The sequence below is a fragment of the Octopus bimaculoides genome, chromosome 2 (genome assembly GCF_046866305.1).
Source record: "Octopus bimaculoides isolate indiv1 chromosome 2, ASM4686630v1, whole genome shotgun sequence".
Lineage (NCBI taxonomy): Eukaryota > Metazoa > Mollusca > Cephalopoda > Octopoda > Octopodidae > Octopus > Octopus bimaculoides.
Genome location: NC_142929.1, coordinates 188,328,600 through 188,400,688, shown reverse-complemented (window position 1 = coordinate 188,400,688; position 72,089 = coordinate 188,328,600). Strand labels below are relative to the sequence as shown.

Below are 72,089 nucleotides of genomic sequence, written 5' to 3'. Positions count from 1 at the left end.
ACAAAAAATACCTTAGGAATGAGAACCCAGGTTTGAAATTTCCCCAAGACACCTGATGAAGGCTGGAGGGTATATCAGCCGAAACGTGTTAACAACAAACAAGATGAGGACAAATATCCGTCAAATGTAAATAATGTAAATAATGTACTTATTTAAATGTTGGAAATTACAGACACTGCATATTTTCCACGTCATCTACATGGCCTACACACACAACATATGCCATGGATAACTGCCAAAAGATATTCTGTGTAGCAAGCTAGTGTTTCTTACTATAAAAATTTGAGCACACAGATCTTTACTGGATGTGACAACTGCTGCTGAATGGAATCAACATTCAGTACATCACCAACATGATAGGTGATTGTCTGAAAACGTCATCATGATATTACCTACCCTTAAGGTATGATGCCATGCCAAGAACATTCTATAATGGAATCTGGAGAAATATAAGAAGCCACATAACTACAGGTACAATGAGCAGTGGTGGACTGGCCAGCTTGTCCTGCGCCATTAGAATCCATATTTGGGGTCCCATTTTAGTATCTAAGGGGCCCATCCCCTCAAGTTTGAGAATTTTTTATTCACTCCTGGAAGAATGCATTAATTATTTCAGCCTGGCTGTGTTTGTAGACAGTTGAAAAGAATACTTTTAACAAACCAGAAAAGTACTCGGAGAGCGCAGACCTCCGCCAAGCAGCTCATTTCTACCCATATACATGCATGCTGATAATTGCCCAATTTCCGAAACCAACGCCGGCAAAAACATGACCTCCTTGGCAGGGGTAAAAAAAAATAACACAGCCATATGGTTTTTTTTTTAAAAACCCTTTAAAAACAGCCATTGCACAGGGATGCTGTCAGTAAGGTGAGGATTGGCAATGAGTACAGTGAAGAATTCCATGTAGGGATAGCAGTCCACCAAGGATCAGTCCTCAGCCCCCTCTTATTCATCATAGTCCTCCAGGCAATAACAGAGAAATTCAAGACAGGATGCCCCTGGGAGCTCCTCTATGCTGATGACCTTGCTCTAATAACTGAATCACTATCAGAACTTCAGGTGTGGAAGCAAGGTCTAGAATCGAAGGGCCTTAGAGTCAATCTAGCAAAAACCAAAGTCTTAATAAGTAGGAAGGCAGACAAATCTCAAATACCATCAGGTAGATGGCCCTGCTCAATCTGTAGAAACTCCTATAAGATGTACCTATGGACACATAAGAGGTGCAACAATGTCAAAGGAAGGCTAACTGAGAAGATAGCTTTTGTGTGTGGCAAATGCTCAGGAGTAATATCACTGAAAATGTGCAGAGAACAACTTCCATAACATGCCAGGGGGAAAAAACTAGAATTAGTTGATAGCTTCTGTTACCGAGGTGACCAAGTCAGTAGGGGGGGGATGCTCTGAGAGTGTAGCTGCTAGAATAAGAATAGCCTGGGCAAAGTTCAGATGGCTGCTACCATTGCTGGTAGTAAAAGGTAGACTGTATGACGCATGTATGCAAAAAGCCATGCTATATGGCAGTGAAACATGGGCCGTGACTGCTATGAACATGTGTAAGCTTGCAAGGAATGAAGCCAGTATGCTCCGCTGGATGTGTAATGTCAGTGTGCATACACAACAGAGTGTAAGTGCCCTGAGAGAAAAGTTGGACATAAGAAGCATCAGATGTGGGTGCAAGAGAGAGGAATATGCTGGTATGGTCATGTGTTGCATATGGATGCGGACAGCTGTGTGAAAAAGTGTCACACCCTAGCAGTAGAGGGAACTTGTGGAAGAGGTAGATCCAGGAAGACCTGGAATGAGGTGGTGAAGCACGAACCTTGAACGTTGGGCCTCACTGAGGTGATGACGAGTGACCAAGACATTTGGAGATATGTTGTGCTTGAGATGACCCGGCAAGCCAAGTGAGACCATAACCGTGGCCTATGCCAGTGCAGCATAACTGACCTATTTAAGAGTACCCTTCAATCATCGGGCAATAAACTGCGCTTACAAAGACCTGTTGAGTCAAGTGAAGTCATTGTTGTGGCCGATGACAGTACCACCTGATTGGCACCAGTGCCGGTGGCATGTAAAAAGCACGCACCATTCGAGTGTGGTTGATGCCAGTGCCACCTGACTGGTCCTCATGCCCGTGGCACGGAAAGAGCATGCACTACACTCTTGGAGTGGTTGGCGTTAGGAAGAGCATCCAGCTGTAGAAACTTTGCTAGATCAGATTGGAGCCTGGTGCAGCCTTCTGGCTTGCCAGCCCTCTATCAAACTGTCCAACCCATGCCAGCATGGAAAGCGGACGTTAAACGACAACGACAATGACAATTGAAAAGTATCTAAGGATACTCTGTCTAAAGTTCAGAATCTTATTATAGGAGAGATAAGGATGCACATTGCACAAAAGCATCTACACCTATGATACCTATAATCTGAAAGTTGTCCCTGTTTGAGCCTTAGAAATTAAGTGAAGCCTAACAAAGACAGGTGTTTGGCTTAGTGTATATGTAGTTATATCTTTATGAACCAGTCAGCCATACATCTTGTCCCCAACAACTCCACAACTCTTCCAGAAATCAATTATGTAAACCAATGGCCACACAATAGCGCCTCACGTTGGTTAGTGAGCAAAACTAAACAGAAACTATCAACAATCTTGGAAAGGTTGCTATACAGGAGATGTCACTCCTTAAGTATATGAAGACTGAAATGGCAGATGAGGTAGATTAAAACTTAATATGGTCAATGGCTCAGAAGACATGACAGCCAGATGTGTGGCACATGTAAGGCACTCTCTTGATGGAATACAGAATTGTGACCAGCTTCTGTGGAAGGGACAGAGACTCTACTATGTTCATAACTGGGCCTGTTGTAAATCATGGCTCTAAGATGGAAATCTTTGATATTCAATTTGCTGAGAGCAGATGATATCTAAGAAAGAAGTTGGGTCCATGAGCTAAGTTTTCAGAATGTTTAAAAGCCTAATGTCCATTGGAAAATTCATTTAGATAGAAGAGGTCCTTGGTAGTGAGAAGGTTGGTACCAGATGAGTATAGTGGGAAATATGAAATGTGATGCTGTATGGTAGTGAACCATGGATTATACGAGAGTGAGTCAAAACGTAATGTCATTTTGTTTAGGACAGGTATAATTACCAACACAGGAACATGTATCATACATTAAAATGAAGCTGGTCCTCTGTGGATCACATCCCTACTTCTCAACATAGTCACCGTTTCTCTCAATAGCAATGTTCCACCTTCGAATGAGAGTATGTATCCCTGCCCCGTAAAATTCTGTTGAATGTCCTTTACTCCCGCCACACTCACCAAATTTAGCGCCTTCAGACTATCATCTCTACGGCACCACAAAAGAGAGTTTGAGAGGCAAACATTATTCCAGTGATGAGGAAGTGAAGACTGTAGTGAAGAAGTGGCTCAAAGAACAGTCAACAGAATTTTACAGGGCAGGGATACATGCTCTCATTTGAAGGTGGAACATTGCTATTGAGAGAAACGGTGACTATGTTGAGAAGTAGGGATGTGATCCACAGAGGACCACCTTCATTTTGATGGATGATACATGTTCCTGTGTTGGTAATTATACCTGTCCTAAACAAAATGGCATTACTTTTTGACTCACCCTCATAAATCTAACACATGGAGGAGAACTAATTGAATGCTTCTCCTACAAAACTGGCTGGTCTTGTATCTCCACCTCACAGGCACATCCAACCCACTCATCTCTCTCTCTACTTCTCATTGTCCTTGCATCCAACCTCGCCACCCTTGCACTAAACACTGCACTCTGATCTTTCTCTCTAGAACATTGGTAATCTGGAATCTCCTCATGTCTTTCCTGTAGATCCTGACCTGCCACAGTTTAAACAGAACACTCATGACATCAATCTTACAGGTCATGGAGAGTCTGCAAAGGTTATGGGAATCTGTCCCTTCCTCCAGACTTAGCAAGTAAAAAGGAAAATGCAACCCATTAGATACGCCTAATGTCTGAACTCAAGGGGTTAATTAACGCATGAAATACATTAATTAATGAATGCAGATAATTGGGTTGTTAGGGACAAAAAAGAAAATGTATTGGCTTGGTTATGTGATTGATAAGCTTGCTTCTTAAGCCATGTGGTCACAAGTTCAATCTCACTGTGTGGCCCCTTGGGTAAGTGTCTTCTATAGCTCTGGACTGACCAAAACCTTCTGAGTAGATTTTGTAGATGGAAACTGGAAGAAGACTGTCATATATGACATTTGTCATGATAGATCGCTAGCCACTAAACCTTTTTCTATTTTCTCTCCCTGTTTATTTCTGTGTTCCTTTTTGTCGAAGAGTGTAGGCTGGAAATGCAAAAGAGTTTCTCACTTCCTGGGCATTAAACTAATACATCTGTTTTTTGTTTACACACCCGTCTTCATCTTTTGTTTTTTTGTAAATTCTCACTATATATATATATATATGCAATGGACTGCGTGATGCGAGATAACGAGAGTTAATGTTGGACAACACACAGTCCTTACAATATGTGTAGGATTAACTGCAACATGTGTGCAGGGAGAAAAGAGAGAGAGACACAACAGCGTAGAATGCTTATGAAAAGATTTATTGATATATTTCCATACATCTGCGTGGGTTGTATGTTTGTTGTTAACCATGGTGAATTAGTTCATGATCAACGCTATGTTAGAACCTGTGCAGTGTTGCTGGTGCTGTGTAAGTAGAGGTTATTGACGACATGATGGTGGCAATGAAGATGGAGGTCACTGTAATGCTGTTGGACGGGTGTTGTCTGGCGTTGTCGCTGGAACTGGCTGTGTCATGTGGTCAGTGGCTAGACCTTAGAAGGTCTGGAACCAATGACCTTGAGATGAGGAGTAGCTGGGTTTTTATAGGTAACTGTAGGCTCAAATTGGATTGTGAACAAGCTGTCTCACATGATCTTATTTAGAGACTCTGATTGGTTAGGTTGCATATTGGCATGTCAGAGTAATAGATTGTGCCAAAACCAACCAATCAGAGTGGTGAACACAACAGGGTCCAAATAGTGGCCAAAGGTTAGCTGTTATCTGCTACGTTCGGATGTATGTATCTATATATATAAAAATGAGAATGTCTGTCTGTCTGTCTGTCTGTGTGAATCCCTAAAACTCGAGAACTACGCAACCAATTTCATTCAAATTTTACACATGCCTTACTTAGGGTTCCAGTTGTGTTTTAGTCAAAAAAAAATTATTAACTTCTTGCAGAGTTCGAGCACACGGCAACATAATATCTCCTCCACTATTTAAGTATTACGTGTCAAAAGTGAAACAAAAACACTCATGTCAAATACTTTCACTTTAAAAATGAAACTATTCCACTAACTGAAACAATCACATTTCGATACTGTAGTGACAGATACTTTCACAGAGAGAGACAGAAAGAGAGAGAGAGAGAGAGATGTATATGTATATGTACACCATTTCGATACTGTAATGACAGATACTTTCAGAGAGAGAGAGAGATGTATATGTATACATATAGATGTACACGTATATGTATATATATATAGATCTATACATACATGTATATGTATACATATGTGTAGATGTATGTATATATATATATATAGATGTACGTGTAATATGTACACATATATACATATATACATGCATACAGATATCTATACATATATACACCCATCACACACACATACACATGCACACAAACACACACATTAGTCATTTGTTTTCTTATCCAAAACTACGTCAAAAGTACTGAATGGATCTTTATGAAATTTGGAAATTATATTCTTTGCATAACGGCCATAACTCCCATGAAAATTCATATTTTTGATGTTGATGAAATTTTAACCCGAACATAACAGATGAGCATTATTTAGAAAATGATGTCACACGTTATCGAGGCTACCATTCTTTCTGGATGTGCAAAAGGGGATGACGTCTTTATTCCAAGAATTCCTCTTACTCCATCAGGAGCAGACATTCCTTTTACATTCAGAAGACTACAATTCCCCCTTCGTGTAACTTTTGCCATGTCCATAAACAAATATCAGGGTCAAACACTGTCTGTAGCTGGTCTTCTCTTGGAAGAGCCCTGCTTCTCACATGGACAACTGTATGTTGGCTGCTCAAGAGTGGGCAGCAACAAAAAACCTATTTGTATATGCTCTACAAGGGAAAACAAGGAACATAGTTTACAATGAGGTGTTATAATCACAACAGCAAGACAGTATGTACATGATCACCTTCTTTTACGAAACTTCATTGACTTTCATATATTTATATTGATATACATATATATACGTGTGTTTGGGTGCGTGTGTGTATATACATCTCTATATATAAAGATGATGCGTAGTCTAGACGGCGTTTTTAGATTTCATTATTCTCTTTAACCCGGGCAACGCCGGGTATTTCTGCTAGTATATAATAAAAGGAGAGGAATTTCACTAGAGTGTATGCTACATTTATGTGTGTGTGTGTGTGTACAATTCAAAGTATACAGTATTGTAGATCCATTACTGTTAATCTTATCAAACTGATTTCACACTAGGTACACTTCAAGAAGAGCATGTGGTATTACTTAACTGTGCAAGTAAGATCGGCTGAAACGGATATATAACACTGTATACTTCGATTAATAGACTCACTCGATTGACAAACATACAAATACATCGTTTTTCTGATTTATCGATTCTTAAACGACCATGTATGTGCGTGTGTGTGCTTGTCGTGATCGAATATCACTTTCATCTGAGCATTAATATTCGTTTTCAGTCTTCTATGAAAAACATGTTTGACCACTGGGAAATATTACTTTGGCTGGAAACAGTCGAGGGTTGGCGACAGGAAGAGCATATGGCTATAAAAAAATCTGCCTTAACAAATTCCGCCTGACCCACGCAAGCATGGAAAAGTAGACGTTAAATGATGATGAATAATACCTACATGCTCGGTGAAAAAGTACAATGTGCGAATGCATGTAAATAAACGCAGAGAATGCTATGCTTCACTGATGAAATCCCTAGTCTCAGAGGATTGATATCCATGTGTTGCGCTATGACTATTTTACCGCTTATACAAACATAAAAAGGTAATTTAAGGTATTAACACTATCGTCGAAGCTCTATGTTTATTCAAGTGATTGTTACAATATTTGAGCGGTAAGGTCTCAACAGACCCAATATAATTTGAATGCCGTGGCAGAGTTCTAGCAGGAACTTCTCATATTGTTGATGTCTTGAAAAAGTTCGAACTTAACTTGACATACACACCCGACTTTTTTTTATACTTTTAAATAAAAAAAAAAGCATCTTCCTTTATTTATAAAACAGCTAACGATACACACATTAATAATTACTTGTTCATAGATATAACTTGCGTTAATATAGTCTTCAATTTTGTTATTTTCAAATGAAATGGAAAAAAAATCGCTAATTACAAATTCTCTATTTTTTCCTTTATTTTCAGTAAAATTTTACATTAGAGGTTATCAAATATGATCTTGCCAACAATACTTTCATAAAAGAAACAATTAAAAAATGTTTAATTTTTTGTAACTTTTAATGTTTAACGAAAATAATTAAAGAAAAAGAGGATTTTTTTGTGGAAGAAAAACAAGTAGCGCCATCTGCCAAGTTCGATTAACGCGTCATGACTAACACACATTCATAGAGGCACATACACACACGCACTCATGCGTATAGTTACACTTTATGTACATACACACGCATGTTTATGCATATATATATATATCTACGTGCGCACACACACATACGATATGGAAACCTAAACACATACGCACGGACTTATGCACATGCGCATACACATAAACGCAAACCCAAACACACAGACAGCTGAACTCCACACACATACAGACACAGCTACGCACACAGACCCAGCCAGCTACGTACACACACACATTTTGGCCTCAGTTTCATCGCCATCTTGAAGTCGAGGTTTTGCGACGATTTCGAGGTTTGTGACTCGTTTTCGCTTTAAAGCTTGGTTTTTATTTGTTAGATTCAGGTTGTGAGTTCGAATCACTGTTGCTCCTTGTGGGACGAAGTCTTAAATTACGGGACTCATCTGTGATCATTACTGAGGATATTATAATTGCCATATATCTCAATATGCCATTCACTGTTTCACTACCGTTATACCGCATAACTCATCGTCTTTACCATAATTCCTGCTGCTCTCTCACTTTCTCTTGTTCCCAGACACCAGACTCTGCAAAGCCAAAATATTTGGTCCCCTCATGCTTTTCTGTTTTAAATATTTTTGAATTCTTCAGACCTAACAGAACCTCTCCATGTAACCCCCCCACCTCAACTAACACCTATGTATATACGGACATGTTCACAATTAATAATTCCTTGATGCTTTCGATATTCATTCTTTAATTTACCATTTTTACCTCATCGATGAAACCCCGACTTAACCAGGGAACCGATCTCTCTCTCTCTCTCTCTCGTCTCTCGTACCTGCGACTAGAAATAACAACTAAATCCTCCACCGATATTACAACCAAAACATCTTTACACTAAAAATGGAAGGATACATAACGCATCTGGCACCACTACATTACCACACACGTCTGAAATTAAGACTGGTTGGTCATGGCTGGAGTGCTTTTGATCCTAGTCCAGGCTCTTAAACATAGACACAACAGATATTATTATACACTAATTTGCGATTCATTATATATAAATATAATGAATATATAAATGAAATTCCGTCTGTGTTACTTTGATATCTCAGTTCCTTGCTATAAATACCAGACCATTCTATATTCTATAAATTCTTCATCAATGTAATTCCACCGTAATGCAGTATTTTCTCTAGACACTATACTTCTGACTTGTGTTAACATTTACTTCCATTTTCAGTCTGGTTTTGTATTAATTTTCATTATTAAAATAGGTATCAGGTACCCAGCAGTTCGATTCTTACTAGGAACGGTGTCGCTCAATGCCCTTCATATAAGCTCATATATAAACTTTGAGGTGTATTCATGTAAAATACAGCAAATAATATTTTTAAAGAGACGAAACTACTGAGAAAGCCTCTACTTAGCCGCACTAATTGGTAGAAATAGCAGCCTAATCGCTCGCAAATCACATTATTGTTTCATAAGAAGACAGGACTTTGAATAATATATTTACACACACACGTACACTGTTTTTGAATATAAGACGGGATTGTCACGGCTAGAACACTTAATCCTAGGGCCAACTTAGTGTTAATACTGGTGCAGTCAAATCTGTATACATAATCAGTCGTTAGACCTATTAGAAATAGCAACCAAGTGCCCCTCAAATCACATCTTAACGTATTAAAAAAAGTAAAACAACATCGGATTAATGTAGTCCTCGATACATTGTGCCTGTAAAACAAAACCAGCAAAAGCAATGACGAAATGATTAGAATACATTTGACCGTCGTTCTGCTCAATTAAGGCTCACCTAGGGTTCCCCTTCATTTGTTTTTATACTAAAATTGAGCCCCTTCCCCTCCCCGTTTTCACTACGTAATTATAAACGATTGTTGTATTGGGTTGTCTTCTGAAATACTCCTCATGTTCTTTCAATATCATCAATAATTCCAGTTATTGATTTCAGCATAAAGGATTTATATATATACATATATATGCATATAATGTGCGGGGATGGGTGTGGCGAGGTTGTCCCCAATACAGGTGTTATTGACCGGCAGACTGAATGTATGACTCAATGCTTTTTTTTCTGTCAGTAAATAATACGTATGGGTGTTTGTGTAGTCACATACTTCGCGTGTGTCTCTGTGTGTGTGCATGCATGTATATATATATATATATATATATATATATATATATATATATATATATATATATATATATATATATATATATATATATACTCATTCTGTAGATATATAACCATTGGTAATATATACATACATATACCTGTAGATATAATGACATATACATACTCATACACCTACTAGGTATATATATTAAGTTACTGGTGTAATAGTACTATATATATTATATATATATATGCATGTATGTATATATATATATACACACACATATCAAGACTTTAGACTTTTCTCCAGTTTAAACTGTGACATTTTTGTTATGGACATTCCAGCAATGGAGCTTTGTATTTTTGTTAGAGAACAGCTCCTTTCTCAGAAGAATTTAATTAGTTAAAAACAGAAAATATATACATATTTAGGTGCAGGAGTAGTTGTGTGGTAAGTAGCTAGTTTACCAACCACATGGTTCTGGGTTCAGTCCCACTGCATGACACCTTGGGCAGTGTCTTCTACTATAGCCTCAGGCTGACCAAAGCCTTGTGAGTGGATTTGGTAGATGGAAATTGAAAGAAGCCTGTCATATATATATGTATATGTTTGTGTGTCTGCATTTGTCCCCCCCCCCAACATCGCTTGACAACCGATGCTGGTGTGTTTACGTCCCCTATAACTTGGTGGTTCGGCAAAAGAGATCGATAGAATAAGTACTAGGCCTACAAAGAATAAGTCGTGGGGTCGATTTGCTTGATTAAAGGCAGTGCTTTAGCATGGCCACAGTCAAATGACCGAAACAAATAAAAGAATAAATAAGCATTAGAGTTGAGAGAGTAATCTGATGGTATCTCATGAAGAAGAGGACAAAGGACCATAACAATTGATAAGACATAAAGCTGGTGAGGGGCCATCTACAAAAATGGCAAAACCCCCTTTTAATACCAACCAGCCCTGATTCTATGATACAAACTTCCTGTTTTAAAGTGGGCTATGTGGTAAGTAGCTTGCTTATGAACCACGTGGTTCCGGGTTCAGTCCCACTGCATGGCACCTTGGGCAAGTGTCTTCTACTATAGCCTCGGGCCGACCAAAACCTTGTGAGTGGATTTGGTAGACGGAAACTGAAAGAAGCCTGTCATATATATGTGTGTTTGTGTGTCTGTGTTTGTCCCCCCACCATCGCTTGACAACCGATGCTGGTGTGCTTACGTCCCCGTAACTTAGCGGTTCGGCAAAAGAGACCGATAGAATAAGTCCTGGGGTCGATTTGCTTGACTAAAGGCGGTGCTCCAGCATGGCCGCAGTCAGATGACTGAAACAAGTAAAAGAGGTAAGAGTATTTATGTTCCAAACAGCAACATAAAATGACTAGGTTTTTCACTAAATTTTTTGTTATTTTAAAAATTAATTGAAATTCAACAATAGAGCTTTGTATCTTTGTTAGAAACTAGTTCTTTCCTCAAAGGAAGAAATTAAGTAATTAAAAACAGAAGTGAAATCATCATCATCGTCATTTAATGTTTGTTTTCCATTCTAGCATGGGTTGGGCAGTTTGACTAGAGCTGCCACAGGCTCCATTTCTCTGTTTTGGCATGGTTTCTATGGCTGGATGCCCTTCCTAATGCCAACCACTTTACAGAGTGTGGACTGGGTGCCATTTACTGTGACATCGACATAAGCGCTTTTATGTAACATTAGTATGAGCACTTTTATGGGGAACCAACATGGATGTTTTTATGTGGCACCAGCACGTGTGAGCTTGTGAGACTAGGATCACTTGTGTGAGAGAGGGATGTAGAGAACATACCTGTATGCACAAGAAGTGTTAAAGTGACTTAAATTAACACTTTCAAAATTTTATATCTTCATTGTTTAACGTCTGCTTTCCATGCTGGCATGGGTTGGGCAGTTTGACTGAGGACTGGTAAGCTGGGAGGCTGCACCAGGCTCCAATCTGATCTGGCAAGGTTTCTACAGCTGGATGCCCTTCCTAATGCCAACCACTGTATACTAAACACTCCCTACCACCAGCCATCACTCTCACCCCACCCTCCGGATGCCTGAATATCAAGGGATTATATTTGCCTCCTCGAATGCAAGCCATCACTTCTTCCCCAGGTCACTCGTTATTCACATCCATCATGCTCTCACCTTTTACCAGTTCTACAACTTACAATCTCTTTTTCATGAGCAAATTTGTTGTTGCTATTAGTGTCTACTTTCTGCTATTATTCTTTTCTATTCTAGGCACAAAGCCCAAAATTTTGTGGGGAGGGGTCCAGTTGATTGGATCAACAGTATGCAACTGGTACTTAATTTATCGACCCCCAAAAGGATGAAAGACAAAGTTGATGTCGGCAGAATTTGAACTCAGAACGTAAAGATAGACGAAATACTGCTAAGCATTTCGACCGGCGTGCTAACGTTTCTTATTTCTTTACTGCCCACAAAGGGGCTACACACAGAGGGGACAAACAAGGACAGACAAAGGGATGAAGTCGGTTACATCGACCCCCAGTGTGTAACTGGTACTTAATTTATTGACCTCGGCGGAATTTGAACTCAAAATGTAATGGCAGATGAAATACCGCTAAGCATCTCGCCTGGCGTGCTCACGTTTCTGCCAGCTCACCAACCTTTCTGTTATTATTGTCTTTCGCACTACACCCTGGCATTACTGTGTCTTTTCTATTACAGCTAGAGTTGAGCCTTTGAATTACAGGCTCAAAGGGTCAGCCTTGTCACACTGTGTCACGCTGAATATCCCCGAGAACTACGTTAAGGGTACACGTGTCTGTGGAGTGCTCAGCCACTTGCACGTTAATTTCACGAGCAGGCTGTTCCGTTGATCGGATCAACTGGAACCCTCGACGTCGCAACTGATGGAGTGCCAACACATATAGAGTTGAGCATAAGAAAACCCACCCAGTTAGGTAAAAATTAAGACCATACAGGTGTGTCCTTTATGTCCATGCCTCCTCCTCCTCCTGCACACAATCTGTCCCCTAACCCTAACCCCATCCACAACCCATCTCCCCTCCCCCATGCTCACCAGCTGCTGCATTTCCCCTACCACATATCCTCCTAATACCATCTCCACCCACCACATCCCTTTTACAGTCTCATGAATTCTCCCACTCAGCCTTTCCAGTCCCCAGCCCACACACTGCTACCACCATCTTCTCTTTCTCACTCTCCCCTCTCTCTTCACTCTCTCCTCAGCTGAGGCAGCCACATTTCCCCTCTAATGCAAGACTCCTTTTTTTTTTTCTGTCCCTCAGTTGAAGAGATCTTGTCTTGCAAGTCACTTGGTGGCCTCATTGCTGCTGGAGTCACATAAAAAAAGCAACCCAGCACACTCTGTAAAGTGGTTGGCATTAGGAAGGGCATCCAGCTGTAGAAACATTGCCAAAACAGATAGCAGGGATTGGTACAGCCTCCTGACCTTCCAGTTCCTGTGGAGGCAGCCAATCCATACCTCTATGGAAAATGGATGTTAAATGATGATGATGCAAACTGTATCATTTCTTCCTATTCTAATTCACTATCTCTCTATTCAGCCGGTTTCTCCCATCATATGCTTGCTTCTGTCCTAGGTTGATAATATCCAATGTTTGAAGTTATCTTCTTGTTTATTTTCTTTTACAGGTGACTAATCATGTCAGATGGGGTGCAGATCTTGTCATCTGTTCCTGAGTCTCTCTTGACAACAGCCACTGTTCAAGACATTAGCCAAGGAGGAGAACTGATCACTTCTGGTACTCCCATAGAAATAATCCACACTTCACCCGAGACAATAGCGGCACTCTTACCAAAGAATGGACAAGCTGTCTGCCAAGATGCAGAAACAACAATTGCTCACAGTGGAGGTAAAGGGTTATTTTTCATACTCATTCAGATTTCATTTTATCCAACACCTTACTATGATTCTACATTCCAATAGTTACCACCACCTTCTAATGGGACTGACTTCCATGTATTTGTTTTAATTTAATTTAATTAGCACCATTTGAGTGCGATCGTTTCCAGCTTTGCCTTACTGGCACTTGTGCCGATGGCATGTGAACAAAACAGTGGCCTGACTCCTGTACAGGTGGCATGTAAAATACACCATTTGAGCATGGCTGTTGCCAGTACCGCTGGACTGGCACGTAAAAAACACCCACTACACTCTCGGAGTGGTTGGCATTAGGAAGGGCATCCAGCTGTAGAAACACTGCCAAATCAGACTGGAGTCTGGTGTAGCCACCTGTTTCACCAGTCCTCAGTTAAATCGTCCAACCCATGCTAGCATGGAAAGCGGACGTTAAATGATGATGATGATGTAACTAATTATTGTGAAGGCTTAGTGGTTAGGGTGCTGGACTCAAGATTGTAAAATTGTGGTTTCAATTCCTGGACTGGGAATTTTATGTTGTTCCAGTCCACTCAGCTGGTGTTGTTGTTTGTTCCTTCTTGAGCCATGCCTGGCTCATAAGGGCTGGTTTCCTGGTTTCATTGGCGTATAAGTTCCTCACCTGGACGGGACGCCGGTCCGTCGCAGGTGAGCTGCTAGATGCAGGAGGAAAGAGTGAGAGAAAGTTGTGGCAGAAGAGTCAGCAGAGGTTCACCATTACCTAAACTCCTAGGCGTTTTGCTCATAAACATACACATTGCCTGGTCTGAGATTTAAACCTGTAATCCCTCGACCATGAGTCCGCTGCTTTAACCACTAGGCCATCTGCCTCCACCTACTCAGCTGATAAAAATTAATAACCCTACGAAGGACTGGTGCTTCATTCAGGGAAGAATATATATGCTAGAAGGACCAGGAAACCAGCCCTATGATTCTTATGGAGTGATGTGGACTAACCATGTATAACAATTATGAAATTATACATTTGGTAGTGTTTATCTTAATGAAACGGATGTTGAATACAGAGTATGAACTATGTAAAATTTACACTTTTCCACTTTTAAACAGTGTTTTTGACTTAAGTCTGATATTATGCAGTTTTATATTCTGTTTGGCGTATTTACGAGGCTGTGAAAATAAAACCTATCATGTTCTTATATATGTTAAATATTTCTTTACAGGTAATCAAAATGGTGCACCAACTTTACAGAGTTTACTTGCTACTCCTGTGACAAATGGTCAGCTACAAATCATTACAGTTACCTCCCCTGCTCAGGAACTCCTAAACTCGACCCAATCTGATGGTGGTGAGAAGGTCTGGCAGGTTGTGCCCAGCTCAGTGAACCCTGAAATTGCTACAATTATTGCTGTAAATACCAATAACTTTGAAGTAAAAGCAGAACTTCCAGGTATGTCTATTTGCTGAGTGATTTCTTTCTGATATAATCAATATATAATAGATTGGAAAGAAATATTAATCATTTGTAGGTATGTGACATTCTGTTTTGCAAACACAATATGAGAGTATTGAAGTTTGCTTGAAGCATTGTGTATTATTTGTAAAATATAATGTATCTTAAATGGCACAACAATGCAGAGTGGACTATAATAACTGTTATAATTTAATTATTCATAATCTGATATAATAATATTTCGGAATATAAAAATTCCTTCTTCAGGTATCGTTAGGAATTGATTGAGTCATCAACATCATCATCATCATCATCAAACATCTGTTTTCCATGCTGGCATGGGTTGGATGGTTTGGCTGGGGTCTGGCAAACCAGGAGACTCCAGTCTGAATCTGGCAATGTTTCTACAGCTGGATGCCCTTCCAAACGCCAACCACTCCGGGAGTGTGGTGGGTGCTTTTTTACGTGCTACCGGCACAGGAGCCACACAGAGTGAGGGTGGCTGGCATCGACCACATTCGGATTGTGCTTTTAATGTGCCACTGGCACAGGAGCAAGTCACTGCTATAATATGATATCAGACTATGGATAATTAAATTATAACAGTTATTATAGTCCCCTCTGCATTGTTGTGTCATTCAAGACACATTAGATTTTGCTATGAAGTATATTAAATGTTTTCATAAGTCAGCACCCTGTTCTACTGTGTTAGCAGTGCCATTTACATTATTTTGTTAATATTATTTCTATAGATATTCTATAGAAATTATATCCAGCTCAGATTTTTGCTAAGTTTCATATCGAGATGTAAAATGAGATCGAAGACAAAATCCCCTGAAATATGGCATATACACTCATTACCCATTTTTGTCTTAGATCTCATTCTTTGTTTACATCTGATGTCTTGATGCGAAACGTAGCAAAAATCAGAGCTGGCTGTAATTTCTATAGAATAATTGTAAAAATCAATTGCTGCATAAGCCATTTAAGAAACACACAAAAACTGTTAGATTCATCTGAGATGCAGCACAAAATTTTGTCAGTGAACAGGTTGCGGTCTCACAGCGACGAAAATATTTTGGCAAATTAAATTTAAATATTGAAGTGAATCTAACGGTTTTTGTGTGTTTCTTAAATGGCTTATAAACACCTTCCATGCTGCAATTGTTTTCGTTCCAGCACACGATCTGAGATTGGGTCACTTGCTATGCAAGTACATCTCTGTAATTGTAGAAATAATCTTAACAAAATATTGGAAAGAAAGTCCTGTTGCATTTTTTGATATGGTTGCCTTCAGGGTATTTTTCCAAATCTTACATTGAAAAAAAAAAATGCATTTTTAAATTCTAATCTTTCTGTTTTTCTTTAACGATGTATCAATCTTACCTTTTTAAATTTAGATTACTTTCTTGCAAGAAGTTTGTAACATAGAACCCACGGTAGCCTCAGGTTAAAAAAAGGGTTCAAATGCTTTGAAGAAACACTAATTGCATAATGTCATCATCATTTAACAATCTGTCTTTTATACTGGCAAGGATGGAATGGTTCAGCAGAATCCAATGAGCTGGAGGACTGCATCAAACTCCTTTGTTTTGATATGGTTTCCATCATTGAATGCTTTTCTTTTTTCTTGACCTCAAAACTTGTGAAATTGCAAAGAAACAAACCCCTTGACCCAGTGACCCAGCAGGGTCATGGTAGAGTGAGGGGTTGCGTTATGTTAAGTTTTGAGAGGCTAAAATATGACGGAAGGACAGCCTTGTTGTAGTGGAGATATATGACCTACCCTGCATTATATGAGGGTAGGTGGGTGTAACTGGAAAGGAGACAGTGATGATGGAATGATGAGATGTGAGATCAACTTAAAAATATTGATAATTCTAACTCTAATGTTTTTTTAATTATGGTGACCCTGTCAGTGCTGGTGCCATGTAAAAGGCACTGGTGATGGTGCCACATGAAACACTGGCACTGATGCCACATAAAAAGCACTGGTACTGGTACCATGTAAAAAGAACTGGTACTGGTACCATGTAAAAAGCACCCAGTATATTCCATAAAGTGGTTGGTGTCCAGCTGTAGAAAGCATGTCAGAACAGACAATTGAGCCTGCTGCTGCTGCTGCTCTTGGCCTTGCAAGCTCCTGTCAAACCGTCCAACCCATGCCAGCAGGGAAAACAGACGTTAGATGATGATGATGACCTCCAATTGTTTTTAATTATTTACAGATGTCGATCAACTTGAAAATATTGAGAATTCCGATTCCAATGAAGTTTCAGCAACAATCAGTGAAACCGATTCTGGGATGATGTTAGTTTCCCCTCTTCCGCAACCATCACCTCAGTCCATTCATTCTCTGCCGCTCAATTGTCCCTCATGGGCAGCACGACTTCATAATTGCCAGGTAACAGCAAATTGGATTCTACATTACTATCTTTTGTCTTTTACTTGTTTCAGTCATTGGAATGTGGCCATGCTGGGGCACTGCCTTGAAGAATTTTTTTTTTTTTAAGCCTGATACTTATTCTATTGGTCTCTTTTGTTGAACCGCTAAGTTACAAGGACTTAAATATGCCAACACCAGTTGTCAAGTAGTGGTGAGGGACAAATAGGGGTACAAAGACATTTACAGGTACAGACACACACACACACATACATACATACACAATGGGGTTCTTACAGTTTCTGTCTATGTTGTATAGTGAAACTGTACACCCCTCCCGGCAAAAAGTGGTAGTAGCCAGCCATTATAAATAGACCAGTAGCCGGTCAACAGGGGAAGGTCAAGAGAACATGTCGACTGTGTTGATAATCGTGTCTGTGCTGATACAGAAATTATATTGTGATACTGAGTGGACGTTATAACGAACCAATTTTTTTGAGGATGATAACACTGTACAACTGGGGGTCGTACAGTGCCAGATAGAACCATTCTATCGACAACTTTGGAATATAACAATATCTGTCAGAGCGACAACCGTCATCAAAAGACAGATACACAAAGTGGCAAAAGACCCCTTTACAACAGTCTACCAAATCCACTCACAAAGCTTTGGTTACCCCGAGGCAATAGTAGAAGACACTTGCCCAAGGTGCCATGCAGTGGAACTGAACCTGGAACCATGTGGCTGGGGAGCAAGCTTCTTACCACACAGCCACACCTATACCTATCTTTTATTTTTTTCCATTTTTCATTCATTGCCCTACAGCCATGCTGGAGCACTGCCTGTAAGGGTTTAGTGAAACAGATTAACTCCTGCATTTAGTTATTGTTTTTTTTTTAAAGCCTGGTGCTTATTCTATTGGTCTCTTTTGCTGAACTGCTAAGTTTCAGGAAAGTAAATAAACCGAAACTAGGGAAGGGATCAACACAAAGACTCGTATACACACACATGTACATATGATGGGCTTCTTCATAGTTTCCATCTACAAGATTCATTCACCTAGCATTGGTTTGCCTGGGACTATAGTTGAAGACCTTGACCAAGGCACTGCAAACTGGGACTGAACCCAAAACCACATGGTTGTAATGCAAGCTTAACCACATCCCATGTAGAGATAATTGTTTCAAATTCTAGTTTGCCAATTAACCACATAAAAAGCACTAAGTCTGTCCTGCTGAGTGGTTGGCGTTAGGAAGGGCATCCGACTGTAAAAATGATGCCAAAACTGTCACAGAAGTCTGGTACAGGCTTCTGCCTGGCCGGCTCTTGTGAAACCATCCAACCCATGCCAGCATGGAAGGCGGATGTTAAACGATGACGACAATGATGATGATATATTAGTTTCTTCCCAACTCCCATGTTTTAGTTGATTATGACAGCCTGCTAAAGGTGATGACAGCATAAATCCAAGATATCTGTCATCCTTCACCTCCGCTTCCATGAGAAACAATCTCATGGAAGCGGATGTGACTGACAAGACCAATGCAAGATAGCCAGATCCTGAACAACTGCTGTAGGGGGTTGATGAGGACGTCTCCTCCCTTCTCCATTTATTCCCCTCATTAAGTTTCTAAGCACTCTACTCCAACATCACACATCGGCCCCCATGCCTTCCAAATAACAGCCAGGGTCTCCAACCAATTGGGAAAGACACTACATAAAATGAGAGACAGCTTTGATCATGATCGTCTCAAGTGGTCTTTCATTTTATGCCCGCTCCCATGTTTATACCGAATAATAAACACAATACTAAACTCGGCTTGTGAAGACCTGTTGGGGCAAGTGAATTCGAAATCGTGTTGGCACCTGTACCAGTGGAGCACTAAGAGCACCGTCCGAGTGTGATCATTGCCAGAGCAGCTGTCTGGCTTCCGTGCCAGTAGCACGTAAATAGCACCATTTGAGCGTGATCGTTACCAACATCTTACTGGCACATGAAGAAAACATTCAAGCGAGATCGTTGCCAGTGCCGCTGGACTGGCTCCTGTGCAGGTGGCATGTAAAATACACCATTTTGAGCGTGGCCATTGCCAGTACCACCTGACTGGCCTTCATGCCGGTGGCACGTAAAGGCACCCACTACACTCTCGGAGTGGTTGGCATTAGGAAGGGCATCCAGCTGTAGAAACTCTGCCAAATCAGATTGGAGCCTGGTGCAGCCATCTGGTTCGCCAGTCCTCAGTCAAATCGTCTAACCCATGCTAGCATGGAAGGCGGACGTTAAACGATGATGATGATGATGATTTTGATAAATAAAATATCTCCAGTTCATTATTGTTATCATCATGCTCACTTTCCATGAGTTGGACAGGTTATTACAGACCCAGTTACCTCCCATTAAGAGCAACTGCACCCAAATACTTTAGAACCTCCTCATGTCACCTGGCACGGTTTCTACAATTGGATGCTCTTCCTTGCAGAATATACTTTACAGAGTAAACTGGGTGCTTTTTATGTGGCACCAACACTAGAGCGGTTGAATAATTCTTGGTGTGACAGAACTAAAGCTAATTCAACCCTCCACTTTCTCTACTTGTAACGGACTACTTTACAGTGTTTGAAGTAAATATAAATTTAGAAAGAGAACAATGGGGGCAAAAAGGCCTGAAATGGTTATTGGAGACTCCAGAGTCAACAGAATTTTAAGGAGCAGGGATACATGCTCTCACTCGAAGGTGGAACATTGCTATTGAGAGAGACGGTGACTATGTTGAGAAGTAGGGATGTGATCCACAGAGGACCAGCTTCATTTTGATGTATGATACATGTTCCTATGTTGGTAATTATACCTGTCCTACGTTTTGACTCACCCTTCTACTTTTAATTGCTCTCAAAATAAAATTGTTAGTCATTTGTCATCATAATCACTGTTTCATGTCCCTTGAAATTTCTAAAACTGATAGAGAATTCTAAATTCTTATGGCTTAAATAATAATCCTAATTATTTTTATTAACAGATGATTGGCAACTCATTTCGAGGTTATGTTGAGAGTGAGATAGAAGTCGACCTGTTGCTAACTTACCACAAACAACAAACTCACAGTTACTGGGGGACTCGACAGTCTCCAAGTCCTGCAAAACCTTCAACTCGCCTTATGTGGAAGTCTCAATATGTCCCATTTGATGGGATCCCTTTTGTGAATTCAGGTAAGAAAAAGAAGAAAAAAATCTTTCATATTGAAAATAAAAAGTGTCTTATAACTTTTATATGCATAAATGTAATTCATTTAATTTCCGAAAAAAAGAATGCTAAAGGTTTAAAGTAATGGAAACGGTATGAGTAAAAGGTGATGTAGATAAATGAAATTTTACCATTTTTGCTGCCAGGAAGCCGGGCAATTGTTATGGAATGTCAGTTTGGTCCTCGGAGAAAAGGAAACTTGAAGAAGAAACAAGCTGAACAGAATAATAAAAAACCTGAATACACACAAACCTGTCCTGCTCGGTAATGTTTATCCATTTATTCTGCTTCTTTCTTTTAATTTGTAAATGGCATTTATTATAAATGGTATTTAATGTAAATGGTATTTATTGTTTTAGCACCTCATCCTGCTCACTCACCCAGCTCAAGCCTTTATATCACTTCACTTATTCTTACTACCCCTAATGTCCCTTAAGGGCATGTCCCATCACATCTACCCCATAATTTCTCTCACTATCACTCTCTTTACATTACTCTCCAACTCACTTTTTTCTCTACTTTACAGCAAGACCTCTGTAACTGTCCCCTTGATACCTTAAATCTCTCAACTGGCACAAAGCCACATCCACCTCAATACTATTGCCTGCTCCTTCCCAGTTGAGGGGTTTTTCTCTTGCAAGGTACTTAATGACCCTGTCAGTGCTGGTGCCATGTAAAATGCACCCAGTACACTCTATGACGTGGTTGGCATTAGGAAGGGCTTCCAGCCATAGAAACCATGCCAAAGCAGACAATTGGAACCTGGTGGAAGGTCTCTGGCTTGCCAGCTCGAGTTAAACCATCCAACCCATGTCAGCATGGAAAACGGATGTTAAATGATGAGGATGATGAAGTAAGGATGGTGCATTGCCAGAATCATTAGAACATTGGACAAAATGCTTTTTGGTATTTCTTTCTGCTCTTTATGTTCATCATCATCATCATCATTTAATAACCATTTTTCACGCTGGTATCGGTTGGATGGTCTGACAGGATGCAATGGGTCTGAGGACTGTGCTGTGTTCCAATGCCTACTTTACCATGGTTTCTATGAGCTAGAAACCCTTCCCGATGCCAGTTTATGGCACCAATACAAATGCAAGACAAAGATCTCCTTCAACTAAGTGGGGCTATAGTGGAGGGAGATGATTTTATACTAAGGGATGTCAAGTGAGAGTATGAGAGAAGGGGCCAGAACAGAACAGCTTTCTTGCTGTTGGGGGCTCCATGGCTATTCACATTGAAGAAGAGAAGGTGTGAGTGACTGGGGTGGTACTAGAAAGAGAGATTAGTTGGGAAGAGACAGAGTGTCACTGTGGACCCTCATGAAAGCACAATATGTTTAGGCATCAAGAAGCCTGGATATGCTTTTATGGTGAACTGCAATAAAAGGAGACTGTATAAACAGTGAAGCCTTTGTTTCTTATCAGCAAACACATGAGAAGACAAGAAGAAATTTTAAGACTCACATAGCATTAATCTGATCTAAATTAAAACTGGTGTCAAAATTTCATGTTTACTTTTGTTTGAAATGCCAGAATAATAATGATAAAATTAGTTTTCTAAATTCTTCATTATTTTCAAAATTAATTGAAAGGACAGCAGTGAATTTTGAGAGAAATAGGGTAACCAAAGGGTTAAAGTGATCTAAATTAAAACTTTCCATAAGAAAATGTTAGTTTTATGTTAATAACAACTAAAATATTTCACGAAATTTTCCATTATTTTCAAAATTAATCAAAATAAAACCAGTATATTTCAACAGAAATATGGTAACATAAGGGTTGAATATGGCTGTTTGTTTGCCTCTTTTCCAGTTCTTGCAGGACCTCAAGCCAGGGAACTTGGATGTATTTATGAGAAAACATGACATTAAAGTTCCTTTTTCTTTATATTTTACAGGATTTACATCAAAAAAGTTAAAAAATTCCCTGAATTTACAGTTGATTTAATGCAAGATAAAAGATCGTTAAAAATTTCAATGGACAAACGATTTCAAGAATTAAAATCTTCTTGCCTTGACAACATTGGTCAAGAAAGGTGCGTCCCATCCTGATTTTGTAATTTTTTATTTTTTGTCTTAAGTTGCTGTTTTTCTTATTTCTTTATTGCCCACAGGGTGCTAAACACAGAGGGGACAAACAAGGACAGACAAAGGGATTAAGTCGGTTACATCGACCCCAGTGCGTAACTTGTACTTAATTTATCAACCCCGAAAGGATGAAAGGCAGAGTCGACCTCGGCGGAATTTGAACAGATCCTCCTCCATGTTTAACAGTTGGAAGAATGCAGTCTGGGTCAAATGCTTCTTTTGGCTGCCTTTTTCTGCCAGCTCGCCGCCTCTGTCCAACCCCTGTTTTTCTGGTGTGTCTTTTCTTTAAAAAGAAAAACAAACAAAATATTGCATTTATTTAGTCTTTTTTTCTCTCATTCTATTCAGGTATTATGTACAACTGCCCACTGAAAATGCGCACGAGTTTCACGCAGAGAATGTGGAACCAGCATCACCCAAATACGATACAGCTGTTGAACTAGATGTTGAAGCCAAAAACAATGTATTGTCCTCCCGGTTACATCCAAGAGTTCAGGATAAAATTCGAGAAATGGTGGCTGCTGGAGAATCTCGTATTTATGTCATTCGCAAACAGTTACGGTGAGTCTAAAATAACAGTTTTGCAAATCTAACACTCGCACATTCAGCCATCCTCATGACCATTGCTTAATATCCATTCTCCATGCTGGCATGGGTTGGATGGTTTGATAGGTGCTGGTTAGGCAGGAACTGCCCCAGGCTCCATTGTCTATTTTGGCCTGGTCTCTATGACTGGATGCCATTTCTAATACCAACTACTTTACAGTGTTTACTGGGTGCTTTTTACATGGCACCAACACCAGTGCTTTTTATGTGACATCGGTGCTTTGGAGCTGTACTTTTGTGATCCTTTCTAAGTATTTGCGTAAGAGTCCGATGTTCCATATCTGAAAGTTCTGGTTTTCTTCCGGAGTTTTGTTTTGATGAGGAGGTTTTCTCTTTCTCAAAGGCTATCATTACTTTCGAGACAGTACTTCTTGATACACCAAACATTTCGGCTGTTTTCATTACTCTTGCACCTGCCATACAAGCACCAACAAAGTGCTTTTTATAACCAGAGGTAGGGAAACGTTCTAGTGCAGTTGGCAAAAATTTCCAAAGAAAAGGGTCTGCGGGTGGATCACAAGTTCTAACTCTTATATCTGTGTAAATCTTGTATATATTTATGTAGAATTTGAGACACATTAATAAAGATAAGTTTAAGACATTAAATTAGCGCATCACATTTTCAGTAACACCACCACTGAATTTAGGACGTTTATATATCTTATGAGGTTTCTGTATTTTGCAGCTAGAGTGTAGTTGGGTCTCAAGGGGGTGGTACAAACATAGCAGTATGTGTTTTATAGTGAAAATAAAATTTCCATTCAAATGGCAATTACCGGACAATTTCTGTTTGAGTCTTAACCGTTTTAAGTTGTAGTGGAAATGCAACCCAACATCGTTTCACAACCTATGCTGGTATGTTTACGTCCCCATAACCTAGCGGTTTGGCAAAAGAGACCGATGGAATAAGTACCAGGATTACAAAGAATAAGTCCTGGGGTCGATTTGCTTGATTAAAGGGCAGTGCTCCAGCATGGCCGCACCCAAATGACTAAAACAAGTAAAAGAGTAATTTCAGTTAGAGATACTTGGGAATCAATCTGGAAAGTGTAATGACAGTTGCTTCTGACAGGAACTTATGGAAGAAATGCTATAGGACTCTACCTCAGCACTCTCCCTGAAATAGTGATGGATGGATGGTTTTATTATTTAGAAACCTGTAACCAAATTCGCTATTGTTCACAAATTACAATATCATCATCATCGTTGTCGTTTAATGTTTGCTTTACATACTGGCATGGGTTGGACGGCTTGACTGCACCAGGCTCCAATCTGATCTGGCAGAATTTCTACTGCTGGATGCCCTTCCTAATGCCAACCGCTCCTTGAGTGTAGTGGGTGCTTTTTATGTGCCACTGGCACAGGTGCCAGTTAGGTGGCACTGGCATCAGTCAAAAAAAATAAGCACATATATCTATCACTTTTTAAAGTTATCTCTACAGATTGTCTGTAGAAACTAGAGTCAGAACTGAAAGCTATGACATTTCGTATACGAATACGTCTATGTAAACAATGTGATCAAAAATAGAAAAATGGGTAATTGGTGTACATGGATATTTCAGGAGTTCTTGCTCCTTCTTCAGTATCACATCCAACCCATTAACCACCGACAAACGTGTTGCTTAAATAATCACTAATATTTAGCTGTGTAACACATTTGGATTTATTGATTTTACATATTAAACCCATTCCTGGCAACCGGTATGTACTTATTAATTGTGGGTGGATTGGGGCACCGTATTTTGTTATGCAACCGTAATATTCTACCAAGTATATTAAAGACTTACAAGTCAATAATGTGTCCTATCTGTGTTAGCAGTGCAATTCAGTCACTTTTTGAAGCATATCTTTACAGGTTTTCTGTAGCAGCGAGAGCCAGCACTGATGTATATATATTTATATATATATGACTGTCTGAGAAAATATGATGAGTTTTACTTTATTGTAATCTGAAACTTTCAGGAATTTTGTAACCAAAGAATTGTACCCAGGGAATCCTGATAATAGTCCCGAACGCCATGATCTCACACTCTTTCCTACTGTTAACGATCTGAAGAATCACATTCATCAAGCTCTCAAAGACATCGGAACTGGGAAACTTCCTTATACTTCTCCTGCTGTAAGCTTTTTTCTTTGTCTTTTTTTGCCTTGTCATTCATCATCATCATCATCATCAATATTTCAATATCCATTCTTCCATGTTTCATCGAGAAAAATTTTCTATGGTTGGATGACCTTCTCCTGTTTCCAAACAAGGTAATAATGCCTTGGTCTGTCGAACAGCAGACGACCCCCAGACATAGTTCTGAGTCTCTTTTTGTTTGCAGTCTTCTACTATAGCCTTGGGCTGATCAAAGCCTTGTAAGTGGATTTGGTAGATGAAAACTGAAAGAAACCCATCATCATCATCATCATCATCGTTTAACGTCTGTTTTCCATGCTGGCATGGGTTGGACGGTTTGACTGAGGTCTGGAAAGCCAGAGGCTGCACCAGGCTCCAATCTGATCTGGCAATGCTTCTACAGCTGGATGCCCTTCCTAACGCCAACCACTCTCAAAGTGTAGTGGGTACTTTTACGTGCCACCGGCACAAGGGCCAGTCAGGTGGCCCTGGTAGTGATCACATTTGGATAGTGCTTTTTATGTACCACCAGCATGGTAGCCAGTCAGGGGGCACTGATATTGGCCACGTTCAGATGGTGCTTTTTACATCTTATATATAAATATGTGTGTGTGTGTGTGTGTTAAGTACCGGGGCTGATTCGTTTGACTAAAAATTCTTCAAGGTAGTGCTGCAGTGTAATGACTGAAGCAAAATAACTCTATTTACTTTAATGCTAGGTAATTAAAATGTTAATTGGGCTAATTTTGTGTTTGTCTTTCTTTACTTTCAGCAACATCTTAACTTGGAGATAATTACTAGTAATGATATGCAAACTTCTCAGGATGGTGACAAAAGCTGTGATATGACCCAGCTGGGCACAACAAGTGTCTGGAACACGGGTTCTAATGGCACCAACAACAGTGATAACCCTAATGCTGTCCCAGAAACTGTGACAGTCACGTTTACACAGAACCCAGGAGAAGGTAATTTTCTGTCTTCTATTTGTTTCAGTCTTTGGACTGTGACCATGCTGGGGCACCAACTTGAAGAGTTTAGTCAAACAAGTTGGTCCCTGTGTATGTGTGTGTGTGTTTTGTTATTAAAATTTTGTTACTTATTCTATTTGTCTTTTTTGCTGAACTACAAATTACAGGGGCATAGAAACCCCAACACCAATTGTCAAGTGGTTGGATCACACACACACATACACACACAATATATATATCACTGATGATGACTTCACACTATATTTATACAGGTTGTTCGAAAAGTCTCTCTTCATTCTGACTCTCCAAGAGTCAGACTTTCCAAAATATATTTCAAAACATGTGTGGAAGAATCAACTTATGTATTGAAAATGAAGGACGACACTTTCAACACCTCTTATAATGTTTTTTAAAGTCTTGTAAAGTCTAATATATTCTTTTGTAGTCTTATACCATCTCGTAAATTTTTGCAATAAAATACTTACTGCGGAGAGACTTTTTGAACACTCTATATTTAATTATTAATCTTTTGATTATCTCCCTTTATTTTTGTTGACTTCTGTTAATCCTTATGCTATTCAAGTTTTCTCGTTAGTCAAGGTGTAATTAGAATTAATTAATATTTCTTGATTAATTGCATTAAATATGTTAAATGACTCGGACTGTATAATTCTAACTTTTACTTTCAGATGGTCAACACGTAATCTCTCGAATCGAGACCCATTTAAGTGATGGCACAACACAAGTCTCTACCAGTTTAACACCTGAAACTGCTCAACTACTTTCGAAAATACATCCAAGTCTTATTTCTGCTGGAAGTTTTATCCAGGTAAATAAATGTAATGAAAGCATCGATTTGGCAGTCATTAGAGGCTTAGGGCTGGCAGAAACGTTAACATGCCAGGCGGAATGCTTAGTGGTATTTCATCTGTCTTTATGTTCTGAGTTCAAATTCCGCCGAGGTTGACTTTGCCTTTCATCCTTTCGGAGTCGATAAATTAAGTACCAGTTGCGTACTGGGGTCAATTTAATCAACTGGCCACCTCCCCCAAAATTTCGGGCCTTCTTATTTAAATCCATTGTTGTTTTTACAGTGGCCAGAGGATCACATATTTCTCATACGTTTCATTTTTGTCTTGGTTTCTACAACTGGATGTCTTTTCTATCAGATTAAACTAATACTTAACCGACATTTTTTTTGTCGACCCTGGAGGAAGAAATCAACTTTAACAATAATAATTATTTCTTTATTGCCCACAAGGGGCTATACATAGAGGGGACAAACAAGGACAGACAAAGGGACAACCCCAGTGTGTAACTTGTACTTAATTTATTGACCCCGAAAGGATGAAAGGCAAAGTCGACCTCGGTGGAATTTGAACTCAGAACATAACGGCAGACGAAATACCGCTAAGCATTTTGCCTGGCGTGCTAATGTTTCTGACAGCTTGCTGCCCTATCTTTAACAATAATAATAAAAATAATATTGTTTCAAATTTTGGCAGAAGACCATCAGTTTTAAAGGGAAAGATGTTGGTCAATTATATTAATTCCAGTGCTTGACTGATACTTCATTTTTGACCGGCTCTTCTGCTGGTGGCATGTAAAAAGCACCGTCCAAATGTATTTGATGTCAGTGCCCCCTAACTGGCTCCCGTGCTGGTGGTACATAAAAAGCACCATCCAGACGTAGCTGATACCAGTTGCCCCTGATTGGCTTCCATGCCAGTGGTACATAAAAAGCACCATCCAAATGTGGCTGATACCTGTGCCCTCTGACTGGCTCCCGTGCTGGTGGCATGTAAAAAGCACCATCCAAACCATCGTAGATGCCAGTGCTCCCTGATTGACTCCCATGCTGGTGGCACCTAAAAAGCACCCACTGCACTCTTGGAGTGGTTGGGGTTAGGATGGGCATCCAGTTGTAGAAACCTTGCCAGATCAGATTGGAGCCTGGTGCAGCCCGCTAGCTTGCCAGTCCTCAGTCAAACCGTCCAACCCATGCCAACATGGAAAAGCGGATGATGATGGTGATGATGACTATGATAAGATAAAACACAAAGTTGACCTCAGTAAGATTTGATCTCAGATTGTAAAGAGCATGAAGAAATGCAGCTAAGTATTTTGTCCAATGTGTTAATGATTCTGCCAGTTTGTTGATTGTTTTTGAAAAGAAATATCAACGGTAACGAGCAATTATGAAAATTCCTTCATTTTTTATTTTTGGTAATTCTATCAAATTTCTATTTTGCTGCTATTTTTCATCTTCCAGTTACCATCAATTCCATCTGATGTGATGAATAATGAAGCATTAACTGTCACTTCTGCCATTGACGATGAGACGAACATTTCCCATGATCAGCAATGTGAAGAACTTCATTCAGAGATTCCTGCTACAGCTCTGTCGTCAGAATCTGTAACAACTTTACAAGTTGTGCCAGCAGACAGCTCCCAATATATACAAACTGCTGATGGCACGCACCAAATTATTGAGGCAACACATTTAGTTGATGGTACTCAGTTGGTTGAAACTGGATCGTCACCAATGACGATTCATGAAGCTCATATAATCCAAGCAGATGGCACGGCCATTGTACAAACGGACAATGTACAGCTGCTGCCACCTGGATTAACAGCTCAAATAGTTAATCCTGATGGTACGGAACCAAACTCAAGGCAGTTAATTACAGTTGCGGTTAATCGACGTAAGTACATTTTGTCTGTTTTATTATTATTATTATCCATGAAAAATTTGCAATTTGTGAAGAAGGAAAATAATTATTATAAATATGTTAGACACAAGCATAACTATGTGGTCAAGAAGTTTATTTCACAACCACGTGGTTCCAGTTGATTCAATCAACAGCACAGCCTGCTTGCCAGATTGGCTTGCAAGTGGCTGAGCACTCCACAGACATGTGTACCCTTACATCCTTGTGTGTGCATGTGTGAAAGAAGTCCTTAGTGTCCAAGTCTTTCAGTTGGTCACCCTCAGTGTCAGCATATCAGCTGGCAGGAGGGAACAGAAAGTGACTTTCAAATACTGTACATTCAATGTAGGATATATGAATAGATATATACATACATACATTTATGTATCAATCTGTATACACACACATACATATAGGAGCATTGTAGAGTTGTTGCTGCTGCTAGCCCAAATTCCAAGCACAGTTTAAAATAAGATAGCAAAATCGATGTAACTACACGTTTCTCGGACAGCTTCTTTCTAAAGATTGGCCTTTGTGCCCAAAATATAAAGGTTTCTGTAAAAATTTCTGCATTGTTAGAAGCTTTCCTTATGTCCGTTTTCTTTCAAAGCATCATCCGATTGTGGTTGATGCCAGCCTCCCTCTGACCCCTGTGTTGTTGGCATGTAAACAAAACACCTACTAGACTATCGGAGTGGTTGGCATTAGGAAGGGCATCCAGCTGTAGAAACATTGCCAGATCAGAGCTTGGTGCAGCCTCCTGGCTTCCCAGATCCCAGTAAACTGTCCAACCCATGCCAGCATGGAAAACGGACGTTAAATGATATATATATATATATATATATCATTTAACCACTAAGTTACGGGGACGTAAACACACCAACATCAGTTGTCAAGCAATGGTGGGTAGACAAATGCAAACACACCCACACAAATACATAAATATATATATATATATATATATATATATATATATACAAACATATATATACGATGGGCTTCTTTCAGTTTCCATCTGCCATATCCAGTGAGAAGGCTTTGTTCAGCCCGAGGCTATAGTAGAAGACATTTGCCCAAGGTGCCATGCAGTGGGACTGAACCCGGAACAATGTGGTTGGGAAGCAAGCTTCTCACCTCACAGCTACTCCTATATATATGTGTGTGTGTGTGTGTGTGTGTGTGTGTGAACTGTAGGTTAGTTAAGATATGTTTGACATATTTTAACTTCTTAAGGCAAATTCAGTGCAGTCACTGGAGAAAAGATACTTTCTTCTGGTAAAAGATGTAAAAACACCGTAGAATTCTTTCAGCATGGTGACTGCAGAAAATTTGCTTTTAGGAGTTGAAATATGTCACAAGTTCATTTATTCCTAATCACTGCTTGGTATTGTTGCTATACATACATATGTATGTGTATACACATGCTCACAAACAAACAAACAAAAAGAATGCAGCTCTGATAATGGACAGAGTCAACGACTATTGAAAAGGTTGCAAGATGCAGCGAAAATTCTAGAAAAAATAAATAAGTCAATGAGTGGAAATCGAACTGGTGTGTTAAGTAATAAGGCACTAAAAGAGAATGACTTCCCAGACACAATAAAATATGCTTCAATACACGAATTCACATAAAGAATCTTGCAAACCAAATACAAAAACAAAATATATATATTTTGCCTGTCTCTTCTCAAAGCTCGTTTCTCCAGCGTCCACCACTTCACCTCGTTATGGCTTAACAGCCCTCACCGTTTGTTTTTACTATTTTGTTCTTACTGTCCTGTTTTTGTCACCACTTTAACCCTCCACAAATTCTAAGTTTTTTTTTAATTTGCTTCCCGGGAACAACTGTTTTAACAAAGTCACGTCTTGTCCCTACATTCGAAACGCGGAGTACGTAAAACAGGGGACAACTGATGAAGAGAATGGTTTTTATGTTGCCTGTCTCATTTCTCTATTTCTTTCTTTTGTTGTTCGGAAAAAGTTCGTTTTCCATGTTTTTGTTTTTTATGTTCTTGTTTCTCATTTTATTCACATATTTTTCACGTCCTGTACCCATATATGCATGTATATATACATATATATGTAAGTATGTACATACATGTATGTATATATGCACACATATATATACATATATATGTATATATATATGTTGTTCGTAGAAAACATAAATCCAGAGAAGAAGCACGCTCTAAGATGTGGAGCAGTTTATATTTTTTACTGGGGAAGGCCGATTTATGGGATTATCCTGGGTTTCCCATCCATAAAGGGTTTCATTTTATGGCATATCATCAGACCCCAAAACCTATTGGTGGACGACCTCTGCAAAATGGGCCAACAGTTTTGGGAGTCTGACAATACGCCATAAAGTTAAACCCTTTATGGACAGGAAACCCAGGATAATTCCATAAACCGGCCTCCCCCCTCCATATATAATAGATAGATATTGATTTGAGGGAGACTTGGCAACTATTTTCAGCAATTCATGTGAGCACTAATTTTCATATACTCCCATAATACACTTTATCTACATCATTGTTCTTCTACTCCACCTCTCACCCTTTCTCTCTCTTTCCCTCAAATGCCATTGTGTTTTTTCATGTCATTTATATAATGTATGTTTGTTGTTATTTTTTCTCTTTTCTATTTTCAGAACCGGGTTCATTGGTGCCACTTCACAGTGCCTCTTCAGTTGAAAAAGTTTAGGAAGTTTTAAACTGTTTCATTGTTGCCACAGACTACAGTAATTTTAAACTGTACCAGTTTCAGCATGGTGATGGTGGTGACGGTGGAAGCAATACATTTGACAATGTCAAAGGTCATCAGTGTCATGGAGAGATGAGAGAGAGAGAGGCAGAGAGAGGGGGGTGTTGTTGACATTGTTCTGTTAGAATTTGTATTATTCTGAGAGTTGGAAGTTGTCCTGCTCATGCCCCTCCCCCCCTGGTTTCTGCTAACTCCAGACTATCAGTGACACACAGACACAAATCCATCAACAAACAACAAAAAAGAACCCAAGTGGGGGGGGGGGGGGAGGAAAGAAAGCAGGAATTATTTTCATTGTATTTTCCGATTGTCATCAGATATGCTTGTTTATTTGTTTGTTTGGTTATGTTTTTTGTTTTGTCTGTCTGTATCCTCCTCCTCCCCCTCCCCCTCCTTCCTGGTGTAACTTCCTTGTATCCTTGAAATTTACTTTCAAATATTGCACATGAGAAATGTTTTGCAAATTTTGTTTATTTATATATATATATATATAATGTGTGTGTGTATGTATATATATATATATATATATATATATATATATATATATATATATATATATATATAGTGTGGGTGAATGGGTGTGCACGTGTTTAGGCATATATGTAGATATATGTGTGTGAATGTACACATATAGATGTATGTACATGTATAGATATGTGTATGTGTTTTTATATATATATATATATATATATATATATATAGTCTGTGTGTACACGTGTGTATGTAGATATGTGTGTGTGAATGTACAAATGTGCATATAGATGTATGTGTTTATATATATAGTCTGTGTGTGTGTGCACGTGTATATGTATATATGTATGTAGGTATGTGTGTGTGAATGTACACATGTACATATAGATGAAGGTATATGTATAGATATGTGTATGTGTTTATATATATATATAGTCTGTGTGTGCACGTGTGTATGTATATATGTATGTAGATATATGTGTGTGAATGTACACATGTACATGTATAGATATGTGTATGTGTTTATATGGCGTTAGGAAGGGCATCCAGCTGTAGAAACTCTGCCAAATTAGATTGGAGCCTGGTGTTGCCATCCGGTTTCACCAGTCCTCAGTCAAATCGTCCAACCCATGCTAGCATGGAAAGCGGACGTTAAAGATGAATGTGTGTGTGTGTGTGTATGTGCACGTGTGTATGTATATATGTATGTAGATATATGTGTGTGTATGTATATATACATATTTATATTGCAAGAAAGAGAGAACAGTATTAAAAGATGTTTTTTTTCATTGTATCTTTATTATTTTTCTTACTAGATGTTTTCTTTTGTTGTTTTCAACTTGAAAATTTTTTTTATTTGATTTCTTGCATAATTAATATAGTTTAATTAACAACACTGTTAAAACATCATCATCATCATCATCATCATTTGTATTAATCTAACATGTCTGAGGTGACCTGCAATGTTTGTGATGTGCAATAACCACTCTGTCCCCTCCATATCTCTGTCCCCTGTCCCTTGTTCCTCTTCAGGATTAATTAAAACAAAATAGAATAAAATTTTTAAAAATGTGATGATAATTTTCTGAACCTGATCAATGGAAAGAAATCCAAAGAACCACTGCAAATAATGGTTTTAAATTCTGGCACAAGGCCAGCAATTTCGGGGAAGCAGGGGTGAGTCAATTACATTAACCGCAGTACACAACTGGTACTTAAGGGATGAAAGTCAAAGTCAACCTTGCCAGAATTTGAACCCAAGACATAAAGATGAATGAAACGCCACTAAGCCAGCATTGTAAATAATAATGACCTTTATATTTTTCAATAATGTTTATACTTTTCCAGGCCATATTTCTTACATAACACCCTGACACCATCATCATCACCATCATCATCAAACATCTGTTTTCCATGCTGGCATGGGTGGACCGGTTTGAGAGGAACAGGCAAGCCAGAGAGCTGCACTAGGCTCTGTTTGTCTTTTTTGGCTTGGTTTCTATGGCTGGATGCCCTTCCCAATGACAACCACCACAGAGAGTGTACTGGGGTGCTCAACAATGTGTGTCAATTAACATCTAAAATAATTAAGAATTTGGTGAAGGTTTAGGACAATGGTTCTCAACCATTTTTTGCTTTTGAACTGCTTTGATTCCCTTTTTTACCCAGGTGGTGGTGGTGGTAGTGGTTGAGGGACCCTCGTAGTCATTTGATGCCTAAATACTCCTTTTATGATTTTTATGATTAAATATTATTAGGACGATTTTGTAAAAAATTGTCCAAATAATATTTAATCGATGCCTAAATACTCCTTTTATGATTTTTATGATTAAATATTATTAGGACGATTTTGTAAAAAATTGTCCAAATAATTTTTGTATTGAAATATAACCAGTTTGTTACACACAAATTTTAACAAAAACTTATAATGAACCCCTGTTGAGAACCCCTGGTTTAAGAGAATGACTGACTTTTCCATTCTCAAGTTGATAGTTCAAAGTGGGGAGATGGAAGATTTGTTTGAGCATCAGAGCAAATTTCCTTGCAATTTTGTAAGATTTATTTCAGTTCTTTACGTCTTAAAGTTTGAATTTCACTGAGGTCAACAAGGAGCGTTTGGCCCCTTTAATTGATTAAATAAAGTTCCAGTTCAGTAGTGAAAGCATGTGGCCTAATAGTTAGGATGTTGCACCCATGATTGCAAGATCATGGTTTCAATTATTCATCATCGTGCCAGCAACAACCTTGAGCACCTCTTTGAGTTCCATATATCTAACACGTGGGCATGTCTACAAAGTCAGAAAACAGCATGGTCCAGATGGACTATATGTAATCTGAACCTTTCCCCCCTTGTTTTATTTTCTTTTTTTACGGCTATGGAGATTCCGATTCTGAAAATAAATTTTCAAAAATCTCAATTTCAAAATTTCGATCCCCCCCCCCCCGGTTTTTATATAGATCCACAGGGTAAACCTAACCCTAACTCAAGCCCTGACCCTAACCCTAACCCTAAACCCAACCCTAACACTAGTTTTGTGAGATTTGGCTGTTATTTCTAGCATGTAAATAGCCTGCTTGTGGGGGGGGGGGGGGAATTGAAATTTTTCAAAAAATTTTTTTTCAGAATCGGAACCTCCATAGCCTAAAACGTGGGATTCCGTAAAAAAAATTAATAAATAAGGGGGGGAAAGGTTCAGATTACATATAGTCCATCTCTACCAACAGCACAGCTCCCATGACTTTCGGAAACATTTTTTCACACTCGGAGTTGCTGAAGCATGGAACAGACTACCTGCATCAGTTGTTAGCTGCCGAGACATTGCATCCTTTAAAACCTCCATGCTTCCTGAAATTCACCAAACACTACACCTGACATCCCTTCACCTCCATACATATGCACACATGTCTATCATGACTCATGCACTGTTCACTGTCCTGACTCTTGTACATGATTCTATGCCCTGTATATGCACCTTTGATGAGTTGTAGTGCACCTGAGCACTATACACCATAATTTCATTGTTAATTCTCAGACCAGGCAGTGTTCTTGTGTTCTTGAACAAAACCCTTCATTTCGGTCCACTCAACTGAAAATGAATAAAACTGTAAGGGACAGGCATCCTGTTCAGGGGCAATATTGTGCTCTTAGTCACTTGTATACCTTGGAAACCAGGTAACTGGCCCTAAGAATCCTAGGGTTCAAGACAGTAATGTGCAGTGGTTGATGATGATGATGATGATATGGGTTGAGATAATCCACTGCACCTTTCCATTGGTGGCTAGCTGGTAGGATTGTCAAGAATAACAAAGACCATTGCAGTATTTATTCCAGCCGTATATGTTTTGAGTTTAAATCCTGCTGAAGTCAAATTTGTCTTTCATCCCTCCAGGGTTGATAGAATGAAGAATTAGTCGAGTACCAGGGTTGATGATATCAACTAACACCCTCCCCTCGAAACTTTTGGCCTTCTGACTAAATTTGAAACCATTAGTAAGTTGGTGTTTGGAACATAACTTAATAAAAAATATTCTTGCATAACAGTCAAGTTTTAAGCAAAACGCTTTAAAATGATCAGTTTTGTATTCTAGAATCTTGGGAAAATTTGTATCTTCCCCACCAAAAAATTAATTAGGCGCAGGAGTGGCTGTGTGGTAAGAAATTTGCTTCCCAACCACATAATTCCAGGTTCTGTCCCATTGCATGGTACCTTTGGCAAGTGTCTTCTATAGCCTTAGGCTGACCAAAGACTTGTGAGTGGATTTGGTAGATGGAAACTGAAAGAAGCCTATTGTGTATATGTATATATGTGTGTGTGTGTGTGTTGGTGTCTGTGTTTGACCCTGCAACCACTTTGTAACTGGTTTTGTTATGTTTACATCCCTATCAACAAAAGAGCTGATAAATTAGTATCAGGCTTAAACAATTTTAAAGTACTGAGGTCAATGTATTCGACCAAAATTCCTCAAGAATGATCAGTCCAATGATTGAAACAAGTAAAAGATGAAAGACAAATAATCACATTAAAGGGGTCAATTCTGTATTCTAGGACCTCAGGCTATCTCGGACAAATTGGTGCAAAGAAATGTTAATTAACGAAGCAGTGTTACAAAGCTTACAAAAGCTTTTCATTTCACCCACATAAAAATGCTTTGTTCCGTTCGTATAATGACCATGTTTCTCCAATATGAACCATTTCGATCACGTCCTTTGGAAGTGGTGGGCATGTTCTTTCAAAATTGTGGAGAGACATATGACTGTGACATTGTGTCAAATATACAAAAGAGTGTGACCACAAGAACAACAACAGCAATAGCAGAACATTTTTCTGCTTGTTTGATTTCTTATAAACATTGTAACATATCAACATAATGATGATAATAATAATTTCATGAATATTATGATTATAATAATCACTTTGTGATAATTATAATTAATCGGATTAACTTGATCCAGTGGTGTATAACAATATCTGATAGTCTGATCGATACCATGAATAATAATAAAGGAAGTGAAATAGAACCAGTACATGTGTTTATTATTGGCATAATAGCCCTCCCAACACACAACAAAATAAAAAATTCATGTTTTTCCTACACAAGTCCATGTTTGGTTATTGAAATGCTTGCTTAAATTTCTCCCAATCCCGAATCCTCTTTCCAAATTTGGACAAGACTCCCGTGTGCCTGCCCCACCACCACCACCACCACTGCCTCTTCTCTGCTGATACAACATGGAGGTTAACTAACCTCGATACAGTATTATTATTATTATTATTATTATTATTATTATTATTATTATTATCATTGTTATTATTGTTGTTTATGTGAGACTGGGAGCTCCAGAACTGTTATATTCTCTCATGTTTTATGTTACAATGAGAATAAAGGGGTTGGTTTTTGAGGGAATTTTTTCCACTGTCCAAGTTATTTGTCAACAAACATTACATAAATAACAAAAGAAAACTACAAAATTTACAGAATACACACACACACACACACATACATTTTTCATGAAGCATCATTTGATATAAATGTTTAGAATATTTTTTTAGCCAAAACAATGCATATAAATTACATTGTTTTGGCTTAATATCTAAAACATATATATATATATATATATATATATATATATATATATATATATATATATATATATATATATATATATATATATATATATATATATATATATATATATATATATATATATATATATATATATATATATATATATATATATATATATAATATATAAAGTGAAGGCATGGGTGTATGGTTAAGAAGCTGGCTTCCCACCCATGTGGTCTTGGGTTCAATCCCACTATGCAGCATCTTGGACAAGTGTCTTCTACTATAGCCCAAGGCCAATCAAAGCTTTGTGAGTGGATTCGACAGATGGAAACTGAAAGAGGCATGTTGTATGTGTGTGTTTGTGTGTGTGTGTGTGTGTGTGTGTGTGTGTATGCACAGTTATAATTGTTTCTAGGTTTGATTAACTTCCAATATTTTGTTCACACAGTAATTTAATGTTGTATTGTCATAACTTTGTCTTAAATATCATTTTGTGTTATTGATTTTTTTTTGTTTTCTTATTTATTTATTTATTTATTCTTTATATATATATATTTTTTTCATCTTCTGTATTTAAATCTAATTTCTGGTATTATATTATTTAATAGTTTTCCTTATAAATTTAAATCAATTAATTATGATTTATCAAAAATAAACCTCAAAAAGAAACAATAAAAAAACAGGGTCTCTTTCAATGAATTCTTATTTTTCTGTCTGTTTTAACTTCTATTTAATATTTTTTGAATACTTAACTACGAAACAAACCCTTTTGGTACCATATCTCCATTGAAATAAACTTCCTTTGTTTCAACTAACTTTGAAAATAACAAAGAATTTAGTAAAATCATCATCATCGTTTAACGTCCGCTTTCCATGCTAGCATGGGTTGGACGATTTGATTGAGGACTGGTGAAAAAAACAACAACAACAAAAGACCCTGCAAAACAAATATAAGTATATGAGTTCATTTTGCATTTGTTCTCTTCTTGTTCTGACATGGAAAAATCTAGATTATAAAGAATCTCGTGATGAAAATTAAAAGATCGCAAAAAAAACATATAACAGAGCAAAGACAGGAATGGAGAAACTGTAACAGTTGATCTATTTGGCAAATGTCCCACTAGGTTAATTACCTAATTGCATGTAATTTCTGTTAATGACAATATAATAACAGCCACTGCCATAGTAAACGCAACAAGCAACAACCGAATTTCTGATTAAATTTTTCAGAATGATTGTGGTTGTACAACCTGGAGAGATTGCAGGCTTTGATTGCAGTGAAGCTGCAATTTTGAACTTCAATTCTTTTTGTCAGAGCATAGTGTCTGGCTAATGCTTGTGGAAGTTTAACCCTTTAGCATTTAAACTAGTCATGTCTGGCCTAAATATTCTACCTGACAGATCTGGTCTCTTACCAGAACCCTTGAATGTCATTCTTTGAAGTTTTAAGAGTGTGTGATAATGCATGATTCCTGACTGGCTCCTATGCCGGTGGCATGTAAAAAGCGCCATCCGAATGTGGGTGATGCCAGCACCACCTTGACTGGCTCCCGTGCCAGTGGTATGTAAAAGCTCCATCCAAACATGGTCGATGCCAGCCCCCTCTGGCCCCTGTGCCCGTGGCATGTAAAAGCACCCACTACACTCTCGGAGTGGTTGGTGTTAAGAAGGGCATCCAGCTGTAGAAACTCTGCCAGATCAGATTGGAGCCTGGTGCAGCCTCCTGGCTTCCCAGACTCCAGTTGAATCGGCCAACCCATGCCAGCATGGAAAGCGGATGTTAAACGATGATGATGATGATGTGAATAAATAAGTATTGCATTTGACGGAGTAATCTGAATGCTAAAGGGTTAAAAGAAGGGTTGATTGAGGTCAGTGGTCTGAATTAGCTAACGACCCATCAACAAAATGTTCTTGTAATGCTGGCAGATGTTTAAAAGACGCAGCTGATAGAAACCACTTGGTTTGAATCAGCAAGTCATTCAGCCCCCTGACAGCAGGGGGTAGTCATCCTCATCATCATCATTATTTAACGTCTGCATTCCATGCTGGCATGGGTTGGACGATTTGACTGGGGACTGGCGAAGCGGATGACTACACCAGACTCCAATTTGATTTGGATGTTAGGAAGGATGCCCTTCCTAACACGAACCACTCTGAGAGTGTAACGGGTGCTTTTACGTGCCACGGCACGAGGGCCAGTCCGGTGATACTGGCAACGGCCACACTCAAATGGTGTATTTTACGTGCCACCTGCACAGGAGTCAGTGCAATATTTTGTTCACATGCCACTGGCACAAGTGCCAGTAAGGCAATGGAAGTTAGGAATTGAAGTTTTGTGATAACTGGGTTTTTGGGTAAGCTAGAAAGACTAGCTCAAGCTTTGTGGTTTCCCACCGTTTCCCTAGCAATGCCAGAAGCCAACAAGAGAGTCTCTGTTCTACTTTTAGTTGGTCACTTGACCTACTAGAAATAGCAGTAAATAACTCCTGAATGACACCCTGCTACCTTAAAACACCCCCTAAAAATGGACACATTGCATATCATAGTTGTCAGCTTGTCCCTCAAATCTGAGGACTGATTTCTCTGGGAGAGTATTTGGACCACTAGTGGTAGCAAATGTGGCTAACAAGGCCAATCTTCACATTTCATTGGCCACCTTTAAATGTGGGAATCAGTTGTAGATGGCTGCTGCCTGGCCTTCCGTTGCTGTTGTCTCTCCTCTTATGCTTTCTCTTTAAAACAATATTATGTTATTTATTTCTTTATTGTCCACAAGGGGGCTAAACATAGAGGGGACAAACAAGGATAGACAAAGGGATTAAGTCAATTACATGGACCCCAGTGCGTAACTGGTACTTATTTAATCGACCCCGAAAGGATGAAAAGTAAAGTCGACCTCAGCAGAATTTGATCTGAACTCAGAATGTAACGGCAGTCAAAATACCTATTTCTTTACTGCCCACAAGGGGCTACACACAAGGACAAACAAACAGATTAAGTCGATTATATCGACTCCAGTACGTAACTGGTACTTAATTTATCGACCTCGAAAGGATGAAAGGCAAAGTCGACTGCGGCGGAATTTGAACTCAGAACGCAGTGGCAGTCAAAATACCACTAAGCATTTCACCTGGCGTGCTAACGATTCTGCCAACTTACCTTTAAGACAATATTATGTTATTGTTTATGTTTTGTTGGTAGTTAGGATGTTAGGTTACAGTCATCTCAATATTCAGGGGTTCAAAGTTTGTCTGTTTCAGAGTTGATTTATTCATATACAAACATTATGTTGTTTTATTGTCTATTGTTTCCATGTTTGTTCACTTGAGTAACAAAATTACATTTCTTTCTCACCTGCCATTCTGGATTGGAGATTAATCTATCATTAATCCATTTCAAAGCCACAAAGCCTCTGGATATTTTCATGTAATATCTCATAATCCTCAACCAAATCCTAAAAAAGAAATTTTTGTTATTCTTCTGTCGTTAAAATAAATATGGCTTGTAATAAATTTCCTCTTTGTCTTCTGCAAAGTTTACCAGAAAGTATCATTACATGTGTATGTGAGAGTCATGTAGACATAATGTCTTTCTTTTGTCACTCTTTTGTCTTCAATCATTAAACTGCAGTCATGCTGGAGCACCCCCTTCCTTATTCTATCAGTCTATTTTGCTGAACTGCTAAATCATAGAGATATAAACACACCAACACTGATTCTCAAGTGGTTGTAGGACACAGACACACATGCATACAACAGGCTACTTTCGCTTTCGTCCACCAAATCTTCTCACAAAGCTTTGGTCAGCCCAAAGCTATAATAGAAAACACTTGCCCAAGGTGGCACGCAGTGGGACTGAACCCAGAACCATGTGGTTGGAAAATAAACTTCTTACCACACATCCACATTTGCCCCTAATAATAATAATAATAATAACCAGTGGAATCTTTTGCTCTGTTAGTAAAGATCGGTTGTAACTGGTTTCAATTTCACCATTTCCTTTGTTCTGTTCTTGACTAAAACTCAATGAAAAATTAGTGTAGGACACAGGCATGGTTGTATAGTTGGTCTGAGTTCAATCCCACTGAATGGTGCCTTGGTGTCTTTGACTATGGCACTGGGCCAACCTACGCTTTGTGAGTGGATGTGATACACAGGAAACTGTGTGGAAGCCTGTTATATGTGTGTATATATATATATATATATATATATATATATATATATATAATAATAATATAAATAATATGTAAATATATGCATATATACATACATATATGTACATACCTACATATATATGTATATATACATTCATAATATGGGTACAGGACATCAAAAAACGTTAAACACAATGAGAAACGAAAACATAGAAAACGAACTTTTTTTCGAACAACGAAAGAAAAAACAGACAGAGAACCGAGACATGCAACATAAAGAATACACCCCTTCGTCAGTTGTCCCTGTTTCATCTACTCTGCGTTTCGAAGGTAAGGACAATACACGACTTCATTGAAACAATCCTTCCCGCAAAGCAAATTAAATAAAATTTGGGATTTTTTGCAGAGGGTGAATGTGTTAACAAGAATAGGACAGTGAGAACAAGACAGCAAAAACAAATGGTGAGGGCTGTTGAGCCAAGATGATAGAAAAATTATTATGAACGCTAAGTAGACGAGCCATGAGGAGACAGGAAAAAGCAAGTCTTTTCTTTAGGAAGGAAGTAGACAGAAAGAGAGATTCCTTTTTGTCACGTGTCAGCGACAAGAGAGTCAAGGAGGAGGATGATATATATATATATATATATATATATATATATATATATATATATAGATAGATAGATAGATAGTGTTTACTATTCTGTTAAGAAACAGATAATGTTTTTAAAGCCCGAAGATTGCTTGGAGATGTAAAGTATGTTATAAAAACCTGCTTAGACACGTGTCTTTGCAGCAAGAAACTATTAGGAGCTTGTCTCTTGATAATGTGTACATTAAATGATGTGTGTGTGTGTGTGTGTATCTTTGTCCCCTTCCCCACTGCTTGGCAACCAGTGTTGATTTGTTTATACCCCCATCACTTAGCAGTTCATCAGAAGTATTCGATAGAGTAAATACCAAGTCTTCACAAGAATGGAGAGAAGAGCAGATGTCAACTCGGGATTTGTTCTCTTTGAATTTGTTTGTTATACATAGTGGTGCTGGTGGCTTGTTTGTCACACCATGTTTCTTTAAATTATTTTTTTCCATTCAGTATTATGAGAGAATGTGCTATACTCTTTTTTTACTCTTTTACTTGTTTCAGTCATTTGACTGCGGCCATGCTGGAGTACCGCCTTTAGTCGAGCAAATCAGCCCCAGGTTTTATTCTTTGTAAGCCTAGTACTTATTCTATCGGTCTCTTTTGTTGAATTGCTAAGTTATGGGGATGTAAACACACCAACATCGGTTGTCAAGTGATGTTGGGTGGGACAAACACACACACACACACACATATATGATGAGCTATTTACATTATTTACATTTGACAGATATTTGTTCTCATCTTGTTTGTTGTTAACACAATGTTTTGGCTGATATACCCTCCAGCCTTCATCAGGTGTCTTGGGGGAAATTTCGAACCTGGGTTCTCATTCCTAAGGAATTTTTCAATGTTATTATTATTATTATTCAGATCACTACCTGGAATCTTGACACCTGATGAAGGTTGGAGGGTATATCAGCCGAAACGTTGTGTTAACAACAAACAAGATGAGGACAAATATCTGTCAAATGTAAATAATGTAAATAATGTCCATAATTCCTCATCTTTTAAATATAAAACTGTATTATGATTCCAATAGTTTACTGAAGAAATTTTGTTCAAATTTTATGGATAAATAATGTCCTTTTTCACATTAGCAATAAATAACTCTGATGATAATATAGATGGTTTCCAATTTTTGCACAAGGCCGGCAGTTTCGGGGGAGGAGTAAAGTTGATTACATCAACGTCAGTGCTCAAATGGTATTTGTTTTATTCACCCCACTTTCCCCGCTGAAAGGATGAAAGGCAAAGTTGATCTCGTGGAATTTGAAGTCAGAATGTAAGGACAGATGAAACGATGCCAAGTATTTTTTGCCCAGTATGCTTACAATTCTGCCAGCTCACAGCCTTCCTCTGTGTATATATTAAAACTCACCTAGTCCAACCAGCGCAACTCAATCTGATAAAACAATAAAGAATGTAACCCAGTTAACATGTGTGTGTCTTAATACTATAAAAATAAACATGATGAGGCAAGCAGTCAGCAGCAGTCAGCAGTGCATTTTGCTACTCTACTCTGTCTACCATCGTATGTTAGTGACGATGATGTAGAGTTTGTGATAAAGACACTGAAAAGATAAAAACAAGGTCAGCTTCAGCAGAATTTGGAAATCAGAACATTAAGGAAGGAAATGCTGTAAAAGATGGGCTACAGCAAATATTCTGCTCAATACCATAGATTTGCTTATCGGTTGCTTGACCATAACCAGTTGAAGATGTCCCTTGGTAGCTGATGATATGTGCATCTTTGATCACAAGCAGAAGTAGTGGGGGAGCATCATAGCCACGTGTTGAGAGGAATTCTTTGAGGTTTGAATAATTCACCTCTGGAAACATTGGTGTTTTGTTCAACATCTTTAAACAACCCTTATTCGGGAACCTTTTGAGCAGGATGGGTTACTCGACCGGAAGAAAATTCTAACTGGGCCCCACCTGCAAGGTCATGCGCTGTTTATCTTGATATAAGGTCACCATGTCATGCACATATGGTTGTGATGCATGTGCCTAGTGTACCCTTATCAGACGGGTAGTCATGATGGGTATATTGGACTTCGTACATTTGTACCCCAGTGTCACTGATGGCATGCACTTCTCTCTCACTCACTCAATAATAATAATAATCCTTTCTTCTGTAGGCACAAGGCCTGAAATTTTAGGGGAGAGGGTAAGTTAGTTACATTCACCCCAGTGCATAACTGGTACTTATTTCATTGACCCTGAAAGGATGAAAGGTAAAGTCGACCTTGGTGGAATTTGATCTCAGAACGTAAGGATGGATGAAATGCCTCTAAGCATTTTGCCTGGCGTGCTAATGATTCTGCCAGCTCACCATCTTAGTAGTAGCAGTAGTAATAATAATAGTAGTAGTAGTAGTAGTAACAACAATAATAGAATGCTTGCAATGATGCAGCAGTTCAGTACATACACGGGTAAATGTTGCACACTTAGAACCTGCTCACAAAGAGAATTGGTAGGAACATAAACCTCCCAGAAGTTGTGCAGAAAGCTGAAGTCACTGTTCTTTGGAATTTCAGTGTTCAAACTGATTGGGAAATTTAACAGAACATCATTATGAAAAATTGCATTGAAAAGGCATCTTTTGATGAATGTTGCAGCCCTGGTTGACAAAAAAGCACAGCCTGATCGAAACCCAAGTACAAAAGGAGTAGGGTGTTTTTTTATCTTTTATTTCAGTCATTAGACTGCAGCCATGCTGGGGCACCGCCTTTGGGAATTTTAGTTGTTCAGATCAACTCCAGAACTGATTTTTTTTTTAAAGCCTGGTACTTTCTCTTTTGCTGAACTATCAAGTTATGGGGATGTAAACACACCAACACTGGTTGCCAAGTGGGAGACAAACACATGTAGATATATATATATATGGTAGTCTTCTTCTAGTTTCCATCTGCCAGATCCACTCACAAGGCTTTGGTCGGTCCGAGGCTATAGCAGAAAACATGTAACCAAGGTGCGATGCAGTGGGACTGAACCCGGAACCATGTGGTTGGGAAACAAGCTTCTTACCACACAGTCACATCCGATGGATTATCTATCACTGAGTGATAGCTGAATTGTAGTTTTATTATATGTAGTCACATGGAGTATCTTTTGCAAAATGACTTAAGAGTTTTACTAAGACAATCATTTAATTCTGCCATAATAAACATCTAATTCATAATCTCATCTATGTCTTACCATTAATCTTGTTTACCTTTTGACTTTGTATTTGCACTAAAGACCGAGAAATAGCAACTAAGTGTCTCTCAAATCACATTTAGCATTTAAACCAGACATATCCGGCCCAAATACTTTACCTGTTTTTTGTTCAAACTGGCCAGATCCAGCCCTACAGTGTCATTCTAAAAACAAACAAGAGCACAAACCTCCGCCAAGGCAACACAAACATCCTCTCAATTATTAGCCAGAGATAATTTTTAATGTGATTGAAGCCAGTACCCACTGGCACATAAAAAGCACTCACAATACTCTCAGAGTGGTTGGCATTAGGAAGGGCATCCAGCTGTAGAAACATTGCCAGATCAGATTGAAGCCTGGTGCAGCCGCTGGCTCTCCAGACCTCAATCAAACCATCCAATCCATACCAGCAAGGAAAACGGACGTTAAACAATGATGATGATGATGATGATAAACATGTTAACCCTTTTGATACCATATTTCTATAGAATTGTATGGCTTTTGACTTAATTTTGAAATTATTGAAGAATTCAGTAAAATAACTGCCATTATTTAGTTGATATTTGGAACATAAAAATTTGATGAATAGTTTTAATTTAGATCACTTTAAAATAAGAAGTTTTTATCATAGAACAAACAGCCCTGGGTAGGTTGGTATCAAAAGGGTTAAATGAGAATGAGAATGACAAATATTGCTTTTATGAAAGAAATAAAAAATACAAAAGAAATTCAATATTTTAAGTGTTTATTTTGTCAGCAATTTAGTTTTGTATTCTTCCAATATTAATTTAGGAATCTGTGTAACAAACCATATATATTATCAATGAAATATAATGGTTCCTGATAATGGTTAATGATAATGATGATAAAACTAGAGCTAGAAATGAGACTTGATAATTAAATAACCAAGATACAAGATGGTAATTAATGAATGAACAAGAGCTTGTTTGTCCTCAATGTCCAATGTTATTAACTTCCTAAAATGAAAAGCTCCAAAACATTTCTTCACCAATCTCTCGCTCCGAAGCTTTCTTCTATAATAACTATTTGATTTTTAAAAAATTTAAATAATTAAATTCATATTAACTTAAAAAACAAACAGAAAAAAAAAATCTGCCTAAATTTGTTGGAAGAATACAATGTTTTATCCTTGGGTATCAAGTTTGGCACTTCAATGTCTTATGCAAAGTTTCATCCCAAAATAACATCTTTAATAATGAAAGAATGTCTTTTAAGATAATTTGCACACAGTCCCAATGAAAGCTATGGTTGACTTCTCTGCAGGTTTTGAATAACTGACTAGCGCTGTAGTTACACAAACAAAAATCTAGAAGTAAACCTCACACATTAATCTCTCCAGCTCCATAAACAGCACCTCCCCAACATCGTTAACAAAAATATATTTCAAAACTTAAAGAAGGTCTGACTAGCACAGAGGCTGTCTCCAAAATTTTGACTGGTCAATTCAGGAATATGTTATGATGCAAGGTTTTAAGGTCTATCTATGAAACCCGTAGGGTCTTCATCTTGGAAGATCGTTTTTGGATGGAATGTTAGGTTTACTTCCGACAAATTCACGTCTTGAGCTAGAGAAAAGAGACAAAAAGACAGAAATGTAATATATACATATATAAATTTATACAACAAAAAAATGGAATAAGCAATCTTTAATTACAAACTACAATTGTTTCTGTGCAGTGGAAACACCCGCAAGTTGCTGAATTTTTAGTCTCCAATCATTGCATGAATTATTTTATAAATAATTACATTAAAAAAAATGATTGAGCAGCTGCTGTGTGCCAGCATTTCCTGCTTTTAAAGCATATATATATATATATATATATATATATATATATATATATATGTGTGTATGTATATATATATTCGAGCAAGATCGTTGCCAGTGCTGCTTGACTGGCTCCTGTGCAGGTGGCACGTAAAATACACCATTTTGAGCATGGTCATTGCCAGTACCGCCTGAATGGCCTTCGTGCCTGTGGCACGTAAAAGCACCCACTACACTCTCGGAGTGGTTGGCATTAGGAAGGGCATCCATCTGTAGAAACTCTGCCAAATCAGATTGGAGCTTGGTGTAGCCACCTGGTCCACCAGTCCTCAGTCAAATCATCCAACCCATGCTAGCATGGAAAGCGGACGTTAAACGATGATGATATATATATATAATATATCACACACAACCACAGATACACATATACATGTATGTATACATTCATACATACACATGTATATTTATGAAAATGAAAGTAAATTTCTTTAATGAAATTAAAATAATCTCCACATTTTATGACAATGACACTGAAATAAATAAAGTACATACTCGGAAATATGCTCTCTTGATATCACGCGGCGTGACATTGTTAGCAGCCAGGTAGGTCCCGACGGCAGCCGCCCCTCCAAATGCTGAAGGAAAAAAATAAAAACAAAATATTAATTAATTAACTCCAATTTTATTTGAAATAAAATACAGAAAACAATAAGCTAAACAGGAGGTTAATATCACTAAAACAAGGTGTCTAACTTGTTGCATGTTGGATTAATTTTTGAAATTATATATTAAGAGTGGCTGTGTGGTAAGTAGCTTGCTTACCAACCACCTGGTTCCGGGTTCAGTGCCACTGCAAAGCACCTTGGGCAAGCGTCTTCTACTACAGCTGTAGAAACATTGCCAGATCAAATTATATCCTAGAGCAGCCACTGGCTCTCCAGGCCTCAATCAAATCGTCCAACCCATGCCAGCATGGAAAACGGATGTTAAACGATGATGACGAAAGCAGTGTATTTCAACAGGAATATGGTAACAAAAGGGTTAAAATGATCTAAATTAGAAAGAAATGGTTTGGAGCAAGAGTCTACTTACCAAGTGGTATACCTAAACCATGTCTTAAGAGACTAGGGAATCTTCTGCCTACTAGAGCATAGAACCCAAGGCCACCACTGGCACCTAAAAGATAAGAATACACAAGATCAAAAAATCTATTCAAGAAAAAAAAAAAAAAGAAACAACAAACATGTGAGAAATAGTAACAATAGTTTTTTGAAGAAAATGTTTGTGTGTGTATATATATATAGGGGCAGAGAGCATGTTGCAAAAATGAAATTAGCAAAGTCAAGAATATTCAATTTGTGTGTCAATATATATATATATATATATATATATATATATACATATTTGATATATGTATAAAAGTTATATCTATATAACGTGTGTGTGTGTGTGCACGCGATCTTACATACAATGGCAATGTGTGTAGGTATTTACACATACATAGATCTATTATGAAGATACATAAATGTATTTAAGTAAAGGCAGACACTATCCAGAAAGCTTAGACTTTCAGACTGGGTTTGTATATCTTGCATCTGTTTTTTGTTTCAGTTAGTGAACTACGGCCAGGCTGGGGCACTGCCTTGAAAAGTTGTAGCCAAACAGATTGATTCCAATATTTATGTCTTAAAATCTGTTAAGTGGTGGTGGGGCACAAATAGAAAAATGCACATACATATGCATACATATATATATATATATACACACACACACAGTCCCACCCGACTGTCTCCCCTGCTGGTGGCACGTAAAAAGCACCCACTACACTCTCAGAGTGGTTGGCGTTAGGAAGGGCATCCAGCTGTAGAAACCTTGCCACATCAGATTGGAGCCTGGTGCAGCCTCCTGGCTTGCCAGTTCTAAGTCAAACCGCTCAACCCATGCCAGCATGGAAAAGCGGACGTTGATGATGATTCAGTGTGACCAAACGAGACTTGGATATTAATCAACCCTCTTGTCCTTAGTTTACTCCTTTGGTCTTCTGCCAGTTGGGTTAGCTTGAAGAATTCGGTTTGCAATTCTTCCTTATAACAGCTATCGTATGTCCGTAGTACTGGAGCTTGTGACGTCTCAATGCAGCGGAAGTAGTAGCTCAACCTAAAGAGAGAGCCCAGATCTCTGAGGTACAACTTGTTGAGTAATATTATTCCAGAGGTCCCGTGGAGGGACCCTATTTTGGTCATTAGCCAACATTCATTGAATATAGGTGAGGAAAGGCATGAATACCGAATTGAGTTTGGCATTTTTTACCAACTTCTCCTCTGTTTTTTTTTCTTTTCTAGGCACAAAGCCCGAAATTTTGGGGGAGGGGGCCAGTCAATTAGACTGCCCCAGTATGCAACTGGTACATAATCTATTGACCCCCGAAAGGATGAAAGGCAAAGTCAACCTCGGTAGAACCTCTCCTCTTCAAAGGATAGAATGCTGATGCTGGCAGAGTGATGGTGCCAGCACCTGCAATTCTGGTACCAAAGCAGTCTTTTGTCTTCCACCATTCATGAACATTGGCCCAGAGGTACAGAAACTGGTAACAAGAGTATTATTAGTTCTGTTTCCATTGGTTTTACAAATCAAAACCTTTAAACTGTAACGAATAGCTGTTGACTGTAACAGTTTAGTTATAAATATGCATCTGGCATAGCCGTGTGGTAAGGAGCTTGCTTACCAACCCCATGGCTCCAGGTTCAGTCCCACTGCATGACACCTTGGGCAAGTGTCTTCTACTATAGTCTCGGGTCAACCAAAGCCTTGTGAGTGGATTTGGTAGATGGAAACTGAAAGAAGCTTGTTGTGTATATGTGTGTTTGTTCCCCCATCACTGCTTGATAACCCTTGTTGGTGTGTTTATGTTCATGTAACTTAGTAATTAGGCAAAAAAGACTGATAAAATAAGTACTAAGCTTAAGAAACAAGTCCTAGGATCAATTTGTTCAACTAAAACCCTTCAAGGTGGTGCTCCAGCATGGCTGCACTCAAATGACCAAAAGAAGTTAAAGAATAAAAGTATGTATAAAATGTATGTATGTATATATATGTATATATATTACTAATAGATGTTCGTAGAACTTATCTTGGGATTTATCTCCCACTGGTTGGTCATCGATTTTGATACCAGATTTACTTACATAGCAATTGTATTTGAGGAATGCAAGTGTGGCTGTATGGCTAACAAGTTTGCTTTCCTAACCATTTGATTTTTGGTTCAATGCTACTGCATGGCACCTTGGTCAAGTGTTTTCCACTACGGCCCCAAACTGACCAAAAGCCTTGTGATTGGATTTTGTAGATGGAAACTGACAGCCTGCCCTGGATGTGTTACTGTTTCCTTGCTTTGACATCATGTGATGGTTGTAAATGACAGCCATTGTCATATAGGCAGTGTCCGTTGCTAGTCTTCCTTGGAAAGATGTCTGGCCATGGAAGACATTACTTTGCTTAGAAACAAGGGGAGCGGGCGACTGGAAGGGTATCTATCCAGCCATAGAAAATCAGTCCTAATTAATTCTGTTCAACCCATGTGAGCATGGGAAAGTGGAATTTAAGACAAGGATGATGATGACAAGAATAATTCTTATTTCTTTATTGCCCACAAGGGGCTAGAGGGGACAAACAAGGATAGACAAAGGGATTAAGTCGATTACATCTACCCCAGTGCGTAACTGGTACTTAATTTATCAACCCTGAAAGGATGAAAGGCAAAGCCGACCTCGGCGGAATTTGAACTTAGAACATAGCGGCAGATGAAATACACCGCTAAGCATTTCGCCCAGCATGCTAACATTTCTGCCAGCTCACCGCCTTAAAGAATAGTTCTAAGAACTACAAAATTTATATTCAATATCAACTTTGAATTACATGACATTCATAATAAACAAAATAAACTGCCCCACTAAATACTGTATGTGCAATGCTTGTGGATACTACATGTGTGTGCATGTGTGTGTGGGTGGGTGGGTGCTTAGATATGAGAGAAAGAGAGAGTATGTGTGTGAGAGTGTGTGTGTGTGTGTGTGTGTGTGTGTGTGTGTGTGTGTGTGTGTGTGTGTGTGTGTGTGTGTGTGAAAAAGGAAGACAAATTGCTAATTTCAAGATTTGCTTTAGATGATTAATTTAAATGTTAACAAAAAATATTTCAAAAAATTATAAACTTATCAATTTAAGGAATTATGTCAAGGTTTTCTAAAATTCTAAGAACAGTTCAGAACAAATAAAACAATGAGTTTTAATTTCACTATTAGCATCACCATCATTATTTTATTACTATTATTATCAACCATTATGTCCACTTAAAAAAAATCCCACTAACATTATTACTTACTAGATGTAATAGATCTGCAGAAGAGCTATTTGGCAACATATTTTAATCAGAGTGAACCCATAAGCTTTAAATATTAATATTTACCAGTAATTATAACACTTAGACAATTGTTAGTATTTAACGATCAAACTAAACATATTGAATCCAATAGAATGAAGTAGTGTTCTAATGTAGAGCTAATGATAATAATAATAATAATCCTTTCTACTATAGGCATAAGGCCTGGATTTTCTGGGGAGAGAAACAGATGACATTGACCCCAGTAGTCAACTGGTACTTAATTCATCGATTCTGAAAGGATGAAAGGTAAAGTTTGACCATGGCGGGATTTAAACTCAGAACGTAAAGATAAATGAAGTACCACTAAGCATTTTGCCCAGCGTGCTAACGATTCTGGCAGCTCGCCGCCTTCAATAATAATAATAATAGTTTCAAATTTTGCCACAAGGGCAGCAATTTTGGGGGAGTGGTCAAGTTGATTTCATCAACCCTAAAAGGATGGAAGGAAAAGTTGACCTTGGTGGAATTTGAACTCAGAACGTAGCTCCAGATGAAATACTGCTAAGCATTTTTCCCTGCATGCTAATGATTCTGGCAGCTTGGCACCTTCAATAATAATAATGATATTAATCTTTTCTACTCTAGGCATAAGGCTTGAAATTTTTGGGGAGGGTTCTAGTTGATTATGTTGACCAAGTACTCAACAGGCACTTATTTCATTGACCCCCAAAACAATGAAAGGCCAAGTTGACCTCAATGGTATTTTCAATACAGAATATAAAGATGGATGAAATGGCGGTGCTAAGCATTTTGATGAGACATTTTGTCTGTCTTTACATTCTGAGTTCAAATTCTCCTGAGCTTGACTTAAAGTTGAAATAAGTACCAGTTAACCACTGGGGTCAATGCAATCAACTAACTCCTTCCCCCTAAAACATCAGGCTTTGTGCCTACAGTAGGATTATTAGTGTCATCATTATCATTGTTCTTTTTTTCCTTCTTCTTCTTATTACTACTTTTATTATGCAAAACGACAAAAAAATTCTGTTGCGAGAATGCCACAAGTTCATTTCTGATGCGAATGTTATTCAATCAATACAACCAAAGACCAACCAATATTAATTGCTGTTGACAAACAACCAGTAAATTCACTGGGAAAATGTTAAGAACACCACCTGTGACCCAGATGAAAATTCTTCTAAAGTTCTATGGTCAGTGGAAAAAACCCAGTGAAATGTCAACAATTTGGAACAGGCAGGCATTGAAGAATGTGGCAAATGACCTTGTTAAAGACATGTTGTAAAGTTAACATTCCATAAATAATGGAAATTAAGGTCATTATTATTAATTAAAATTATGAGCAAACAAATGAGGTTTTAAAATATTTTATATAAGATGTAATAAGGAGTAACTTTAAAAATTATCAATGGAGTATGCTGATTAATTTTATAAATAATCACATGGATGCCTAGAATTTAGTTTTATCCTAAAATACTGTTTATTAGTGAAACATTAATTTTGCTTACAAGTTATAGAGATTCTTCTGAGATTAGTCTTAAAAAATTACTATAGATTTGAATTCTTAGAAATAATAATTTCATCTTAAAATACTATTTATTAGTGAAACTAATTTTGTTGACAAGATAATGGGGATTTTTCTAAATCTACTCTCAAAAATTTATCCCAGGAAAAATTTGATAAAACAATGGGATTATAATAAATTTATTGATGAGTTATATATATTTATATATCAAGGAAGTGTATATTTAGTTTGAAAAAAAATGTAAATGACAAGAAAAAAATGGTTAAACTTATTTGAAAACTATATTTAAAAAAATATATATGGAAAAAAAAAATAGCTTATATGATATTAAAATTTTAATGAAAGGATAAAATTTGAACACAAGATAGGTATAGAAGGAGGAGGAGAAATGATATTTTACAGGTTGGCACCTCATGTTGGATACAAATATGCCAGGAAACTTCAGTAGCCGTGGCGTCGCCAGTGTGATCACCAGCTTGGTGTTGGCCAAAATCCTCTCATCTGCAAGAAACTGAATGTCAGCACCAAAACTGAAGTCAACAACCTAAATCTTGCATTCAAAATCCATTCATTCAGAAAAAAACAATGTCATTCAAATAGCAGTTCATTTGGATTCCAGAAAATAAAAAAATAAAACCATTATTTTTACAAATATATATATATTTTCCCAATTATGTAAAACTGGTTTCTTAAATTTTCTTTCTCTTTTTAACTATAGAATGAAATTACAAAAATAAGAAAAAGGAAATTTTGAAAATGTTTTCACACAATTTTTCACTGTTATTTAAATGAACTGGTATTTTTATATACAACAGACAGCAATCATTCACACCTAATACTATAACTACTATTGACCATAGTATACATGTATTTAACAGAATGGAACAATGAGGACATTTTCAATTTGGGTTGTAGACATATATATCAACCTTGGGCAGGTCAAGATTTGGGAGCAAATGTTGGGGAGTGGGGGAGAGGAAATATTTTTTTTTATAGAATTTCACTTGGAACATATTTTTTTCTTGTTGCACCAGGTATTTGAAATAATTACCAAGAGATTGTTCAGCACAGAGTGTCTATAAATAACCAATTAACATTATATACAACTTAACAACTAACGACTTAATTTATATACAATGTCACACGTCCTCAATTTTTAATTAAAAAAATTAGATTTTTACATGAAAAAATCTGTAGGAAAGACATTTTTACAACAACTTCAAATGGCTAAATTATGGAACTAATTTACTAATAAAATTCCAAGCTAGGAAAATAAATTAATACTTTATAATACATTGAGACTGAAATTAATTAAATCTTAACACCTCAAGACTCTTTAATGTCTATGGCATTGGTGTGAAGAAGTAATTATTCAGTGTAGGCATAAACTTTAGTCAATTTATACTGCAGGGTTTATATCTCCAGGCAACAAATGAAATGAAATGGTTTTAGATTAAATTCTCATTGAAAGAATTTCAAAAATTAACTACCAAGCAATATATGGCATTGATAGACGTATTCAATAAAACAATTATTTTTAAAATTGCTTCCTTGTTTTGGAATAATTCAAAATTTACTGACAGGAATTTTTTTCTTCATATCACAAAAGTCATTTGATGATGACTAACAAGCTTAAATATATTTCTGTATATTTATACACACTTAAATGTGTATATATATAATATTCCAGATATGTCAGTTGGTGTGTTTTTTGAAATGACTAAACACATCACCATGGAATAAATAGCAAGATATTTATTCATCATGTCACTTTATATATAATTAGAATTGTTTTAGGAAAAAAATATAGTTTTCAGCAGGAAAACTGATAAAAATAAATAAGAAAAAAACTTCAAAAAAAAAGTTAAAAAAAGAGTAAAAAAAAAAAAGTCTTGTATTTTTTATTTGTTTGCCTAAAGATATGTAACTGCTGCAGCATTGAAAACATAATCAATATTTCGAGTGGAAATGTAACTATATGTACAACTGACTCTTTCAAGGTAAGAAGAAAAAAAAAAAGGAAGTACAGTAATAAAATTTTAAATTTTACACAAAATTTGGGTGGGGGAAAAAAAATTATAAAAAATTCCAATTTCGTGATTGAAGGTTGTAAAAAAATATGCAAAAACATTTCTTTTTAATATGATTTTAAAATATTTTTTTAAAATATACAAATAGAAAATTATACAAGATTCAGTTGTACACGCAGTTCACAAATTCACTATACAAACCTTAAACGCATAAAATTTTATTTCAGACCTTACCAAATCGAATTAAAACCACATTACCTGGTGCAACCGTTATATATAAAAAGCTATGATGTTTGTGTTTCACAGAATGTGTAATGGTAAACCCAAAAGACTGGTTTTATTAAGGAAGTAAAAGAAAAAAAAGCAAGTAAATTGTAAAACCATTTTTACAGGAATTCTGATGTGTCCGTCATCTAATAATTTTTTTATCAGTTTTATCAGTTTTGTACAGAAGATTATTGCTTGTTGATGAAATAATCAAATTTCAAAAGATACAACAGCAAATAGAAGTTTCACCCAGTTGTACATATATATTGAGAGAGAAAGAGAGAGAGGACTGCAATATTTTGTTTAAATAATGTTAGCCATATTATAGTCACACAAATTTAAATGCATTAGCCATTATTTAAGTGTAGGGTTATTAAGACAAGAATAATTGTAGCTCGACAACGAATAATACATATGTGAGAAAAAGATGTTACTTTAATTAATTGCACCTAAATGTTAACGAATTATACTAATTGTTATTTTAGAGACTATTTCAAATAAAGATTAGTTTTTGGTTTTTCTTTTTAAAGTTGTTAAACAGAATTAAATTATGAGATTAATTAAGACTACCAATCCCAGTACATGACTGGTACTTTGAGGTTGTCCTTGGCGGGATTTAAACTCAGGACATAGAGAGACGAAACAAATACCATGAGGCACTTTTCCCAATGTTCTGATGATCCAACGCTTCAAATAATAATTGCTGGACTTGTGCCAAATGCCAAAATTTGAAATTATTGTTATTATTATTAAGTTTAAATACTGCCAAGGTCAAATTGGCTAGCCTTCCTTTCAGGGTCAGAAAATAAAGTACCAGTCGAGTACCGGAATCGGTGTACTCGACTAACACCCACCCCCTCTTAAAACCTTGTGCCATTAAAAAAATTATTATTTGAATGGCACAAGGTTTTAAGAGGAGGTGGGTGTTAGTCGAGTACACCGATTCCAGTACTCGACTGGTACTTTATTTTCTGACCCTGAAAGGAAGGCTAGCCAATTTGACCTTGGCAGTATTTAAACTTAATAATAATAACAATAATTTCAAATTTTGGCATAAGTCCAGCAATTTTAAGGGAAGGGGCAAGCTGATTACATCAACCCCAGTGCTCAACTGGTACTTGTTTTATTGACCCAGAAAGGATGAAAGGCAAAGTCTAACTTGGCAGAATTTGAACTAGTACTGTAGTTCATCGACTAGTACCTTATTTCATTGGCTAGTACCGTATTTCATTGACAAGTACCTTATTTCATTGGCTAGTACCTTATTTCATTGGCTAGTATCTTATTTCATTGGCTAGTACCTTATTTCATTGGCTAGTACCTTATTTCATTGGCTAATACCTTATTTCATTGGCTAATACCTTATTTCGTTGACTTGACAAGTACTGTATTTCATTGGCTAGTACCTTATTTCATTGACAAGTACCATATTTCATTGGCTAGTACCTTATTTCATTGGCTAGTACCTCATTTCATTGACTAGTACCTTATTTCATTGGCCTCAGAAGAAGTAAAGATAGAAACTATTTGCTACACTATTTTCATTATTTGTAATGTACAGTTAAAGAGGAGCATCTGTTTGTAAAATTCTGTCTCAGGTAATCTGCACTAATCCATACATGCGTGTGTGTGTGTGGGAGCAGAAATTTATGGAGGGATGCTGTTCCTTAACCTGTTTTCCAAGTAAGGGATTTCATTCTACAAGTTGTAACGAGTCAAGTTTGATTTAATCAGAGTATTGGAAGAAGAATTACTACAGCCAAAAGTATTTTTAGACTTGTAAAAAGTGTTTACATAATGTCCAAAGCAAACAGCACGAGAATCACTTATTGATTTATTGCATTGGTAAAAAGCCACAAATCAACTCTGGCCGTATTTGACTGCTGTTTTAATTTTATCAATCCTGGCAGAAAGATAAGAAGTTGAGTCAACTTTGGCTTTAAATTAGACCAAAGAACAAAAATAACATCTGTCTTTTTCATGATTGATGAGAGAAAAAAAGAGAAAAAGAACAGAACACTTAGAGTTGGTGCAACTATTTGCAAACTAAAAGTTATTTAAAATACTACAGCTACTAGTCTGACTACTATTAATAATAAAGATAATAATAATAATAATAATGATATCAAAATTAAAAGAAGAGTGCCATTGTTATCTAGTGTTATCTGTGTCTTCAACAGGTTCAAAAAATAATTTTGTCAATCTATTTCATTTTGGTTAATATATATATATATATAAAGGATTAATAATAATACAGTATTGGTTGATATCATTTGACAAGGCAAACAGCCAGCTATGTTTTATTTAGAATGGTAAATAAGATGGGAGAAAAACATAAATACAAAAAAAAAAAAATTGCGTTGTTTTTAGAGTTTTAATCGAACCGCAATAAAATAGTTGTATGCCTTATGATGTCTCTAAATAGTTCCATATCTTACGTTCAGTGGAGATGTCAACTCAGCAAAATTTACGATATTAACCCTTTTGGTATCAACCCACATGAGATCACTCCTCATTCTTTGATATAAACCTCTTGTTTTAAAATGAGCATATTAAAACTTTCTATTAAAATTTCATGTTAATTCAGGTTTTCCCAAACACTAGCTAAATAATTAATATCTTGAGTCATTTTACTAAATTCTTCATAATTTTTTATTTGAAATGGTGTCTTTTAACAGAAATATAATAAAAAATAGTTAAAGCAAGAATAGTTTTAACTACATCTTGCGGCAGAACCCTACTTCCCAGCCACCACCACAAAGTCAGTTCACTGTATTTAAATGGCTAAAATGGAGGACAGATGTAATGAAATAAAAAGTGAAACACAAACATCATGGCAGTGTGTGTGTGTGTGTGTCTATATATATGTGTGTCTGTATGAATGTATAGTGTACATGTATGTGTATGCCTGGTGAGTGCAGGTGTATGCCTGTGAGGCTGTGGGGATCGAAAAATTGACACTAATGGAGATTTTGCTTTGTTGCGTAGTTTACAAAAAAAAAAAAAAAATTTTTTTTTAATGTTTAAAAACTTAGCCTCAAGGGGGCTAATGGAGGCAATGAAAGGAATTGGCGAGGGGAGGAAAGGGTCGGCAAAAAGGAAGTCCTGTACATACCCAAAGAAAAAGCTGCCATGGACATCACAACGGCCTGCTCATCTGGACTCTGTAACAGAAGAACAGTAAACAATTTGTTTTCAAATAAACACCAAGGACATTTTCATCTTGTACACGGTACCACAAGCAATTAAATACCAATTCTTTTATTTGTTTCAGTCATCTGACTGCGGCCATGCTGGAGCACCGCCATTAGTCGAGCAAACCGACCCCCCAGGACTTATTAAGCCTAGTACTTATTCTATCAGTCTCTTTTGCCGAACCGCGAAGTTATGGGGAGGTAAACACACCAACATCAGTTGTCAAGTGATTGTGGAAGTGGGGACAGACACAAATACATACATATATAGGTATACGACAGGCTTCTTTCAGTTTCCATCTCCCAAATCTACCCACAAGGCTTTGGTTAGCTTGAGGCTATAGTAGAAGACACTTGCCCAAGGTGCCCTGCTCTAGGACTGAACCCGGAACCATGTGGTTGGAAAACAAGCTTCTTACCATACAGCCACGCCTATACATATATATATAATATACATACACACCCTTGACTCACTTGCTCTATTCTACTTCTTTTTTAATCGGAGTATCCATGTATCTACTCTACATCAAGACACCTATCTCTGTCTCTCTGCATCTTTAATCACTTGTCAAATGGCACAAAGTCAACCCCTCACTATTACTAGCTCCTCCCAGCTGAAGGGGGATTTTGTTTTTCTAGTTACTGGACGACCCTGTTGATGTTAGTGCCACATAAAAAAAAGCACCCGATACACTCTGTAAAGTGACTGATATTAGGAAGGGCATTCAACCATAAAAACCATGCCAGAAGAGACAATGGAACCTGGTGTGGCTTACTGGCTTTGCAAACTCTGGTCAAACCATCCAGCCATACAAGCATGGAAAATGGGCGTTAAATAATGACGATGTTGGTGATGTACCCTTGTCTTTACACGATGGTTGTAAGGGGGCACCACCATCGTTTGCTGGGAAATATGTAAAAGTTGACAACAGGAAAAGCATCTAGTTATAGAAAATCTGCCTCAACAAATTCCGTCCGACACATGCCAGCATGGAAAAGTGAACGTTAAACTATGACGATGACACATACACATATGCACGCACATATAACTAGAAGTACACACGCCGAAATTCTGGTTTAAGCACCCCATATAACACCTCCATAACTATTAAAAAAAATTTTTTTTTGTATTCTCAGAAAATTATTTTCGAATGTGTTCTACGCACAGGAATTCATACAATTATTAAAAAAGAACTTTTTTGTGTGTGTGATCTAAGGTCGATTTAGCTCTTGTTTTTAGCACATCTCTCGACTACCTTCCTCGTTTCTTTCTCACTGACTATATATTGATGTTTTTCAATATTTTCCCCTGAACGCTGATGCATCCAAGGATGGTCCACTGCTGGGATTGAAGCACTAAATTCAAACTGCTGGGACCCCCTTCGGTCATGGCTGACCATGGGATTGCACTTAGAAAGTTACCCTCCCAGGCACACAAGTCCGGGCAAGGTTGTTTATGGAAGACCAGCAGTCGCCCATGCATTCCGGCCTCCCCTCTCCACTCCACCAGTATTATCCAAGGGAAAGGCAAAGGCAAAGGGGCCGATACAGCTTGGTACCTGTGACGTCGCGACCCATTTCTACAGCTGAGTGAACTAACCGTATTTTAAACTGATTTTTTAAAAATTTGAAAAACAGCGGAAATTTTAGGATTTGTAGGGATGTTAAAAAAATTAAAAAAACAAAAATTGTTTTCTTCATCAAAATTGTATAAATTCCCGAGCGTCGAACACAAATTTGTAAACATTTTCTGACAATACGAAAAAATAAAGTTATGGAGTGATTAAGGGTGTGTGTGTGTGTGCTCAAACCAGAATTCCGCCACACACACATACATGTAACAACATATTCACAAACACACACACACATGTAACAACATGTTCACACACACATACACACACGCATTTATAAATATGTAACAACAAACAAGTTATATAAACGTATACATTTATATGTATATGTTTATAGACACACATATACACGTATACATAAACACACACACAAGTGTACCAACATGTAAAAAATTATATACATATAAATATATGCACATTCAGTCGCACATCGCAGCACAGACAGACATACAGATATGTCTATATGCAGGCATTCAAACTCTACCGTGCAGAGGAAAATAGTTCTCCAGGGCTGCATAAATTATCAAAAGCTGCTTGCTGCATTAATACATAGCAGCAGTTACACTGCACATGTAGCTGCAAATGGCAAGTCTCACTCTCTCCAACACGCAGTGTGTGTACGTGTGTCTAAACAGACACACACACACACACATGCAGAAACAGACACATACACACACACATGCAGAAACAGACACACACAAACACACATGCAGAAACAGACACATACACACACACAAGCAGAAACAGACACACACACACACACACATGCAGAAACAGACACATACACACACATATGCAGAAACAGACACATACACACACACAAGCAGAAACAGACATATACACACGATCTTTTAGATTGTGATAATGTTCAAAACATGGGGAAATATTAATTGTACCTGATAAAATAAATTTGTTAGATTAAGAAAACAACAAATAGGTTTTTTTTAAAAAACATTTTATTCAACATTTGTCCATTTATTGTAGCGAAGCTGGAATGTCAGAAACTTAGACATGTTAATTAGGAATGAAGAATTTACAATCAGACATGTTTAGTAGGAATGAAGAATTTATAATCACATTATCTATGGACAAAGAATGATATCCTCTCTCTACTTACGCATATATAGACAAACACATAAAAGAGACTGTGTGTGTGTGGTGTGTGTGTAGATGAAAAATGTTTTTATTTTTCATTCCTTTTCGAAATTATACTTAATTTTGTGGTGTAGAGCTTTGGCTGCTCTTTCTAGCGGGTCAGATGTCCTTTTATGGGCATCTCTAATGTGTATTAAATGTACACTGTATTTTATATATACACACACACATACATATTCGCCATTCTCTCTATATTATATATATACATACACATTCGACATTCTCTCTCTCTTTATTTTATATATATATATATATATATATATACATACACACACACATTCGACATTCTCTCTCTCTTTATTTATATATATATATATATATATATATATATATATATATATATATATATATATATATAAATATATATATATACACACACACACACATTCAACATTCTCTCTCTACATTATATATATATATATATACAATATATATATACACACACACAATTATATTCTATGTCTACTGTGTACAAACAAACATACATATACACACGCAATCTTTGTGCTATGCGCCCCCATGGAATGAATAATATATATATATATATATATATATTCATTCCATGGGGGCCAAAGCTCAAAAATAGCTGTCCGGTCACTTAGAAGAAGGAACTTGAAGACAGCCAACGGCTGTTATATATAATGTGTATGCGTGTGGACACATACATACACACACACACATTTATATATTTATATATGCGATCTGACGGTTTCATCAACAATGGTGTTCCACTGTCACCATTAAGTCGCCATTAACGAATTCTTTGTAAATCACGTAAATGGCTTTAACCCTAATATCCTGTTCCTTTACAAATAATTTAATAAGAAACACTGAAGTGAAAAGACAATTCCTTCTTGTTCAGAAGGAGTGGGAAAGGTCTTGAATATCTGTAATGAGGCACTTAAATAGTGTGAATTTTTGTGTTCAACGCAGAATGGACAAGCAGCCATTTGTGTTCATATATTGCCTTACATGTAAACCTTGTCACTTGTTTAAATCGTGACATGAATAAACACAGACACACTGCAGGACTTTGAACACACTAATAGACACATACGTTAAGACTTGGAATTCGTATTTAAGCCTTTCTCTCTCTCGCATATAAATCAATATAGACACGTACATATATATATATATATATATATATATATATATGTGGTGTGTGTGTGTGTGTGTGTGTGTATATATATATATATATATATATATATATATATATATATATATGTGTGTGTGTGTGTGTGTGTGTGTGTGTGTGTGTTTGTCCCCCCACCATCGCTTGACAACCGATGCTGGTGTTTATGTCCCTGTAACTTAGCAGTTCGGCAAAAACGACCGATAGAATAAGTACTAGGCTTACAAAGAATAAGTCCTGGGGTCGATTTGATCGACTAAAGGCGGTGCTCCAGCATGGCTGCAGTCAAATGGCGGAAACAAATAAAATATATATACAGACACATACGTGTGTGTGTGTGTGTGTTTAGAAACACGATCCATCTTTTAACTCGGACCATTTTCAGAGACCTCAGTTACAGAATATTTCACTTATGTTTGCTATTCTTGTTTAGCCCCAGGCCAACCATTAATTATCAGACAGACCTATGATCACAAGTGCCCCGACTATGACCGTCCAGTCAGACTGACACACCTTATATCTAGAACCAAATTACTCAATGTGTCCTTCCCAGTGACATTACGATGTGATGTCAGAAAGATTTAGTTGCTACTTCTAGCAGGCAACAGCACTCATTATACAACAGAATCCACCCATGTTGTATGCTCCAGATTCCAGCAGTCTTGTAATGGTGCTACCAGTAATCAATACCAACAATCTCACTTATTCTTCTCTTCCTTCTATTTGAATATGTTTGACCATTTTTATAATGCTAGTTATGCACATATAATTATTCCTTATTTTACCATTTTGGCATCCGCAACTCCAAGACGGGCCAGAACTAGAATTAAATTTAATATTCATTAATAAAAGATATATATATATATATATATATATATATATATATATATACTACGCAATGTAAATAACATGTTAAAAAAATGTCGAAGACAGCTTCATACATAATCTTGTATATATACATTATTGTATGCACACATATACACCCACGTATATACGTGCATGCAGTATACATGTATATGCATATTATGCATTATACGTGCACACACATAATCAATGAAGGTTGTCGACATGTATTACCAATAATGCATTCCAAAATAGGAGGTCGATCGATTGGCAGAAATAGGAAGGCGGACCGAATTATTTTGCGGTATTTCTACCGTCTCAATGCATCTTGCCTGGATAAACTTAACCTCTTATCTTTAAATATCGATAAAAACCCAGCCAAGTGCTGCGACCGATTCCTCTGTCTGTCTGTCTCTATGAGAAGGACGTTGGGGGAGGGGAACCACTCACAGCATTCTTCTACCATTTCTTCCAAGACACAACAGAGAATATGGTTCTTAGAGGTTCTGGTTATAATTATGATAATGATGATTAAAATTTCCCCTTGTATTTGTTCATTAATTCTATGAAAGAAAAAAAAAAATTGTAATGTTATGATTTTATACAATTCTTTATACAATTCTAAATTTTTATGATAAAATTGAATTTACCACAGATTATAGAATTATTTGGGAAATTACAAAAAAAAAAAAATTAGTGAAATATTAAAGAAAAAAGCCCCACCTGTCTTTGTGTGCCTATACATTATATATATGTGTGTGTGTGTGTGTGTGTGTGTGTGATCTATATATATATATATATATATAGACGACTATGCGTGGAATTTTTCTTAAGTAGGTGCGGAAATCTCCATAACCAGCTAAACCGATCGAGGGCTGCTTACATATATCTTATTACCCCAAGTATGTGTGTGTGTGCAATCAATATTTATCTATCAATCAATTTATCTATTTATCTATCTATCAATCAATCAATTTAGTTAGTTACGATTTGTTATCTGGAAGAAGAGACAATAATTAAGGAAAGAAGAGAGTAAAACAAAGAACAAAAATCAGGGGATAGAAAGATTAAGGAGAGAGAGAGAGAGAGAGAGAGAGAGAGAGAGAGAGAGAGAGAGAGAGAGAGAAAGAGATTAAACAACAGAGCAGGCAGTAAAATCTCTCTACCACAATGTGTAGAATACACTTGTTTTATTCATCAATTTCATGTATACACATATTGCCATTGATGTACACTTGTGTGTGTGTGTGAGAGAGAAATCTATACAGTATGTATGCGTGTGTATTTATTTTGTATCCTTAACTGAAATACATGTAGAGTAGTAGAATTATTGTATTGTTTAATGTAGTCCAGTAATGCCTAGCAACGCACGTATACATAATCAAGTAAAAGAAATTGTTGTCCACCACCACCACCGCCGCCGCATATATTAGATAAAAACGAAATACTGACCATCCTACCCCACCAAAAAACTGAGATAGAACCATCTACTCCACATCATATACAAACAATCTAAGCACTTCCAAACCAAACCTAACCCTTTCTCTCAACATCTAGTTCTCCAATTCTTTGCAAGTCTGAATATTCCTGGCAGCAGATGAAACCGCTATTCCTGCCATAAATTACATCTTAATTACCATTATGTTTATGTTTGTGTGTGTGTGTTAACTATTGGGTCGTGCTGAAAATTTTAAAATGTCTAAACACCTTAAATAGAATTAAGGTTTTCGAGTAAGGTTTTCGAGTAAATAATTGCTAGCTAAACTGTACTGTTGTTATCAATAAGATATATTCATTTATTGCAAGTACAAACATGAGAAAGTTTGCATTATTATTTAATTTTATTTTAATCTAATACAATATTTTAGTCTTCATTATTCCATTATCATGAAATTTCAAAAATGAAATAAAGGTAAAATTATAATTATTGTACCGATTATATAAAATGAATCAATTTTATACAACAATGGCAAATGTATTTTTCCAACATTGTCATAAGAACTTTCATTTGGTTTCGACCAAAATGGGGAGAACTAGACTATGTTATGTTGAGTAATTACAACAGTTTAATTACAACAGAGTAATTTAAGTTAAGGTACTGTAGTCGTCTGATTACTTCCTATTGTGATCGTGTAACCATTTGAGAATTACAGTTGTTGTAATTATAAATATATGTCGATCTTTCGAAGATAGTCTCACATAGAAATTTTTTTGTTTCCTTAATTTTTTTTTTACAGTTAAATAGTGAAAAAACAAGGTCTCTCTCTTTTACACATACATACGTACGAAGGATCTACGTACATTTATAATTACAATAATTGAAATTTGTTTAGAGCCGAATATTTTCTAACCCTCACAGTTTTACATACAAAGTACTCTTTTTTTTCTTTCCTTGTTTGCATATAATTATCATTAGAAACCAATTTATTTAACAGTAGACTCCCAAATTTGAAACCAGTTCAATAAATACCATTTACGAAATTCTCGTCCTTTGAGTCACTTTGTAACTTCTGCTGATTAAATATACAAATATGTTTTGAATTCTATTTAATCTTGTTTTGCCCTAACACACAAGGTACATCGTCTTTATGCCTGATCGTGCAGCAGGGTAATTAAGATCAATTTAATTAAGATCAAAGGTACAGTTCTGCTATGACTACCAGCATTGTTTGGTTATTTAGGACAGTCGTATCTAAGACTTCAATATTCAATGTCGGAGAAGGTAAAGAATACGCACACCCGGTGTTAGGGGTTAGGGTTTCGTATTAGGGCTTTTGTTACGCCGAAAACCGGTGGTGTACGTATTCATTACGTCCGCCTTCAATGTCATTACCACTATCATCACCAGACGCCCTTCCTACTTTTAAGTACAATACAGAAAAGACGGGGGTGACGGGGGACATTTTTGATTTTTACTTGTTTCAATCATTAGACTGCGCCCATGCCGGAGCACCGCTTTGAAGAATTTTAGTCTAAGTTTTTTTTAAAGCCTGGTTACAAAATACACCGATAGAATTCATCGGTCTACTTTGTCGAACCGTTAATTTAAGGGGGGGGACGTTAATATACAACACCAGGTGGTGGGGGACAAACGCAGACACACACACACAAACACAGATATAAATCCAACGGGCTTCTTTCAGTGTCCATCTACCAGATCCACACGCACAAGAAGGTACCCTGCACATTGAGTGATCACGTAGGGGGAAACATTAACTAGGGACCATCAATTCGATACTTTCAGTAAAGCCATAGAAATAAAATGCATTAATTAAAAATTATAATTAATACAATATCAGTATGGATCTGCCTTGATTTATGCTACATATTACACATATTGAGTGTATATTGAAAGATATATTAAACATACATAAATGCATAAATTTCAATATATAATCGATGAATGTAATGTTCAATAGATAAATCTCACCTTGTCTGTATTACATGTGATATCTTCAATAATTGTTTGCAACGAAGGACAAGCCATTTTTTCTTTTCAATGTGATTGATTTATATGGTTTGTATATTGTATTTATGTTGTTATTTATGACTGGTTTTTCCTGTCAAAGCCTGTAAACACGGATCAGAGACCAACACGAACGATGCACACACCTTCGAGGAGATCGGAGAAGTGATAAGACTGACAGAGTGATAAGAGTGACAAGAGTGATAGCAATAGAATAACATTAATTATGTGTGACGTTCCGTAACCTGATTGGCTACTTCGTTTACACTGTCATATTCGTTTACATGACAACACTAACCTCCTCTCCCTCTCTCTTATCTTCATGAAATTCCTTCCAGCCTCATTATAAATGTATTTCACTCCTCCCCAATGTATCTCTTAGTATGTCTTTCATTTCTCCCTTTTCTCTTTTAGCCTCTCTCTAACCTATTTTTTTCTCCGTCTTAGTGTCTCTCTATTTCTTCTATACCTTTCCCTCTATCTTTTAGTATTTATTTCTCTTCTTTCTTAATTCCCCTCTCTCTGTCTTTTAGTCTCTCTGTTTCTCCCTTCTGTCCTTTGTTCAATCTTTTAATCTTTATTTCTCTTTCTTCTCCCCCTCTCAACAACTGTCTATTTGTATTTCTCTCTCTTCTTCCCCTCTCTCTTTCTTTCAATTTCTTTGTATTTCTTTTTTCACTCCATACTTTGGTCTGTCTTTCTACCCTTCTCTCTCTATCACTCTTTTCCTTAGTATTTCATACCCTACCACTCCCTCTATTTATCCTTTCATCGCTTTACGTTGTTCTCTTACTATTTTTTTCTCTCCCCCTTACTATGTCTTACTCTTCTCATCCTCTATTTCTTTTGCCCTCTATCTCTTACTATTTTATTACCTCCTCCCCATCACTCTCTCTGCCCCTCTACTCTCTTCATTTATCTCCCACTCTCTCTCTTTTCTCTTTCTTTCTCTCCCCTCTCTTGTCTTCTCACTCTCTTTACTCCCCCTCTCTCTAACCTCTGTTTATTTCTTCTCTCGCCACTTGTCATTTCATGTCAGCTATATTTATTATGTACGTATTTATTTCTCTACCTTCTGGAAGTTTCCCAAATGCCTTCTGTCTTCACATATCGATTGTCTATATTTGTCTGTCTGGACGGCAATTGTTTTAAAACGTCTATTTATAAATACTATAATTATCATCATCATCATCATCATCATCATCATCAACAGCAGCAACAACACCAGCATCGTTCAACCTGGTCGAGCAGACCCCAATATGCTTGTGGTTAACGGCTTTCCATCGGTGGCCGCCCCATCTTTCCAAAGGTTGTCAGGGACTGTAATTATCCATTGTATTCATATTTGAGACGGTCGGGACGATTTGAAGGAGACTTGGCTATAATGATTTTCTAAATTGGTCGACCCACCTTGTAGCGGATTCGTACCCACCGAAGTCAAGTTCGCTTTTCATCCTTCCAGCATTGATAAAAATTGAACATCAGTCAGGTACTGGAGGTCATTGATATAAATCCATTGAACCACTTTACTAAAATATATAACCTTGTGTCAACCGGTATAGCTACACAAGAGTGCTCCAACCCACGCTTTTGTTTCCTTAATAACTTTCTGAAAAGCTTGCTTCCCAACCATGTGGTTTGGGCTCACTTTCACTGCGCGGTACTTTGGGCAAGTGTTTTTCCACAATAGCTCCGGGCCGACTAAAGCCTGATGATTACACACACACACACACACATGCACGCACACATAGACACATATATACATCTTTTAAACATCGACTGGCTATGGGGGTCCATCCGAGTAGAATAGGAACCAAAGGGGTCCTTAAAAAAAAGGGGTCGAAAACCCTTGGCGTAAAGGTTTCGTGTGTGCTCTTACCATGGGGAAAAAGTCCTCATGCACGACTTCCGATACATCCAGCAATGGAAGCTTCAATTGGCTAAAACGCATAAATTTAATGCTTATATTTATTTTATTATTTTGTTGTGTTTGGGCAGAGTCGTTCTCTTTTAGTACCATATTATTTAACACACGCGCCGGTAAAGTTTTCACTCATTTACTTATTTATTTTTCCTAAAATTTTCGTTGCGTCTTGCAACGTTTACAATCGTCGTTGACTCTCCCCAGACACAACAAAATATGCTTCAACACACGAAGTCACACAAAGAATCTTGCAAACCAAATCCCAAAACGAAATATTCTATTATTACTTTCCAAAATAAATAAATAAATGCAATATCTACCATCAGCAAGCCAAACTACATCCGAACTACATACTTTGAAAATAATTTGGAAAACTTCAGGAATTTAACAGGATCCTAAATCAGATATTATGTTTAGATTCCAAACTGGAAACATTCTCATAAGTCGTCAATGATGACATTGGAAATTCAATGAAACTTCACGTTCTTCGCTATTAATTTCAAAATGCAACGAAGGTTAACTTGTGGTCACCTTATCTGCTAGATAATAACAAAGAAAGTAAGGAAAGGACAAATATTATATATTCTTACATATTCCTAACACGTGATGGTCAAAGGTAGAATATATTCGATTATAGGTCACAAATTGATCGGGTCACTAATTGTAACGATCACGCCCTTTGCTAATTACGTGATTGTTTCTGCTTACATGGAGATAGCCCGGCGCGCGTGTGTACGTGTGTGTGTGTACGTGTGTGTGCATGCATATGTATGCATGTGTGTGTATGTATATATGCATGTACTTATGCATATACATGCTTATATGCACAGACTTGTATATACATGCATATATGCATATACACACACACACACATACACGCACGCTACAACGGATATACTGTATGTACAATATTTTATTTCTTTATTGCCCACATGGGGGCTAAACACAGAGGAGACAAACAAAGGGATTAAGTCGATTACATCGACTCAGTGCGTAACTGGTACCTATTTAATCGACCCCGAAAGGATGAAAGGCAGAGTCGACCTCGGTGGAATATGAACTCAGAACGTAACGGCAGACGAAATACCGCTAAGCATGTCGCCCGGCATCCTAACGAGTCAGCCAGCTCGCTGCCCTCCTATGTACAATATTAATGCTCAACTTGTCCAACCAACGAACTTCAATCTGATAAAACATAAAAAACGTGACCCACTTAACACGTGTCTGAACGTTGTAAGTGTAAACACGACACCAAACAACAGGCAAGCAGCAGTTAGCAGTGCATCTTTAGCTCGACTTCATCTACCAACTTACGATAGTGACCATGGTGGCGGGTGCTTCTTTATAAAGATAAAGGAGACAAATATAATTACCCAAATGTATAACCTAAAAATATAAGACAGAGAACACTTGTATATAATTACATATATCCGTGAGGGTGGGCCCTTTTCCTTTATATTCGTTTTTGTCTTTGTCTTTTTAAATTATCGCTGTTTTACTTAGGGCAAGACCTTTTGTTAAAATATAAAAATAAAAAGACGAGCAGACAAGAAGTGAAGTACTTAAGCTGTTAAATCTCAAGCTTTTGTTGTTTGGTAGAGGCATGTGTTTAATGAATCACATTTTGTGACAGGGATGTTCGAGTCTGGATAATGCATTATTATATGGCTGTTGTTTAAACATATAAAGTGATTAAGGTGTGTTTTATGTTCAATTTTGGGCGACAGAAATACAGTAATAATCCCTCAACTATCGCGGTGTTACATTCCAACCCCCGCCCCGCGATAGGTGAAAATCCGCGAAGTAGAAACAGTACTATATATTTTATTATTATTATTTTTATAAATTCGTATTTTATTATAAACGCAAAACACACCACCTCGGAGGAATCGACGTAAGCTTAAATAATAAACCGCGATATGGCTCGGCTGGTACTTATTTTATCAACCCGGACGGAATTTGAATTCAGAACATGAAGACAGACGAAATTTTGCTAAGCATTTTGTCCGGCGTAGAAACCATTCTGTCTGCTAGCAGCCTTCGTTCAATGTAGTCTTGTTTAGTATTTATATATGATTATCTATGTAAGATTCGCATCGACGCCCGGAGTTGCCTGGGAAGTAAGCACTGCACTGGCGACTAATTTCTCAATATTCTGCATAAATTTATTGTATCAAACACAGTGTTTATGATATTTGCAAGAGAGCTGGGCATATTTTTTTTTCTCCCTCTTAAAGTTAACTTGTGTTTCAGTAATTTACCATAAAAGGTAATTATGCAAATGTATTTCAACTGCGTCAAGGCAGTCGATACATACATACACATACTGCATGTATGTAAATATATGTATGTATGTATGTATGCACACACATACACATCTTTTGCTCCCTCTGGAGTATACAACTCTCCTCCACTGTTCTCAAATCCGGGGGCCGTCTTTTCTGAGGGCCTTCCTCTCCCGGGTTTTCTGTATCTGCTTTTTGGCGGAGGCAAAGAATACGCACAACACCCATTTTCGGCATAACCCTAACCCTAAACACCGGGTGCGCGTATTCTTTACCATCGCCCTGCTTTTTAACACAAACCCATATTTACCTCTGGAAAGAGGAGGTGGTCCATTTTAGTCTACTGTTTAATCTTTGATCTTCGCAGCACAAAAGGCTTTCACTCTGCTTGGTGTAGCTCTCAGGGTTATTGAGGTACGTAAGCTAGCACACCATGACAAGGACTGCATCATGTGGTGGATATGCGTGTGTGTAGTTAAACGAAGTTTAGGTAAAAACCTTAAAGTATGCTATGCAAAACGCATCCACGGTTATTATCCACTGGATGTCATTGTGCATTGGAAATGCTCCTGCTATTGTATATACATCAAGGATTCCATAGTATCCGTAGAGTTTGTATAAATAGATAAATTGATGGCACTCCGTTGGTTACGACGACGAGTGTTCCAGTTGATCCGATCAACGGAACAGCCTGCTCGTGAAATTAATGTGCAAGTGACTGAGCACTCCACAGACACGTGTACCCTTAACGTAGTTCTCGGGGAGATTCAGTGTGACACAAAGTGTGACAAGACTGGCCCTTTTGAAATACAGGCACAACAGAAACAGGAAGTAAGAGTGAGAGAAAGTTGTGGTGAAAGAGTACAGCAGGGTTCACTACCAACCTCTGCCGGAGCCTCGTGGAGCTATAGGTGTTTTCGCT

General features: G+C 37.4%; 1 protein-coding gene and 1 long non-coding RNA gene across 6 annotated transcripts; one reads left to right on the top strand and one right to left on the bottom strand.

Moving 5' to 3' along the window:
- The first annotated feature begins 6,214 nt into the window (after nucleotides 1–6,214).
- On the top strand, nucleotides 6,215–32,261 carry LOC106873290 (calcium-responsive transcription factor). Of its 3 annotated transcripts, none has more exons than XM_014920599.3 (13): nucleotides 6,215–6,235; nucleotides 13,450–13,670; nucleotides 14,878–15,105; nucleotides 17,337–17,512; nucleotides 20,510–20,699; nucleotides 20,880–20,997; nucleotides 22,636–22,773; nucleotides 23,174–23,386; nucleotides 25,394–25,550; nucleotides 26,326–26,518; nucleotides 27,211–27,350; nucleotides 28,794–29,226; nucleotides 31,883–32,079. In XM_014920599.3, exons 2-13 carry the CDS (start codon nucleotides 13,460–13,462, stop codon nucleotides 31,933–31,935), a joined length of 2,250 nt encoding a protein of 749 aa, XP_014776085.1. In that variant the 5' UTR covers nucleotides 6,215–6,235; nucleotides 13,450–13,459; the 3' UTR covers nucleotides 31,936–32,079. The 3 variants fall into 3 exon arrangements, with proteins under 3 accessions (XP_014776085.1, XP_014776083.1, XP_014776084.1); XM_014920597.3 differs by lacking the exon at nucleotides 6,215–6,235 and adding an exon at nucleotides 7,691–7,983 and having other exon boundaries at nucleotides 31,883–32,261; XM_014920598.3 differs by lacking the exon at nucleotides 6,215–6,235 and adding an exon at nucleotides 10,993–11,131.
- A 14,000-nt stretch (nucleotides 32,262–46,261) lies between these two features.
- Nucleotides 46,262–67,128, bottom strand: LOC149137309 (uncharacterized). 3 transcript variants are annotated; one of them, XR_016240840.1, is made up of 6 exons: nucleotides 66,923–67,128; nucleotides 58,653–58,701; nucleotides 53,641–53,741; nucleotides 48,412–48,495; nucleotides 47,872–47,954; nucleotides 46,262–47,119 (listed from the first exon to the last, which is right to left on the bottom strand). It is a non-coding gene; the product is annotated as an uncharacterized LOC149137309 (long non-coding RNA). The 3 variants fall into 3 exon arrangements; XR_016240839.1 differs by having other exon boundaries at nucleotides 53,651–53,741; XR_016240838.1 differs by lacking the exon at nucleotides 53,641–53,741.
- Nucleotides 67,129–72,089: the final 4,961 nt, after the last annotated feature.

Bases quoted from the DNA above. Each gene is read 5' to 3' on its own strand.
- LOC106873290 (XM_014920597.3), top strand. From the start codon at position 13,460: ATGTCAGATGGGGTGCAGATCTTGTCATCTGTTCCTGAGTCTCTCTTG. The intron at 20,998-22,635 runs GTAATGTTTATC...TATATTTTACAG, and splicing joins ACACAAACCTGTCCTGCTCG to GATTTACATCAAAAAAGTTA. The intron at 26,519-27,210 runs GTAATTTTCTGT...TTTTACTTTCAG, and splicing joins TACACAGAACCCAGGAGAAG to ATGGTCAACACGTAATCTCT.